This window comes from Ostrea edulis, chromosome 4 (genome assembly GCF_947568905.1).
Source record: "Ostrea edulis chromosome 4, xbOstEdul1.1, whole genome shotgun sequence".
Lineage (NCBI taxonomy): Eukaryota > Metazoa > Mollusca > Bivalvia > Ostreida > Ostreidae > Ostrea > Ostrea edulis.
In genome coordinates, this window is record NC_079167.1 from 82,340,186 (window position 1) to 82,400,656 (window position 60,471).

General features: G+C 36.8%; 4 protein-coding genes across 4 annotated transcripts; 2 read left to right on the plus strand and 2 right to left on the minus strand.

Annotated features, from left to right (window-relative positions):
• Positions 1-4,831: 4,831 nt before the first annotated feature.
• Positions 4,832-19,659, minus strand: LOC125671286 (hillarin-like). The gene is made up of 8 exons (XM_048906860.2): positions 18,715-19,659; positions 11,004-11,231; positions 9,662-9,883; positions 8,927-9,106; positions 8,461-8,543; positions 8,047-8,190; positions 7,409-7,564; positions 4,832-7,149 (listed from the first exon to the last, which is right to left on the minus strand). Exons 1-8 carry the CDS (start codon positions 19,327-19,329, stop codon positions 5,604-5,606), a joined length of 3,174 nt encoding a protein of 1,057 aa, XP_048762817.1. The 5' UTR covers positions 19,330-19,659; the 3' UTR covers positions 4,832-5,603.
• Positions 19,660-25,871: 6,212 nt separating this feature from the next.
• Positions 25,872-29,028, plus strand: LOC125671297 (G-protein coupled receptor 157-like). Its single transcript, XM_048906883.2, has 4 exons — positions 25,872-26,458; positions 27,345-27,556; positions 28,139-28,315; positions 28,437-29,028. The coding sequence occupies exons 1-4, from the start codon at positions 26,035-26,037 to the stop codon at positions 28,686-28,688; spliced, it is 1,065 nt and encodes a 354-aa protein (XP_048762840.1). The 5' UTR covers positions 25,872-26,034; the 3' UTR covers positions 28,689-29,028.
• On the minus strand, positions 28,958-49,938 carry LOC125671288 (ATP-dependent DNA helicase PIF1-like). The gene is made up of 10 exons (XM_048906863.2): positions 49,079-49,938; positions 42,061-42,150; positions 41,145-41,298; positions 39,946-40,060; positions 35,638-35,744; positions 35,235-35,374; positions 31,701-31,807; positions 31,348-31,435; positions 30,943-31,088; positions 28,958-29,600 (listed from the first exon to the last, which is right to left on the minus strand). The coding sequence occupies exons 1-10, from the start codon at positions 49,785-49,787 to the stop codon at positions 29,385-29,387; spliced, it is 1,872 nt and encodes a 623-aa protein (XP_048762820.2). The 5' UTR covers positions 49,788-49,938; the 3' UTR covers positions 28,958-29,384.
• Positions 49,939-50,141: 203 nt separating this feature from the next.
• On the plus strand, positions 50,142-55,917 carry LOC125671301 (tetratricopeptide repeat protein 33-like). The gene is made up of 5 exons (XM_048906888.2): positions 50,142-50,237; positions 50,966-51,232; positions 54,566-54,647; positions 54,975-55,106; positions 55,441-55,917. The coding sequence occupies exons 2-5, from the start codon at positions 51,018-51,020 to the stop codon at positions 55,912-55,914; spliced, it is 903 nt and encodes a 300-aa protein (XP_048762845.2). The 5' UTR covers positions 50,142-50,237; positions 50,966-51,017; the 3' UTR covers positions 55,915-55,917.
• The last annotated feature ends 4,554 nt before the right edge of the window (positions 55,918-60,471 follow it).

Consider the following 60,471-nt stretch of genomic DNA (forward strand, 5'->3'; position numbering starts at 1 on the left):
TACTTATGTCTCAAACACAGAAGGTTGAGAACAGGAAAAAAAGGACACAGCTGTTGACCAATTTTTTTAATTTTTTTTGCTCAAATCTTTTAAAATAGACGTCTCCTGTATTGATTGTGAACGTTGTGCATAGTGTCATTAAATGATGGAGCATCATTTTATGGAAAGGGGAAGAATGTTGTTGACAAATCTACAACTGTATACCATACACTAACCACGCTCACAGAACTAGAGTAACCAGCTCCCTCAACTGCGTCAATCCATGAGAGCATGTTCTGCATATGATTAATTTCTAAACAGAGGCAACCTACAACTTTCGCTACTGAAACAGTCTCGTTTAAAGTTCACGATGGAGAAGCTGCATTCATTCTGTTTGCCATAAAGTTTTAAGTTTCCCTTTACGTCTATTTTCAGAAAAATAAATACAAACGTAATAGTTTTAGGGGGTAAAGGAGGAATCTTGCTCAGAGGTGAAGATAGACGTTTGGGTGCAAATGGGGAGCTAGTTTCATTGGTAAATCTTCTACTTTTAGATAGAATTTCATATAAAAGCTTATGCAGAAAATATTACTCAACCAAAGCTATATACTTTATCAAAGTACAAAGTTACCCACAACTTTTGAAAGCGTTTCTTCATTTCGATGTATTCTCCTTGAGCATATTTTATTGCATTGTAAATCACATGACCATACAAATAGATTACAATCATTATTAGAATAGCAAAATTATTAAGAAACAAGTTTTGCAACTTGCGCTTGTACGTCTCCCTATATTAAAGGCCGAGCTTGACCTACTTGAAAATCCGGTGGTAGTGCAATTAAGCAAATTTGGTGTAGGGCGGTGCTTATTGCTGCAGCCGAGTTAAAAATAAATTCCAGCATGCTGATAACAGAACAGAGCACACGTGTTACTTGGCTAAACAAGTAACCCACAGTGATAATCTCTACATAGTATATACAAGGCAGGATTTACAACACCTACTGCTGATTTATTGATTGATTATCGAATACAATTAATATACACTCTTGATTGAAATAAAAATAATTTGAATTATTTCAATTAAAAATATTCTCTTATCACCCATATCATCATGGGGGGGGGGGGGGGGGGGGGGGGGGGGGGGGGAGGTCAGTCTTCACACAGCTGCATCAATTAGTACCTACAGTGTTCTCATTTAGAGACCATTTTCCATCAATGTGTTATTGTATTTTGTAAGAATAATGGGTGAAAGGCAGAGATTAATTTTGGATGTAAGTGAAATGCAAATGGAGGCCATAAAACATTTGTTTCTGCATAGTGACTGGGATTTTCACTCTATTGACTCATCACAGGAAGAGAAATTTGGCGGGAACACGTGTGTAAGACCAGAATGTGTAGACAAAGAAGTGCAGACAAATGTTGAATTAGAAACTGGATATTTGGAAACTGAGTGCATTGCCAATAATGGAGATGATGCAGAAAAATTTGTCATCCTGCAAGACAGTAACAAAGACGAATGTCCATTCTGCCTCTGCAAACCATGCATCACTGACGACATCAACAGGCAATTATGGTGGGAAATGGAGCCATTCAGACCGCCTCATCCCAGGAATTCAAAATTGCGAAAAGAAAAATATAAAAGGTTTTGGACCATGCTTTTACATCGTGGAGTATGGAGTGATCCCCGATATACCGAGAAAAAAACTGCGAGCTTTGGAACTTTTTCAGCCAGGACAGGAATGGCACAGACGTGACATTATGCCAACATGTGTAGTGGATACTGTGAGCAGGGCCGTAACTGCCGATGAGGCAGACGAGGCAACTGCCTCGTCTGATTTTTTGGCAAAAAAGAAAATAAAATTATATAAATGTTATATTATAGGATATATGTTTAAAATGAAGACAAGCACCTTTGTCTTTGACACCATATTACGATTCTTTACATAGTACAAATGAAACACAAACATGATAAATTGGGATTTAAAAAGTGTCATTTTCAGTCGTAAAGTCAATCGGCGGCCCCCAATCCCCTGCCTCCCCTGATTTAGAACCCTACTTACGGCCCTGGTGAGAACATGGCTACCAAATCCAAAAGATGTACAATACATGGGTCATTTGTGGGAATAGTTTTTATTTCATATTTGACAGTCAATCACATTATTATTTTCCTCTTGTTTGCATTTGTTTTGGATAAGCTAGGTATTTGGACTTGACAATTACAATGTAAATATCATGAGGATTTTACATTTATTCTAATTTCAATACAGATGTGAAAAATAAATCTGAATTATGGATTTTATCTTTTGGAGGTTGGATTTATCTAGAGAGGAAAGTAAGTCAAACATTGCAGAATTCTGGTTTTCTTACTGCCATGCCTGCATGAGATACAGACAACATCCGGTGTAAACAATAACAAACTAAGTCACTCCCACTGCTGTCAGTTTTGAATTTCAATTAGAAATAGATGTCCTGCTTCACATCTTTCGATGAAAAATACAGCTAAGAAAATTTTTTATTTTAAATTTAATTTGTGACCAAAGATGCACATTCATGAGAAGAGCAAGCATGGCAAAAATCTGATGATAAAAAAGAATCTGTATTTTAATATTTCTAAAAAATTCTCTGCAATCTGAATGTGGCCAGAAAAATCAAATAAACCACCATTTTTCTCATTGGCTGCTATTTATACTCCGATGTCCTCCTTTAACTACAAATTATATTAACACTCATGGTAGAAACTGGAGCGGTTAAATTCGCGCGCTAACTCTACCAAGGGCACTTAACCGGTCATCTAGGAATGCTTGCTCCTCCTTTTAGTCACCTCATTCCACCTCCCCGGTGTCCAGAAGTCCGTGTTTGCACTACTCTTAATTTTTGTATTTGATGGGATTTTTTAGACTGATCACTGTTCGTTATCTTCACTCTAAAAATGGTGTTTAGATCCTAAACACAAAGTTAAACACATTTCTTGTGTACAGTTTTGAACGCGTTCTAAATCTAAACATGTTTAACACTTTCTGTGTTTAGGTTTTAAACATGTTTGACACTTTTTACATTTAGGTTTTGAACATGTTCAACCCAATGTGTTTAGGTTTTGAACATGTTTAAATCTCTTTTGTGTTTAGGTTTGGAGCACGTCTAACTAATTGTGTTTAGGTTTTGAACATGTTTAATTCTTTTTATGTTTAGGTGTAGAACATGTTTAACCCTTATGTTTAGGTTTTGAACATGTTTACCCTTATTGTGTTTAGGTTTTGAACACGTTTACCTCTTTTGTGTTTAGGTTTTGAACATGTTTAGTTCTCCTTGTATTTAGGTTTTGACTTTGTCTCAATTACAAAATGATTTGCTAACCTTCTATTTAAAACTCAATCCACAGCATTAAAGAGTCTCAAATAGTAGCTTTCTCTTCTATTATAGGAGAATAACATTGCAAAATCTAGCAAGAATATCCCTTGCATTACAAACTGTGTCTATGGGATCCATGATGTTTCAAATCGAACAATGCGGGTAAAGTGATTTCCTACACACAAAGAACACCGGAAAACACTTATAAACAGATATATTCACAAATACACCGAACAACTTACAAGGGGTTAACAAATACAATAACTACACTGCTGCACTTTCTAAAACACGTCCGATTGCCTAGATTTCGCGGGTAAGAGAGAGAGAAAATCACGTGCAGGCTCAGAGGACTCCGAGCCCGACCAGAAATACTAAAAATCCACCCCCCAAAATCACTACACGGGTTTAGGCGGTTCTTCTCAAATTACATTGCAAGTCTATTTCTATATTCTAATTGCCGAAACAACACGGTTGACATTTCCGCGATACATGTTAAAGACAAAACCATTAAAAATCACTTATGCACATATAAGAAGTAAACTATATATGGTTAAATATCATCCGGCAAGTACAACTTCAACAATTTTTTTGTCTTTGATATGCTAGTTTTCGCATAACAGGCACTGTCACATGTTGAATTAAAAAAAAAAGGGGGGGGGGCATCAATTGCAACTGATGTTCTCTTTCACAAGATTTAAATGAATTTTGTTCCAATGCAAAGTAAGAGTGATGCATTGGTTTAAATTAACACTAAAGGCACGTCTAATACCAGAGACAATGAATTACACTATTTTTTAAAATTCAATATGTATGTGTCCAGACCTGTTCAAGTTGAAATGGAATTCCAGATTAAAATTTTCAGGATACTCCTAAACTCTGCTCATTTCCAACAGGAAAGGGTTGAAGCCCATAGACGGCTCTTCTAATGGTTCCATCAATTTTGGATATCGACCTCGACAGTGTATACTTGCAATACGGCGTATGATGTACACTATGGTCACTATCGGGACCTGGTACACTATAGCAGTTTGAAGTATGGCAATTCTGACATGCAATTTTTTCTGCAATTCGAATTTCATTTACAGAAGACAGGAATAGTCTACATGAAGACTGTAAAACTAATGTCAACAATGTTACTAAGCTTATTATGTTCAAAACCTAAACGCATAGACGTTTAGGATTGTGTTTAGACGTTTAGGAATGTGTTAAGCAAGTGTTTAGCAAGTGTTTAGCATGTTATTTTGTGTTTAGATACTGTATTTTTGCATAGCTAAACATGTTCTCAGTCTGAACATGTTTAGGGTAGAACATGTTTATTACACTTCGCGTTTAGGATATAAGCACAATCCTAAACACGTTTAGACCTAAACACGTTTAAAAAGTGTTCCAAACCTAAACATTGTTTTTAGAGTGTTCACTTTCATTGATCATGTTCGTTATCTTTCCTTTTTTCCTAGAAAGACGAAGCTTCGGAGAGACAAGAAATCTTGACAAAACGAAATAATTGATTGCAACTGTTTTATTCTTATGGAATTGAACAAAGTACGTTTTACTTCCAATGGAAAATATATACGACACAAATATATTAATCATTAGATATTTCCTCTCTTTGGTAAATACAAAAACAGAATAGATAAATATCCAGAAAAAAATACAATATCTTAGGTACAAGTAATATCAGGCACTTGTAAGCAACGTACTAGACATTAAATACTAGCAAGAAAGACGGAGCTTTAATGCTGTGGTTCACAGAAAATGGCTTCCTAAATCTTAAATTTATCAAAGTCAGATCATTAGCTATTTAGCCAACGTCCCATTACAGTAATGCGTGTTGCATTGTGGAAAATGGACATTAAAATGTTTTAATTTCGTTGATATTTTCATTTATTACATTACTTTTACGTGAGCCAGTATGGGGATATATAATAATTACGTATCACATAATTCATTGCAGATTAATATCACACTGGTTTGTTAATATCTCTTAGTAAGCGTCATGGATATAATGATATATAATTGTTCGTCACACCGGTCAGACTAAAGGCACGTTCCGCCTGCCAAGGAACTCGCTGAATCGAGAAAGGATAAAGAGATTCTCCGAAGTACAATCCATAAATAAGGAAGAAGAAAAATATACTTTACACAATTTGGTCCTTCCTCGAGGATAAAATGTAACTGCGAGACGCAGTGCTTACAGGTAGATAAATTCCCATCAGGATTTAATGGCAGTAATGTTGATTGTGTAGTAGGAATTTTTTTGGTGGTGAATGAGTCTATTACTTTTTTTCACTCTTTTTGAAGAATCCCTTTTTGAAAATCGATGATCCCCGGCGTTCTTCTTTCTGCTGAGTCGAATTTGTCTCCCCTTTCTTGCAAACAATCAGGTAATTGTAAATATTTGGCATCTCGTCGTCATCCTTTCGTCGTCCAAATAGACTCAACATGTAGTTCCCAGTCTTTGGAACATCAATGTGGAATTTAATCGTCCCGTTTTTCTCCGGCAACATGGCCACGCGATCCTTGACGTCAGTGTCCGGCTCTCTGAGGAATTGGTGCGACAATATGACGTCATCAGGCACAATGATTTCGACTGTACACGTGTTTACTTCAGTCAATGTTATCTTCGGATCTTTAGGGTTTACAGCTTTGATGCCCAAGGATTCAAAATTCTGTTGGGCGCCCCACTTTTCCTTTTTCACAGAATTCTGTTTCTCTGCGTTTTTAGGGAGCTCCACCGGATTGGTGACTTTCAGGCAGTTAATGAGATACTTCATGGCATGAGATAATGTCGTGCTCTCTCCAGCCTCCTTAGGACGCCCGTAAATATCCAGCCCGTACTGACCAGTCTGCGGAAGTGTCCCCGTGATATGAATTAGGTCTTTTTCTATATTTGTGCTGATGAAAGTATCCAGCGTCTTGGTATCCACATTATTCATTTTAAGCTTGGCAACTACTTGTAGGGGGCGTGGCATCTTCAATTTGATATCAAGACTGTCCTCTACGTTCAGAATCCCTGCCTTTGGGTTATCAGGCGGATCATCCCCAGTAGAACTTCCACTGTCCGACAATTTGTCCCCTTCAGCAGAGTCGGGCGATGACCGACTTTTGCTGGATTTTCTCTGTCGCGTTTGAAGTACCTGTAAACCAAAGTGTCGATACGCTTTCTTTGGTCCCCATTCCCCCGAGGCGCAGTCAGGAAGAGGATACATTTTGCCATTAAGAGAGTTACAAACCACCTTAAACTTACAAGTACACTTCAGTCTGAAGGGCGATATGGACCCACCCGCGGTCTCCTCAGCGTTTATAAGTCTATTGCTATCTTCTATTTTATTTGCAAACACTTCAAAGAAATATTCGCCAACCGCAGGAACGTGAATACTAAACATGACAGTGTTGTCGAGCATGGTTTGGAATACAAATCTTTCTAGATTTGCACCCTTGTATGTTGCCTCAAGCCTCTTCTCCTTGTCTGCATACCTCATCTGATAGTAATACACCAAATCATTTTCATGTTCTTCTGGAATCTTTATCTTCACTTCCGTTCCACCTTTCTCGGAAGTTTCCAGAACAGCACGCATACTTTTGTCAAACCTCATTCCATAATGGAAGAAAATGGAGCGGACAAAAGGCAGTGCCTCAAATTGCTCTAGGGTAATAGGGTTTTCCAAAAGCTGCCATTTGGGATCCGAGGCCCAGAATTCCTGAATAAATTCATCCGGGTCCGTTAGAAAGTAGTGCTCGTCATATTGGTAACGGATCTGGTCTTTGCTCTTAGGCTTTGGTCTGTCCTTACCTTTCTTGTCTTTGTTCAGTACCAAGTGTCTGAAACAAATAGGGTAACTCCATGTACTACAGGTAATCTCTTAAACTTCGCGTAAAAGAAATAATCAAATGTATGCATTACAAACATCTTTATGAATACGCCATTTTTACGATCATCACACCTTAGAAACCATTGTATGATTTTTAACAGATAGGTCAAATTAAGAGTTCATTTCTTTTTTGATATTTTGCAATTGATAGGGTATACCTATCTAATTGCTCTTCAGTTGTCTTTGGTCACCTCTGTTATTATCCTTACCTTGCTCCCCAGTTACATTGCACCGGTCGCCAGTCTCCATCAACGAGCACGGCATTCCAAGTATTCTGAAACTGCTCGGGTTTGATCTTCATTCCAGGCTCATATCCCACGCTCTTAGAATGACCTTTGATCTCTTCACAATGGAGGCCTGCATAACTATAATTAAACGAGACACCTTTACAAATCGACAAATGTTTCAAACAAACTTCCATAGAAGAATCGTGTCACGTGTGTTGTCAAGTGATAGTGAATTTCCCCTAAACCAGTCTTTTTTTCTATAACTGAAATGAAATTCAGTGGTAGTTCAGTTGATTCTAGCGCTTGCAACGAGTGACAGACCTATATCTTTAATAAGAGGAAACAAACTATTCCTTCGCAAAGCACAGTATTAGTAGTGAAAGTCGCGGGTTTGGATGTGGCCTTCAAAACCGAGGTCATGGTCACAACAGCCGTTGTTACCTTACTACTGTCCCCGTTCACCTGTCTATAACTGATGGCGTCTGTGTAGAGTCTGTGTAACGGCACCTATTTCCCCATGTCGCGAAAAAACATGACCAATAATCTATGTTAGAGTTGTGTTTCTTTTCCTAAAAGCTCACGACTCCGATTATGATAAAAATCCAGTCTCTCATGATTACCTGCAAAGTCTCATAAAGAGCACATGGTAGGTCTCCGTCCCGTATTTAATTCCCCTGAGGAGCCCCATGGGTGTGTCCGTTTCTATGATTTCCTCAAATTCCATCACGTTCAGGTCCTTCACCGTAATCCAGCGATATATGGCCCTGAAAAATTAGAAATGACAAGAAATCTATCAATCAACCTTTTAAAGATTTTCTCTTTTTTCTCTTTTTCAATCGGTTCAATCCGACTTAATTCATAAAAGGTTATCGGACATCACGAATTGTATAAATTTGTGTTAGATTTATCAATACAGACACTTATCCTCTGACGTTGATTGTAGTTTGTGTTTAATTTAAGGCATAAACAGGGGATTTGTCTGTTCCTTTTATGTGGTCAGTGCGGACCATTAAATCTGAACGATAATACTTTACCGGACTTTCTCCAGGTCGGTGACCAGATTTTCCGTCAGTTGCTGAACCAGATCTGTGTACGTTGGTTGCTCATTTTCCGCAACCTAAAAGAGAAAACAATAATGTACAAAATGCAATCAAAGATTTAATTCAACAAGGGAACCAAAAAGTGAAACGCCCCCTCACTAAAAACGGCGTAACGCCAGCACACGTACACATACGCACTCCTGTGTTCACACACACACCGACATTACTACATTCCCCTCACGTTATGAGGTAATAAGTATAAGGAATGTGGTTGTTGATTGCGGCCAAATAAGTATTCACATGAAGTTGTTTCCAGTTTACTTATACAGAGTATACACATTTTCCAATACGGATCAAACCAAATTCGCTTACAGCAATGTTCCACATAAATTCAACCCGCTACATGCACGTGAGTGCGTGTGAAAATAACGTTCCCAGGGAAATGCCCCGATTTACATACCTTAATTGTTTGTTCGTCAATGTCGTTAAATTGTGAGGGGTCCACATAGAGGTCCTTTTTCCGGCAGGATGGGGGATGAGGAGAAGGAATTTCTGCAGGCGCCACGGGAATGATCTCTAAAGCCTCCAGCGCTTCCTCAATTTCTTCCGTTTCTCCGTTCGTTGTCCCATTTTCCATTTTCTACCAAGACAGGATAGACAATCAAAGATGAAAACATCTGTCTTATGTCCAAAAACAATATTGCACAACACCCGCTTATTTTCGTTGTTCATAGCTGTTGGTCATTCTGCAGGTTATCTGATCAACAATTACAAAAATACGTTTGGCAAGATATTAATTCTTCGAAAATATTCAATACTTTTTTTTAAACATTTAAGTACGATATATTTTCCCCTAATAATAAAGTCGATTCGAAAAGTTTCGATACAAATAATAAAATAATGTTGCAAACATAAACCAGCGCATTTATCTCCAAATTGAAGGCAACCTAAACAGTATAATTAGACAAAGTTTTGCATAGAAGAAACTTCTTTTCAATATATTCAATATAATTGAAATAACCCCCAGAATGCGGTTTCGATTCCCGGACTAATCATATAGCGATGACGTGTTAAGTAAGACTCGCAGGTTTATATCCACAGGACCACATCCAGACTACAATATACTTGAAATATTCTTGAAGTGACGTCAAACAACGAACACCAAACAGTAATAAAGTTCAATAATATATCTTACATTCTCCGCCACAATTTCCTGCTTTAATTCCTCTTTGAGTTCCTCCTGTTTCTGGGCGAGTACCTCCAACATCTCGCGGCTCTGTCGCGCTACCATCGTTGCCGTTTTCTTCTGTTCTTTCTCCTTCAGCCTCAGAGTCATCGATTCCTTCTTCTTTTTCTTCTTCTCTTGAATGATGACTTCGATCTCTTTCTTCTTATTCTCAAAGTGGATCGTCATTTGCTATGTAATTTTAAAAAACCAAACATTAATATAGTTTCTGCTGCAGATGTTTTAGTATTTATGTTTTAGTGAAACGCTAAACCATTGGCAAGCTCATTTAGAATTTATGAACGTGGTTTTGGCCATTCCACTTCATTCATACAAAATTTACATTCTCCAAGATTTTGAATAAATGTTCACCTGAAAAATTAACCTTATTTTTTGTTATTTTTTCATTTAAAATTCCAAAATAAAATGTCTACGAACCAAAACTCTTGGACCATTCTTATAGATAATATTCTTAATGATAAACCCAGTATATATATCCGTTGTCATGTTTGTTTTAGTCATAGAAAATTTTTTTTGTTCCTGTTTTGTGTTCATGTGCGGGTAGTTATTTACCCTCGCAAAATCACAAAACAAACAAAGCTATTCTCTTAAAACAAAGTCTGCTCTTTATATCAGTATTTCAATTGCAGCTACAGAATTAAGTATACTTTGTTCAATGTAGCAAAATTGGGCATTTCGATATTTACCATCATAATATAAAATCATGTTTTGAAATGCACACCATGCTCAAAATATTTGATTACTTTTGTATCTTTGCCTTGATTATTAGTTTATTTTACTGCCTTGCTGGTTGAGAAGTTTTTCGTGACCGTTCATGTACAATCCACTTAATCCTATCTTGTTTCTGCAAAATAAATCTTTGGGTTTTACCAGGTTTGTTTTAAAGTTAGAATATTTAGATAATTTTGTGGTTTTTACAAGTAAAACTGTAATATCAATTATTATGCATTACAGAGGATTGTACAAATGGACATTACTAAGTAATTATAGCTAAGAATACCTCGAGATAAATCAGAGATGGAACCCGAATCCCTTGTGTTCTTAAGTTAGGTGATCTAACCAGGCCGATATATAAAGTAAAGTAATTTTATTAGAATAAAAAAATTTAAACTTATTTCGAAAACCATACAAAATCTCTTCATACATTAATCGAGATGAAAAAATAATTTTAGGGAGGGGGGGGGGTGACAGAAACGTCTCCTATGACCTTAATAATCACACGTATTACCATGACCTTTTTACCCTCAGATTAACATAATTGTCTTTATCTTTTTCAGGTCCACAAACTTACCTTTTTTTCATTCTCTTTCATCTTTTTCTTTTTTGGTCCAAATTCTTTGTCAAATTTCTCCGTGAGCTCCTTAAGTTTGATCTCCCATTCGTGCTGTAATTCCGCCGACAAACGGCGTACTTCCTGTTTCCGCTCATTCTGGAATTCGTCTAACAAGCGGTCTTCCTCTCGCTTGTACTCAGCCTCCAGACGGCGCTGTTCTTCGATAAGCTTCTTCCGCTTCTTATACTATTGTGAAGAAAAACATTAAAAGAAATAATTGTCTGATGTCATATAAACGCTTCGTTGACGCCTTTTAATGGGTGTCGACGTTTTACAATAAAATGCAGACTTCCAGAAAACGTAGAAATTACTACAAATAACCAGCTAGCTCCCGGGTCATAAAAGACGAAATCGCTTTTTGATACAAGTCTCAAATTTTTACTTCATGTTCCGTCTTTTAAAAAATGGGACTTGGGTCAAAAGTGACCCTGGTGAAGTTGTTCGGCCCCGGAACCAGGGTCCCAAGATTTCAACTATAAAAGGCAGACGTCAAAAAGAGGTCTACAGGCATTTGACAAACGGGGTCATTAGATAGGGTTTTTTTCCTATGAATTTTATACAGTATCATCTAATCCTCTAAAACTTCAGTTGGATTTATTTCTTCCTCAATTTTGGTAAAATAAACATCAAAGAATCATAAGCAGTTTTTTTTCTCATGTTTTTCCCCAAAATGATCCATGACAAACAACAGCAGAGATAGCAATTTTTAATCATATTCACATCATTAAATAGAAAATAGCATCTGAATATACATGTACAAGCATTTTCTGTAAAGAAATAATACACAAAAAAGTTAATTTTGTGTTTAAATCATAACTCGACAAAAGTCAAGCGACTACTCGGAAAGCATGCAAAGAAAATATCGACCAAAAACAACTTTCTGACATTGCTTGTTTTATTTCGTTAAAATTCAGCTGTAATGAGTTGTTTTAGAAGATTTTACTTTGTTGGGGGGGGGGGTAGCCAAGGATAGGATATAGGGCTTGCTCACGGCGGGTGTGACCGGTCGACAGGAGATGCTTATTCCTCCTAGGGGCCTGATCCCACCTCTGGTGTGTCCAGGGATTTGTGTTTGCCAAACTCTTAATTTTGTATTCCTTAGAGGAGTCATGAGATTGATCACTGTTCGTTATCTTCACCTTTTCAGATCGAGTAGCAGTTTCACCTGCCAATTATCTGAATCGTTTACGTTCAGGGATGATCGAGAAAGTGAGAAAGCTGTTTGTTTCTGCTGCATTGAATTCATAGTCGTTAGTAGCTTTGTAGTCGACTTCAGAAGTTTCAATATCCGAACAATCTCTTTGAACAGCAACTTTGATGTAATGTGAACTATCACATGTAACATAACGCCTCGTGGCAGCTTTAAGTAGTCTTCATAATAAACGAAATATACAAAGATTTATTTTAAATACATTTCCAATTATTCAAATATGTTTTCGCCCTTTGATACCTTCCCTAATGAACGCGCCACAGTTGTAAATAATGCGTGTTAGAAATCTTAATAAATACAGTATGTCTATTTGGGAAATCCAAAAGAAATGCATACATGTCCAAGACCGAGTGTAATGTCGATATCGACGACATCGACAATGTCGTTTCGATGTCAACCATATGGAGATTTTGTAATTGACTGAGATTTGTGAAATAATTAATATTGAAAATTTACCAGACTAACTATCATGTCGATACGTATGGATTTTGTTGTTGAAGTCAATCATCATAAATGACGCTGGGTGCTTTGTCGATATCGTCGATATCGACAAAACTGTTCCGATATTGTATCGATATCGATCGTGTTTCGTGAATTTATTACATGTAAGAATTCTGCCCGAGGTTCATGCAGATTTTTAGATTTAACTCCAAACAATGTATTCATCGTCCTAATTTTTTTTTTAAATTAAAATAAAAATATTGAAATGTTATAGCAAAAATTTCCACTGTATTTCCCTTACATTGTTTTCATGAGATTAATCTGGCGCGTATCCATGAATTTTTATTCAAGGGGGGGGGGGGGGGGTCTTCCCCAGTCACAATAAAAATTCCAGCTTAGAAATATCTTCACAACCAAAAAATAGTAAACTCCTTTCCGAAACGTGCAATAACCTATTTCATGGTGAGGGCGGGACACCTCCAACAGGTCTTTCCATATTGACTTTTCCAAGGGCGTTTTCTGCCAGCTCTTCACAACCAACTGCTTACCAATCCTGATTCGATATCGACAGTAATAGAAACTTAATCAATTTAGAATGCTTAAACACATGTACATCTATATATATATATATATAAAAAAAAAAAAAAAAAAAAAAAAAAAAAACCATGGCAAGGATGGTCACAAAAAACTATCATGGTTCGATATCGACATGATATCGTCGATATCGACAGCAAGGGATACTTTGTTAATGTAAATTACCTAAACTTCTGCACAATTATCAGAATGATGCAGGCAAGGACATGCACAACCATTTGTTTTACAATCATGATTCAATATCGACACGATATCGTCGATATCGACAACAAGGGAATCTCAGTCAGTGTTAAATTTATAAACAGACAAACAACAATGAAGAAATATAGTTGGTAGAATGTCACAACAAAATCTTGAAACGGTAACGATTCGATATCGATACGATATCGTCGATATCGACAGTAAGGGGAACTCATTTAGTGCAACATAGCGAAATTTATACACAAGTGTAAACAAATATAGTAGTTCAGGACAGTCATAACGAATTGTTTAACAATATTGATTCGATATCGATACGATATCATCGATATCGACAGCAAGGTAAAATAAGTACACAAATGATAATTTAATCGACCATATGCGCGACCCTATTAAAATGTTTGCAACGGATACTTTGTTGACAATCATGATTCGACATCGATTTGATATAATCGATATCGACATAACACCATGTCTTGGACATAACTCAAGAAATGAAAGTAGACTGTAAATATAAGAAATAAATTTCAATTTTAAAAGTTCATGAGGTTGTGAACTGTGACACTTCACGTCGGGATATAGTTCACAAAGCACTCGTATGTATTTTTAAAAATGATCTTTATTTCTCAAATGATTTTGTATATGGGGGGGGGGGGGGGGGGGACCTTTACTGCCTCTAAACAATCCTTGTTTACAGTTAAATTCAAGGCAAGCTAGAGAAAATCAATGTGACGCTTTTCATTCCTACAGGATTGAATTCACTGACAGAAAAAACAAGATACACATCTATCTTGAATTGTGATTAATAATTCACCTAAGGTTTATATTACGGAGGAATATTACACACAGAAATATGACGTGGATGACAAGTGGATGATATGTGCAACAATATTTTGAACTTGAAAACTTTCAAATTTACTTTACTTGGTCAAAAAATGGAGTTTTAGTAGAGAGTAATCTTGAATTATTTTAACCCCAACTTGACTCGAACCCGTGGTCAAGGTGTAGATCAGCTGTTGACATGCTAACCTATTCAGCTAGGCAATTAAATCTGAACAGAATATTACTGTTATGTACATTTCCATTCATGGTTTAAAAGGACGTCAGCCATTATGACGGTGTAGTATATACCTCCTTAAAACTTAATTTGTCATAAACATGTCTTCCACGACAAATGATATATTCTCAAGAATGTCCATTTCTTGTCCTTCCAATTTTCCTTCTTGTTTGGTTAACAAATGATATGTAATGGACATTTAAAACTCATGTATACTAATGTGTCGTGATTCTGAAATAAGTCTTAATCATCATTAAACAAATCTGTAAGTGATTTCAGAGCCAGTAATATATAAATGTTAAATCAATCAAATGGAAGCAATAGTTCCTCCTTGTGTTGAGCTATGACACAATGTAATCTGTTTCAGTGTTAAAAATGACATCCACGATATGTACACGGAACCAGCGGGTCTGGGGGAATGTTACAGGGGTTGCAACCCACCCACCCAGGCCCTCCCCTTGGTTGAAACGGTCATTCTGGGACCCGGAAGCTCTATTTTAGGACGAAAAGTGTACAATGTTGGGTCGCACATTCCTTCGGAATTGTTTTTGGGGATCCGCCCAAGGGAAAGCTTTATAAAAAGGTCCCAAGATTTTGCTAACTTTTCCCACTATACTCTGATGTAAATGAGCAGGCTTGTCAAGTATTTACGAGATTCTGTAATGACCGCTGGGTAATGACGTGTGTCGTTTGAAGTCGTGTTTTACATGCTTTTCCTAATTACATGTATCTCCCGACATTTATGTATCGCCCTCCATCCTTGGGGATTACCATACACCGACAAAACTACCGCCGTATTCAATATTGCGTTCAAATACATAGCCAAAACATTTGTTTTTTAAAGATAGAGATTGGTTGGTTGTTTTTTTTTGTTTTTTTTTGGTTTTTTTCTTTTCTTTTACATTTCTAGCATTTCAACAAAACTAGCTAGGTCTTTCGATTCCGACTTAAATCCTTCACCAGCCTTTTATTCATATATTAGACAACCAGGCATATGTTCATGTGTAAATGTATTTGATTTCAGCCTATTTTAATAATTTAAATTCAAATGATCTCTACAATGAATAAATAAATGGGCCGATTTACATCATGCGCGTCATCTGATCTTTACAGTACCCATGAATTGACAAATTTCTTCTCCTTTTTTTTTGTAGTTCACCAACAGTAACATGATATCAGATAATGATCTTACTGTCAAGAGGAAGTGTTCTGGTACGAAACATATAATTATTACCAGCAAAAATTGCCCAGGCCTTGACTGCACGCATGAACATGAATGCCCGTATCGGTCTGCTTCTTTGTTCCGCTATTGAATATTGATACAAACATGATTTATGAATGTGTTATAATATTGGTCAGTTAACAGACTCCAGGGCTTTCCAATTAAAAAGGAACAAGGAATATATTACCATGAGAAACGTGCAAGTCAGCGGCATTATATCGATACAATAGACAGAAGACAGTGTACAATATAGCAGTTTATGTGTCACCTGGAGGTTTTACGCGCTAAATTGGACACTTCGTTCCCTGCGGACCTAATGCCAAACACTTCCGGTCACACCGTGGACACATTGATTTCATTGTTAATCAATTGAATTACAATAACACCACAACCAAACCTTATGTTTTGTCTTTTTTGTATCAAATTAAGATCTCAAGTCGATATAGCCAAGAGCTTTTCCAAATGAATTGCAGGCGCGGATCCAGAAAAAAATTAAATGGGGTTGCTACCTAAGTTTGTACATTGTACTTTTTACGTCAAAAGGGGTGAATGAAGGCCCCAAAATGACATAGAATAACTAATGTGTTAAAGATTGTTCGAACGGGGAGGGGTGCAACCCACCACTCAGATATGCCACTGAAATGTCTCTTTTTGCAAAATATATGGGTTATCGAACACATCTTGTAAATTTACATCATTTAAACTTCAACCTGACCAAAATCTGCTTCATTCCAAAACTAACAGACCCCTCCCCCCCACCCCTAAACACAAAAACATCCAAAGCCAAGGACCACAATTCACTAAATTTAATTATTTCATAATCACCTGGCTAGAATATCATCTGACCATTTCTAACAAGTTGTAAATGGACACCATCGATTGTCACAATGAAGAAATTTAAATCTCACTCAAATATTCAGGCTTCCTTTATTTAAACTAGTGGAAACTGAAAATGAACTCTAGATTTATCCCTGCATGGTACAATTAAAGGGACATCCGGAATTCTTTACAGAGATGGTAGTTGGCGAGACGTACCCAGATCGTGACTAGGCAAAGAGGCACAACAATCAGGACATTTTATCTTCCTGTGTCCAAACACGGCTAAACTACCCCGTTAATTTCAATCCTGCCTAGAGTTTTAGAGATGGGAACCAAAATCTGTCTAATCTTTGCGTTAATCACTACCGACTAGCCTTCTGCTGACTGTTACAATGGAAGTGTGTCCCTGCAATTCCAACTAAAGGTTCTCAGGGTACCCGCCGAGAGAATTAACACGAAGGACTTAGACTCAACAAAATAGTGTTAATTTGTAACAAACACAGAGACAACCCGCTAATCCAAAGTCATTCTTAATCCAAATCCCCTCTTAGACATTGTTAGTTCTCATGCGAGTTAATCTCGCTGAGGATTCAATACAATAGTCATATCGTCCACCCGCCAACCTGAGTCATCAGTGTCACTTCTGTGTTGCGATTTCGACGTTTCAAAATATTTACATTTCCAATGTTTAGTGAAAGCAATTTCTTCATGAATGTGTTGTAGTTGTGAATAATGTGCTTATGAATCTTGATAAACACAAGAGGTATCTTTTCACGGCTTGGAATTCCGACAGAAAAATCACACTAGAATGTAAATGTTTTGAATGTACACCACAGGCACTTTATGTCGCTTGGGGCTTAATTACTATATATAAAAATACTTATATATAGTAATTAGGCCCCAACCGATATAAGTGTCTGTGGTGTACACGAGGGTAGACACCGCAACGCTTCACACCAGCGTAGTTTTCATCAGTATGCCGACGTCATGCATCGCAATACACATACCCTCGTGTATGTTCAAAAAGGAAATTTATCTTATAAGTATCTAAAACATCATTATCAACGAGTCAGCTTTTATTCAGCCACCTTGAACATAAAGAGTATAGATACCAGCTGTAAACTGTTTTAAAAACCCCAATTTCCATTATTTGTAAAGATCCTATCGTAATCCATAAAAAAGCCCAACACTTGGTCGGATTCGTGTTGTTTTTATGATGCCTTCTTTTGATAAAAAGTGTAGAGTATTAATGGAACATTTTAGAATTTCTCGTTAGACCATTAAATCTTATTACGGACGTCGCTCTCAGCTGTCGGGCGCGGGTATAAATTTAGATCCGGACTTGCTCGACAACTTTTTCTTATGTCAACAATGTATATTGTCCTTTTTATGACGACCGTATCAACTTTTTCCATTGACGAAAGACCTGAAAATCCACTTAGTTTAGTGTTGACATGCAATATTCACGATTTCATACATCAAACATGCCCGTCACATAATACATAAACGATGCCCTGTATATGCCCCTACAAAAAGGAGATCCGACATGTGTTATACTGAACATACAGTTTACTATAAAATTCAATAGAATTGATTTCCGGTGTCCGATTGCTATGCTGTACGAGTACTGTATCTCTGTCTAAGACTCACACTTCTCTACCGCTCGGGGAAGAGACCGGGGGAGGGGGGCGCTGCTATCTCTCGTTTCTACCGCTCGGAGATGGTGGTATCTCTAAGGCTCAACCTTCTGTACTGCTATAGGGGGGTGGGGGTTAAGACTCACATCGTTTGAGTTTAGAGATGTAATCCATCTAATCCCCAGCAAACAAACACTAGATTTGATCGCGTTTGAACTGTTGCGTATTGATCAGTTGATAATCAATAAGAACCTCAATGAATAAAACATGTTGTGACTTAGGAAATATTTCATATCTCTCAAAACTACATAAAATACTACCGGAAAGTACTCCATGGGTGGGTAGGGTTGACTCTATAAGGAAGATGCGATGTCTTTAGATTTGGGGGTGACTTGATAAGGCAGGTGTGAACAAACACAAAGACAAATGTCTGTAGATGGGGGAGGGTGTTATTGGAGGTATGCAATGACGGTGAAGATGATGATACTTACAATGTTCGGGGGGTAGTGATGCTTGTCGAGTTTGCGTTGGTAACCCTGCCGCATAAGTTGTGCCTCAATTGGACCTTTTATGTAGAGTGCATCTGAGCTTATGTCGGCACCCTTATGAATAGCCGCCGCGGTGGTGCGCTCCGCCACGTGGTCTTGCTTTTTAGGTACGGTGGTGGCGCGTTTGATAGCCACCGCCTCATAATTGTAGTTTGGTTTTCTAAGTGTCCCTGCCAAACGAACTTCAGAGTTCAATTTCTTGCTCATCTTTGTGTATGCATTCTGACTGGCAATAGCATTTCGGATTCCCATAGCTCCTTGGTCCATGTGGGAGCCCCCGATCCGGGGGACATGCGTCCCGCAATAAACCTCGCGATCGGAAGCATTTGTTGGATTGGAAAAGTAGTTCTTTATTGTCAGGAACTGTCCGCAGACAGAACACTTGAAACAGTTTTTATGGAACACCACATCGTGTACTGGACCGACTTTCTCGGCGTGGTACACCTGTACTTTACACCTGTGACAAGAGTTCCCCTCCGTCAGGGTAGGGCGAAACAGGGACGAAAGTCTCTGGTACCCCCGCTCCACGGCCTGCGCTTCCGCCGTCACAACTGCCATGATTCCTCGCCGAGTTCTCACACAGACTACCTGAATTAACAGGCCATAACAACACACTCTCACACAATAATTCTCACAGGTAGTTACACTGAATTAGAAATCTAACAATTCCACTTATAGAGAAAACTTCTAAAAAATTTGTGTCCACAGGTATAATCTTTCCCTTAATTCACGGCGAGACCTATCCGTTCTCATTGACTTCGATCCTCGAGATCTATGTTAAAAAAATGTAAAGCGGGCGATTCCATTTGCCAGGTATGAATGCGCAACAGACCGTGACCATTGACACAGGTACGTAATGATCCACCACCTGAGGTAACAAAATACCTTGAGTCCTATATTCAATCACCAACAATTAACAATCCGCTGGAGATTTAGACATCTACCCCCACATATTATGGCCCCGCCCACAAATTTATACACATTCCTCGGGCCTTAGTAGATAATACAATTCTTTTCTAACGCATCAAATTAATAGATTAAGTAGATAAATAATGAATATCTTATAGATATAAACTCGTCAAGCCTGTGGAATTTAAAGGAATTTCTTTCAAATAGTAGATAGAAAGATGGAAAGACGTAAAAATTATATTTTTAGAATTAGATATGTTTGGGGTTGTTTTTAAATCATTGTACTGTGTCGGTCCATTATTTATTTATTTTTTTCTCATTGGCAGTGCTGATGGCGGGTTAGTGCTGTCAGATCATCTCAACCTTTAAAAGTCTGATGACACGGAGATTGTCTCGTCAACGGGTAGAAGAAGATTTACTTCAGATCCAAATCACAATTCTCATTGTCGGTTTCTCAGTTTACCACGGAATACCCTGAGCGTGACGGGGATAAAGAATAACGTCTACAGTCACGTGGTCAAGTAAAAACTCGAGCAATCGATGTACTCTGCCCCGTGTTCTTTACTGCGCAGATCACTTTAAGATGGCTATGTCTGAGATTGATTAAATAATTAATACAAGTACATGATAAAAAGTTCTTTTCTCCACCTATTCATTCATGTGCTGGTATTTTAACGATTTTCTATACATCATTATCCGCTCTCTTTCAGTACAGTTCATGACACGCAAAGTTAAAGCTTGCTAATGAAGTAAAAATTTACATCCTAATGTAAGACGGTAACTTAGGGGGGGGGGGGGGGGTAGATAGGAGCCCCACCTCTCCCTCCCTCCCCCCCCCCCTCAGTTTTTATCCTGACCATCCCATCTATTTTCCCTACCGTCCCACGGTGGCTAGTTTAAGACAGGTGGAAGATACAATCAACAATGGCGGGCTCTAATTTTGCATTAACTTTTATTTTCCGTGGGTAAATCAGTACAAAAACAAAAATACCATGTTGTTAGTCTTGTAATTATGCAGTATACAATAAATATGTAACAAGTATAGTACTTCTACTTCACATATATATATATATATATATATATATATATATATATATATATATATATAGCCTTCTATGCACTTTCAAAGATTCCAATTTAGATAATCAAGAGCCTAAAAATAAATTGAAGCTTCTATTCGTTATGAAGAAAACTACTGGAAATAAGAAGAAAAAAATATTTCAATTATTTCAAGATTCTTCAATGCATGTACATAAAATATTTGTATATCATTTAGGGTCGCGCCTGTATGTTCACTTATACTAAGGCACCTGCATTGTCACCAAAAACAAAAAATAAGCAGTGAATTGAGAGAGAGAGAGAGGGGGGGGGCGGGGCGGGGCATTGGTTACTTTGTTAATAAAAGCAGACAAGTACACTGTGACAAACTGCATACAACTGATTCCTTTACAGATATATATATATATATATATATATATATATATATATATATATATATACACACATGTATATATGATATGCCCTATGGTGCTTCAAAGGTTATATCATGATGCAAAAAAAGTTTCAGTTTTGATATTTTTTGACAGCGTAATTAAATGTTATGGATTTAATTTTAATTTTTACTTAGTCCTTTGACTAATGAATGTTCAGTAAATCGTGGAAACGAATCTTATGTTGAGGGAACGAATTTTAGTTTCGTGGAACGAACTAAGATAAATACCCTCCACCTGTATTAAACCCAGAGTAAAAATGATAATAGGGGTTGTACAATAAACAGTTTTACTATAGAGATTTACTCGCTTCCGTTTGTGTCATGATATACGACAAATCATAGCAACAACAGGGTTTGAACATTTGATATGTACAACAACAGGGTTTGAACATTTGATATGTACAACACTTGGACCAGTTCGCCACTAGTGTGTTCACCAGCGAAGCCAAATCACGCAGGATTCATCACGAGCTTGTCTATTGCACATGCAGGAAGTTTGTCACAAAATTTTTGAAAGAAACAAAAGAAGATTGTGTTGACATACTGTTGTTCTATTGTCAATAATCCGAGATTCCTCTGACTCTTAACCCCGCTTTTATTTTGTGACTTCTGCGGGGGAGACAAATATAAAAGCGGGGGTAAGAGTCAGAGGAATCTCGGATTATATTGTCAATAGACTACCCACAAACAGGTATTTCCCATAAACACATGTACCTATCAATTGGTAACTTAAAAAAAAAAAACGTTCTATAAAGATACACACATAAGAAAAATTCTACATAGTATGGTCTCTTTAACAATTAAAAAAAAACTTTGGGACAACCAGGACAAGTATTGTAAACTAATTCACCCCTGACATTTTCAACAAAGGGTGCTGACCTCCTTGATATGAAATTCCTAAAACAGATTCCCATTACCCAGTAGAAAGAGTGTAATGGTTGGATTAAACAGAAATTCATACGATTAATTATAAGAAGCAAACTGTATTAATGTTACATTGTAATGAAAGCCGTAACGAACATCAACAATTCGATATCAAACTTGGAACTGTTGTCCAAGGGAAGATCACTCTAAGCAAATAAAGAAATGAATGTACGTTGTATATACGAGATGGCTGAAATAGCACCTCCCTAAAAATTCAGTTATTTCACCAAACTAACTTTGACCACCAACGGGACTTGCTATATATATAGTCTATACATATAATTTGTCTACCTTTGTAGCTCAGTGGTTAGATCACTTGGTGTAATAGGAAGGGGGAAAATGCAACGGACCAGACCGAGATTCGAACCAGGAAGGGAGAAAATGCAACGGACCAGACCGGGATTCGAACCAGGAAGGGAGAAAATGCAGCGGACCAGACCGGGATTCGAACCAGGAACTCGACAGGAAGGGAGAAAATGCAACGGACCAGACCGGGATTTGAACCCGGGTCCAGATAGCTCAGTTGGTAGAGCACATGACTAGAGATTCAGGGGACCCAGGTTCAAATCTCGGTCTGGTCCGTTGCATTTTCTCCCTTCCTGTTATATAAGTAATGCAAGGATCGCGGGTTCGATACCCGAATATTCCCAATATTTTCTCTCATTCTTTGCTACAGTAATGCCCATTTATACAACTAACTGTAATACACAAGAGCTGACTTTACGTTTTTACTTGCAAGAACCAGGAACTATCAAAATATGCTAACTCTATTTAAAACAGACACAGTAATATACCCCAACATTTTAAGTAGACACGAGATAGATCGCAAGTGAATTATACGTAAAATGTCATGAAAAAATATAAATTATTGAGAAATGTCGCGTATTTCCTTAAAAAGGTTATTTCTAGTATTTGAATTGGATAGGTTTTACAAGCGAAAAAGAAATGGTACACATTTCTGTTTTTCAAACAAGAATAGAAAGGACTAGATGGCTTCTCTCACTAATACTACATTTAATAGATTCCAATGTTTTACATCATCTCGCAATGATTCTAGATTACATCTTGGAACAACGAACTGATCTTTGTTTCGGGTATCGTACTTAAACACTGTTTCCTGTTTATTCCGAACGGTATCTCCGAATATTCAGGTACATTCCCTGTGTTATTTCTTTTCCCCCTGCAACATAGCGTCTCTAGAGGTCTAGAGTTTTTAAAGTTCCCCGATCGGTTTCAAAATACGGCGATTCTTTGGATACGACAATAGGTAGACCAGTAACAATCCTAACTGCAGCTAGTTGTACTTCTAAAGAGTTTTTTAACATCATTTATAGAGCAGCCATCCCAAACAGTTGAAGCATTTCCAGGGTGTTTGACGGGAAGTTTGATTGAAATTAGATCAGCAATTCTCTAGTGGTAAAAAATGTTAAGAGGGGTATAATACTAAATAAGAGGCCCATGGGCCACATCGCTCACATGAGTCACCTTGGCCCATATCTGAAGACTTTCCATATATATTTGAATGTAAAACCTTAGTCCCTATTGTGGCCCCAACTTACCCTTGGAGGCCATGATTATAACAAACTTGAATCTGCACTATGTCAGAAAGCTTTCATGTAAATGTCAACTTCTTTGGTCCGATCGTTCTTGAGAAGAATATTTTTAAAGATTTTTCCTATATATTTGTATGTAAAATTTTCATCCCCTATTGTGACCCCAACCTACCCCCGGGGGCCATACTTTGAACAAACTTGAATCAGCACTAAGTCAGGAAGTTTTCATGTAAATCTCAGCTCTTCTAGCTCATTGGTTCTTGAGAAGATTTTTCCTATATATTTCTATGTAAAACTTTGATCCCCTATTGTGGCCCCAACCTAACCCCCGGGGGCCATGATTTGAACAAACTTGAGCTTTCATGTAAATATCAGCTTTTCTGGCTCAGTGGTTCTTGAGAAGATTTTTCCTATATATTTGTATGTAAAACTTTGATCCCCTATTGTGGCCTCATCCAACCCCCCTGGGGCCATGATTTGAACAAACTTGAATCTGCACTATGTCAGGAAGCTTTCATGTAAATTTCAGCTTTTCTGGCTCAGTGGTTCTTGAAAAGAAGATTTTTAAATGACCCCACCCTATTTTTGCGACTACCTCCCCATTGAAAGGGACATGACCCTTCATTTGAACAAACTTGAAAGCTCTTCAACCAAGGATGCTTTTGGCCAAGTTTGATTGAAATTGGCCCAGTGGTTCTGGAAAAGAAGTCGAAAATGTAAAAAGTTTACAGACGGACGGACGGACAGACGACGGACAACAGGCGATCAGAAAAGCTCACTTGAGCTAAAAATAGAACGGAAAAGCATTTTGGAAATAAAAATGTACACCAGGCGGACACCTCGATATCCGTGCGATGTAGACTACCAGTGGGATAAAGTTGACCAGAACAAAATTTGACCGTCGTAAAATTTCATTTGATTCTAAATTATCAATTCATACACCAGGTTATCAGTAAGGATAAACTTTTTATTTACAAAGCCGACAATACCTTGGATCTAGGTCTCATGGAAGCTTTACGTACAATATGAATGTGGACATGTTTTGTAAATAAAGGGATTAATACACATCCTCCAGGCTACTTATCAGAAATACATATATATTTTTGGTATTTGTGGTGGGGGGGAAAACCCTGCACCGGCTATAGACGATCCAGTTCCTTGTTTACAGTTAAATACAAGACTCGAGAAGAAGAGGAATGTGAAAGGCGTAATGATATCATTCTTCACTTGGAGATGGTAAACAATGTGTGGAATTCAATCTGTGATAGGTACACACTTGTATCAAGTACACGTCACAATTAATCGTAACTAAGTAGCAAATCATTACTAAAGAACTTCTGTTCAGGAGGCCACATTGGACAAGTGCTGCTAATGATTTTGTTCATTACAAAACTCCGTCAGCAGTTGTTATTCCACTTTAAATAATCAGCGGCTGCTTTTTTAAACTGGAATACATTAATCTATATTAAAATAATGTGATTCCTCATAACATCAGCTTTGTTGCAGACAAATCTTCCAACGACACCAGAAGGAAGATCACAAAGACACATATGATAAGACCACCGAACATTAAGTGGCAAGAAATGAAATATACCACATCCGTGACTTTCATCCGTTACAGTCAAAACAAATTTGACTTCAAACGCAGTGGACAGATACCAAGTCAGTGCGGATTGAAAAGATCTATCGCCGCACGGACAGGAACATTTTTCAGCGCCGATTTAAGTGCATTGGTGTTTCCAGGGATCCGTGTTTGCCCACATCTCTGTACATTGTATTGTATTGGAGTTACAAGAGATTGGTCACTGATCGTTATCTTCACCTTTCCTTGCGACATCAAGTGTTTTGACGGTACATTACGGATGAAAAGCTCGCATGTTGTATATTTCATTTCTTGCCACTTAACGTTCGGCGGTCTTACAAGACTACAGCGGTAACAGTTGGGGAATTATCAAGATATTCCATCCGTCACACACCGTGTACATTTCGTATGTCATCGAAAAACATGTGATGTAGCAGTAAGGGTAAAAAGAAACCATTTTATATTGTAGTCTGCAAAACAACTTTGATCCAAAAAATACCAAACAGTATTAAACATACAGGAAAAAATACCTACACATAACACACACAGGTACAACAATTTGGCCGATACGAGATTGTGTCGATTAGTAAGTGCATTAAACGTATATATACAAGTACCCGAGATTATATCATACATATCCAAGGTATGACCCCCACTACTGACTGATAACGATTCATTTTATCACGTGTTATCATCTATTGATCGTTGACCGATCAACATCATCACTTCCGTTACACAAAATTAACATTTCACTGGGAGTTGTGTCGTTTATAGAGATAGTGAAATTTCAAGACAATTCAATCATGTTTCAAATGAATCTCACCGCCATCATAGCGATGGAACCTGTTGACAAACTGTACCTTGGTTTGGGACTGTTGACGTCATTAGCGTCATTGCTCGCGTGCGTGACGTTGTTCTTCGCTCTCTGTTGTATTCCCGCCATTAGAAACAGATCGCGATACATCGTCTTATACATCGTCATATCAAATGCAGGAGCCAGTATCGGAACTGTGATGTCCGTCGCTGTCAAAATAGGATACCGGGGAGTTTCTTGGGAATCACATCCGGTCTGCGAGGCGGCAGCCGCATTTACGGTCATGTTCCGAATCAGCGGGCATCTATGGACCGTCGCACTGGCTCTCCATCTTTGCTTTGAGGCCTGGAAGAATTTATCTATAGCTTCATCCATGATGTGGCAAGCTCACTGTATCTGTTGGGGCTTTCCGCGTAAGTATGAGTAATTTACCCTTTATAAAAATAAGAGGTGATTCACTCGGAAGTTGAGACCTCCGACGACACTCAGATTTCAACAAACGTATCAAACGACATCAACATACAGATGTAGAGGGGGAAAAAATATACTATCTGCAAGTCTGACTGTAGAAGATGAATTCCATTTTGTATTTGACTGTGTAGCATACCAACATCTAAGAAAACCATTCATAGAATCCATGAACATTTTGTGTAAGAATTCTATAAACCTTTGTAATAGAGAAAAGTTTACCTGCTTTTGAGCAACGAATGTAAAAGTATTATTGAAAAATTTGCCAATTACATATAGATCTACATATATGTAAAACTGTTCATTATAAGGGAAAGTTGATTTATCATGAACTTATAATTTTTATTTCTTTATCTATCTTCTGGATAATCACTCTTTTATGATTTATGTACATATGAACTTTGAATTCCTCAGGGCCCAAAATTGGAAATAAATTACTTTCTTACAGAAGCAGATACATATAGGGGTGGGGTGGGTTAAAGGGGTTGCAACCCTTCCCCTTCCATTGAATTTTTTTAAAAATGGTAAACTTCTGCCATTTGGGGGCCTGCAGCCTCCTCCCCCTTTGTACAAAAAGGTCAGACATCATAGGCGTAGCTTGGGTTCGAATATTACCGAGGCAGGGGGTCTGGAGGGCGCAGCCCCCCAGAAGCTATCGACATTTTAACAACGTAAAAGGTGTTTGGTTTTTTTTACCGAGGCAGCTGTCTCGGTTGCCTCAATGGAAGCTACGCCACTGGGCATGAGTCGCAACCCCATTCCTTTGAAAACGTTTTCTTGATCCGCCACTGCATAACTTCATTAAACTTGTCATTCTTTAACATGATATAGTGTCCATTATGTCCACTTTGGCGGGTCTTGATGTACTTGGTTCTGACAGCGGAGGAAATCCTGGCCACATAAGGCCACCATGGTGCTTCATAGACAGTCAGATACCAGACTACAGCTCGTTCGTCATTTTGGCGGGAATTGGATGGCGCATGGCGGCCATTATCTTCTGCTCCATTGCATACCTTCTGCTGCAATATAAAGCCCTAAAAAAGGCAAGTATCTTCTGCTAACAAAGTGCTAAAAAGGCAAGTATCTTCTGCTAACAAAGTGCTAAAAAGGCAAGTATCTTCTGCTAACAAAGTGCTAAAAAGGCAAGTATCTTCTGCAGTTATATAAGACGCTAAATAAGGCAGACATCTTCCACTGTAATACAAGACGCTAAAGACAGACATCCTCGCTGAGTCAGGGGAAATGTTTTCAATATATTTTTCAAATAATTGTTTGTATCAACAATATTGAAAACTTGTACAAGTAGCACTTGATGGAAATTTCGAAATAAACTTTCATGATGAAACCATTTTTCTCTCTCTCCCATAGCTGCTTTTTGTTATTATGCCACTTCTCTCGTTCAGTTTGTCATTTGTCCTTGAATAACCTAAAGAGCGTAGTGTAGAAACAAGCATCTTGGAGCGCTTTCCATCTTCATCTTACCGGAAAAAAAATTGTGAACTCACAAATATTTTAGAACTTGTACATGTATGTATTGTCGAAATGAACGACTCATTTCTGACAGTGAAATATGAAAATCGTTTACGAAAAATATAGTGCTAATGTTACTTCTCATTTTATTTCAGCCAAAACCACAACCAGAAACACCAGAGGAAGGAGAAGAGCACCACAACCCCCCAGAAAATCCCAACAGACAACTGCGCCATCTACTGGTCATCTTTGTTCTGCTAAACATTTGGGGCGCGTGGCATTTCCTAATCTCCTATTACCGTACGGACATGAACGTAATGGTGGGGATAGAGGTGAGAGATGCTTTCAACCTTACAAACACCATTCAAATATCCTGAATATGTTACAAGATAGAAAGGTCTAACACTTTCCTTATTGGAAAAGCAATGCTTTAGAATTTGATTTTTGTTGCAGGTGGTGTGCGACAACTTGCAAGGCTTCGTCAACACTGGCTTTTTCTTCTTGTTCATCAGCGAAGTGCGCAGTGTCATGCGAAATACCTGCTGCAAATCGTTCCGTGAATGTTGCTGCAAGCGTTTACGTGACGCCAACGTGTCACTCCCTGTGGAGATGGACCAGCTGAGAGAAGAGGACGGGGACCACACCCACTTACTGGAGGCGGAGGATGACCGCGTGCACTTCACCAAAGAAGCGGGTCATCAGTAGGCAGGAAAATACAAGGGAGATAAGCCCTACTAAAGATTGGTGTATTTTTACGAGGTGTCTTGCTATACGAGGCATTGATAAGAAGTGAAATCTCTCTACTACAATGCATTGAAAATGTGCAATCTCTAGGACACTTTCTGTGCTTTAGGAAGTATATTTCATTTGGTGACAAAGATTTTTAGAATTGTCATGTTCCAGTAGAATTCATTGATCATTATTTTATACATATTTCATTACCGTGGTTACATTAATAACATGTGACATACATGTGCTTTTTACAATTTATTGCTCATGATTTTTGTCATGCAAGTTGAAAAATAATAAAAATTGAATAAAACATGGTACTAGTAATGTGAAATTGTAAATCATAATTCTTGAACATGAACTCAAAATTTATGACATGAATTGCATTCAATATGTTTGAGAAGAATGGTTTACATTTGTATCAAACATAACTACACTTTTGGTACACAGTCACACAAACCACAATTATGTCACAATGTGAAAGAACAGACATACTACTCTATATCTGAGATCGACACACCTCAGTGAGATGTTTAGATTGATGTAAATAGTACAAAATGAATATCACAAATTTACTGGCAATTGTGCATAAATCTGCTCCTTCAGATCGCAAAGGATTCCTGAGAATATCAACAATTTTTATGGACAATTTTACCTCCATTCTAAAAGAGTTCACCAGCAATCATTTAATGAAACTTGCATCATCTTCCTGGTCAGCTCCAGCTTGTGATAAAAACGGAGAACGTCTGGATTAGCATGAACACAAGATCTATCGAAGTCCAGGATTCTGAGTCCATCCAGACTCTTGGCTCGGGACAGAGCAACATACGTCTGCCCAGCCTCAAAGACCTTGGCTAGGGACATCTCTACACAATCCAAGGTCATTCCCTGTCAAAGTCAAACAGGGAATCAAAACTATGTACACAGTATGTTAACCTGCACAAGCTGTAGGGCCCTCCTTAATCATGAGAATGCTATTCACATGTGATTTCATCTAACTTTATCATCAACTTATTTTACTAAGAATCATTACTAATAGTGCAATATACATATGGAGCAGGAAATTTTTTATAACAATGAAATTTTGCATTTGGAATCGCAGATTCCATGAAGAAAATTTGAAATCTCTATCAAAGAGAAGTCAAATATCATTATAATGGTCAACTTCCTTTTAAAACACAAATGGAAAAATAAATATCATCATTTGTCTTTATAAAGTTCATTGCTTGCTGTATAGTGGTTCACTATAGACTGTGGATCATGGCTCAAATCTACTAAGGGTTTTATTATTTTTAAAAGGTTACTTTCTACTTATAATAAACTACATTTTTTCATTAAAGAAGGTAAAGTTTAAAACTCCAAACTACTATTGCACACATCCTCTATATTCCATTAATCACAATTTTCTCTGGAGTTTTATTCCTCCTTAATAGTGCAGTTAAAGTGAGGTCCATTTTGTGTTAACGTGCATGTATGTGTCAGCTCTTCTGTTTAAACATTAGTAGGTTATTTCTTGCTAGTCAAACATGTAGCTAAAGAACATAAAACTCTCAGACAGGGAAAACCCTTTTCTTAGTCATCAACATTTTCTCAACACTTTCCAATCCTAGCACATGTTCCCGTATATATATATAAAAAAAAAAAAGGCTTCTTAAATTCACAATTTCTGCTTAAAATTTTTAGTCTTTTGCACACAGTGAAGGAAAAACTTGAAATTTTGAAACAAACTGTTGAGATTTTTGCAGAAGCAATTTCACTCTGTGAACATGATGATGCTTTATAGTACAGCATCTACATGTGAGGATCAAAGAATTTTTATTTAGACTACAGCTAAGTAAGAGTTTCTATATTCTTTCAGTGTGTTGAATAAAATTTTTAAGATAATGTATTGCTACAGTGCTCTGTAGCTCAGAAATCAAATGACTAGATCTCGGAACTTTTGTTTAGGGAAACAAAATTTAGACAGAATGCTCATAGTTTTTCTAGTTAGTGTTGATTTTCAAATCAGATGTTAGATCTGCTCGCATACTCCCTACACAAACCCGAGTAGTGTAGATCAAAGGATTTATTTTTTCAATAGATTCTGACTCTCCAAAGTTACTTGAGACTTGTGTATTCATGGATGTTGCTTATTTTCTAAAGTTACCAGAGATTCATGCATGGATATTGATAAATTTTTATGACTTACCTGAGATTTGTGTATGGATACTGATAAATTTTTGTGACTTACCTGAGACTTGTGTATCGATATCGCCCAGGCCAGTTTAAGGGGTAATTGCCTCCTGCTGACGTAAACAGTTCCAGACAACTTAAAAGTCCATCGCACTGGACGGATCACTTCCTGTTCACCGCATGCAAATCTCACCACTGGGTAGTCTGTCAAGACAATTCAGTAACCATCTTCATACATTTATACAATTTAAGCATGCCTAAGTATGACTGGTCAAAACTCGGTGCTCAGTCAAAAATATGCCTACTTTTTGCATTGAAAGGGTAAAACAGATGGTATTGAATCATGTTTCTTTTCTTTCCAATAAAATAAAATCTTGTTAATCACTTGCACTGGTACACCCAGTTCATGTTGTTTATAATAGATTTGAACTCTCAGTTAACAGTCTAGCACAGAGTTGTCTACCTTGGTTCTTCTTGTCATATCCCACCACTACCCCTCGCGCTCCATTTACGAGTCCCCGCTGAACCTCCAGATTTTTGGCTAACATCACCTGGTAAGAGAATTAATATTTGAAAAACAAAAAGATGTATGCCATTGAACGTTTAAATTTTAATCTCCACATTCATAGAAAAACATCACATTCAAATAAAATTATGCATGTTAAAGAGGATTAAATGACAATTGAACATTGAAAAAAGTTTCCTTGAATGCTCAATTCTTTCATATCAAAATTGTGTTTTTAGAAATTTACATTGACAACTATAGATACAAGGAAATGAATACAAATGTAAAAGTTATCACTTCACAAACTTTACCTGAGCACCAACTTTAAGGACAACGCTTTTGGGAACAGGGGAGAGAACTTCGAGCTGGCTTTGATAGCCTTCTTCCCCATCCACTGCCAAAAATGTCTTTTCCTCGCCTGAAATCATGAAAAATACCACATCAAAGTGTTATGCTGCAACTTTTGGTGTGTTATCTGATTACCAGAGGTTAATGTGAATCTTGTGGCTTAAGATTTAATTAAATCATTAGAGGTTTATGCTGCAATTTGTGGTGGCATGAGATTATATCTGATTCGATGTTAAATGCTGAATCTTGTGGCATGAGATTTGTTGCGCATGTTAGAGGTTTATGCTGTGATTTGTGGCATGGGTTTTTCTCCTGTATATTAGAGGTTTATGCTGTGATTTGTGGCATGGGTGTTTTTTTTCTGTGTATTAGAGGTTTATGCTATGACTTGTGGCATGGGTTTTTTTCCTGTGTATTAGAGGTTTATGCTATGATTTGTGGCATGGTTTTTTTTCTGTGTATTAGAGGTTTATGCTGTGATTTGTGGCATGGTTTTTTTTCTGTGTATTAGAGGTTTATGCTATGACTTGTGGCCTGGGGTTTTTTCCTCTGTATTAGAGGTTTATGCTATGATTTGTGGCATGGTTTTTTTTTTGTGTATTAGAGGTTTATGCTATGATTTGTGGCATGGTTTTTTTCTGTGTATTAAAGGTTTATGCTATGATTTGTGGCATGGGTTTTTTTCTGTGTATTAGAGGTTGATGCTATGATATGTGGCATGGGTTTTTTTCTGTGTATTAGAGGTTTATGCTATGACTTGTGGCATGGGTTTCTTTCTGTGTATTAGAGGTTTATGCTATGACTTGTGGCATGGGTTTTTTTCTGTGTATTAGAGGTTTATGCTATGACTTGTGGCATGGGTTTTTTCCCCCTGTGTATTAGAGGTTTATGCTATGACTTGTGGCATGGTTTTTTTCCTGTGTATTAGAGGTTTATGCTATGACTTGTGGCATGGTTTTTTTCCTGTGTATTAGAGGTTTATGCTATGACTTGTGGCATGGGTTTTTTCCTGTGTATAAGAGGTTTATGCTATGATTTGTGGCATGGGTTTTTTCCTGTGTATTAGAGGTTTATGCTATGACTTGTGGCATGGTTTTTTCCTGTGTATTAGAGGTTTATGCTATGACTTGTGGCATGGTTTTTTTTCCTGTGTATTAGAGGTTTATGCTATGACTTGTGGCGTGAGGTTTTTTCCTGTGTATTAGAGGTTTATGCTATGATTTGTGGCATGTTTTTTTCCCCTGTGTATTGGAGGTTTATGCTATGATTTGTGGCATGGGTTTTTTTCCTGTATATTAGAGGTTTATGCTATGACTTGTGGCATGGGTTTTTTCCCCTGTGTATTAGAGGTTTATGCTATGATTTGTGGCATGGTTTTTTTCCTGTGTATTAGAGGTTTATGCTGTGATTTGAGGCATGGGTTTTTTTCCTGTGTATTAGAGGTTTATGCTATGACTTGTGGCATGGTTTTTTTTTCTGTGTATTAGAGGTTTATGCTGTGATTTGTGGCATGGTTTGTTTTCCTGTGTATTAGAGGTTTATGCTGTGATTTGTGGCATGGTTTTTTTTTGTGTATTAGAGGTTTATGCTATGATTTGTGGCATGGGTTTTTTTCCTGTATATTAGAGGTTTATGCTGTGATTTGTGGCATGGGTTTTTTTCCCTGTGTATTAGAGGTTTATGCTGTGATTTGTGGCATGGTTTTTTTTCTGTGTATTAGAGGTTTATGCTATGACTTGTGGCGTGAGGTATTTTTCCTGTGTATTAGAGGTTTATGCTATGACTTGTGGTGTGAGGTTTTTTTCCTGTGTATTAAGAGGTTTATGCTGTGATTTGTGGCATGGTTTTTTTTCCTGTGTATTAGAGGTTTATGCTTTGACTTGTGGCGTGAGGTTTTTTTCTGTGTATTAGAGGTTTATGCTGTGATTTGTGGCATGGTTTTTTTTCCTGTGTATTAGAGGTTTATGCTATGACTTGTGGCGTGAGGTTTTTTTCCTGTGTATTAGAGGTTTATGCTGCAACATGTCATGTAGTTTGTGATCCTGTTGTTTTTGTTTTACCTATTCTCTAGTTTGTTTTTAACATATCCTGTATTTGGGATCTTATCTGTTACTGGTTTATGAACTTCTTATACATTGTTTTTAACATAATCTGTAGTGTGTGATTGTATTCTGTTGCTGTTTTTAGACTTACCCTCTACATTGTTTTTGGCATACTCTGTAGTGTGTGATTGTATTCTGTTGCTGGTTTTAACTCACCTGAGCTAAAAGCTCAAGTGAGCTTTTCTGATCACCCGTATTCCGGCGTCCGTCCATCTGTCTGTAAACTTAACATTTTTGACTTCTTCTCACAAACCACTGGGCCAATTTCAACCAAAGTTGACACAAAGCATCTTTAGGTAAAGGGAATTCTAAATTGTTAAAATAAAGGGCCAGACCACCTTCCAAGGGGAGATAATCAAGAAAAGGTAAAAATACAGTAGGGTCATTAAAAAATCTTCTTCTCAAGAACCACTGGGCCAGAAAAGCTGAGATTTACATGAAAGCTTTCTGATATAGTGCAGATTCAGGTTTGCTAAAATCATGGTCCCCGGGGGTCGGATGGGGCCACAATAGGGGATCAAAGTTTTACATACAAATATATAGGGAAAATCTTCTCAAGAACCACTAAGCCAGAAAAGCTGATATTTACATGAAAGCTTCCTAACATAGAGCAGAGTTAAGTTTGTTCAAATCATGGCCCCCTGGGGTAGGATGGGGCCACAATAGGGGATCAAAGTTTTACATACATATATATAAGGAAAATCTTCTTCTCAAGAACCACTGAGCCAGAAAGCTGATATTTACATGAAAGCTTTCTGACATAGTGCAGATTCAAGTTTGTTCAAATCATGGCCCCTGGGGGTAGGATGGGGCCACAAGGGGGGATCAAAGTTTTACATACAAATATATAGGAAAAATCTTTAAAAATCTTCTTCTCAAGAACCATTGGGCCAAAGAAGTTCACATTTACATGAAAGCTTTCTGACATAGTGTAGATTCAAGTTTGCAAAAACCATGGCCTCCAGGGGTAGGTTGGGGCCATAATAGGGACTACGGTTTTACATGCAAATATATATGGAAAGTCTTCTGATATGGACCAAGGTGACTCAGGTGAGCGATGTAGCCCATGGGCCTCTTGTTTGACTTACCCTGTAGTTTGTGATTGTATTCTGTTACTGTTTTTAGACTTACCCTCTACATTGTTTTTGGCATAGTCTGTAGTGTGTGATTGTATTCTGTTACTGGTTTTAGACTTACCCTCTACATTGTTTTTAACATACTCTGTAGTGTGTGATTGTATTCTGTTGCTGTTTTTAGACTTACCCTGTACATTGTTTTTAACATAATCTGTGGTGTGTGATTGTATTCTGTTGCTGTTTTTAGACTTACCCTCTACATTGTTTTTAACATAATCTGTAGTGTGTGATTGTATTCTGTTGCTGTTTTTAGACTTACCCTCTAATTTACTCAGGTGATACTGGTTGATTTTGTTGACGTCCTCTTTGTGAGTACACAGTCGGGTTGCTAGGATACCATTTTTGTGTATCTCGTGGTTTGCAGTTTTTTTCAGTATCTGGTACATTTCTTCGCTGCACCTGTAACAAAAGCATCATACTTTTATGTTACATATGTGCTGATTTAATTAAATATGGTTCAGTGAGTCACTTATTCAAAGACCAGACTTTCCATCATCTTTTGCATTTGACAGTTTTAGGTTTTTTATAATTAATTTGTGAAATAGTACTTTATAGATGCATAATACCAAATCTGTACAGAGGAAAACTGTGATAGAATCTGCTATTAATCAAAAGTGACTCCATCAATCAATTAATTTCCCATCAAATAAAGACAGCCTTACTTTCCGAGACGGATGTTTTGTAGGATGTTGATGAAAGACAAATCATTCTGACGTCGCACTTCCTTTAGTTCCAAGTTGACTTGAATGCACCGTGACCAGGACTTTGCCTTTAATTAAAAGATGACAGATTCATTCAAACAATGTGTGAAGTTGTCAGGTGGCTAAAACTGTGAAGATAACACAAATCCCTGGAAACATTAAGTAAGATCAGGGGCTGGTGACTAGGAGGTGTAGATTCCCTTTGACTGTTCACACCCACCATGAGCCATCTGTCTTGGTTAGGTAAACAGATTAATCTTGTGTCAAAATAAGTATAAAAAGAACAACTCAAAAATTGGTATGAAACATCAGACAACATTCGACATAATGAAAGACTGTATTTGCAAATAAGATCATGATTATAACCATCACAAAATTTGTGAAATGCCGACATTGAACAAGACTGTTTAAAGCCCTATAACATCAACTTTTGTATGTAGCCTTCCTTGGTTTAGAAAGAACAAGGTACGGTTGTATACATAAAAAGGCCCAAAAATTTCTCTCTATAAAATGTGTCTGGAATTAACCTTAATCAGCATTTTAAGAAAGTAAAATAAATGCCAGGTATACTATGTCAACAAAATCAGAATGATAGTCCTAAATGGATAGCATTATGACATCATGAATAAGACATTTCCCGCCTTTTTCTCAAAATAAGCCTGAAAACTGTCAAATGTCATACAAATTATTGCTCAGGAAAAGATGTGCGCATTTGTTGAGCAAAATGAAAATGATATATATTGTGTATTATTTTGAGATGAAAAACATGCTTCAATATGAATTTGCTCGACGCATGCGCTGTATGTTTTCTAAAAGAAAAACCACCTGAATTTGTGGATATTTTCATTGAAAATGGCATTTTTGCAATTTTATGCCAACTTCAAGCTCTCGTCATATGACACAGATCATTTTGCTGATCAAACTGAGTGAATTTTGGGTTTGCTAAACTATTCCTTAATTGAATGCCAGGATTTTAGCTCCAAGTGAAATCATCAATATTTTGGGCCAGATGACTGTAGAAACTGTACCTACTTCTTTATCATACCCAGAACATACTCTTGCATATCCAATAAGTTGGGAGGCATAAAAAACATTTGCAGGTGATTATAAAACTGCCAAATGAATATGGGAAGTTTGTGATGAAGCCATCCCATTGACATATACACTAATAACATATAAATTGTGCAACGTAAACTATTTCATTTCATCCATCTTCACAAGTCAAGGGTTATTGATTTGTTACCTCGCACTAATCAGATCATTATGCAATCCACTATAAATAAAACATCCAATGAAATCACTGCATATTGTTATGGTGTACATGGATACAAATGACACGATCTCATACTGCTGTATTAATAAATACGTGCAATTGTAATGTTTACACCAGTAATTACGTTTATTGATAGTAGATCAAGTTTGGAAACCTTTTTGCTTAAGACAATATTGCTTAAAAGATTGAAATAGCCATAACTGTAGGTACAATACAATCAGGTTTTTTTTTTTTTTTTTTTATAGAATCTCTTGTTTCGCATTGTTATAAATAGAACCGCATTCTCATTGGTTCCCACTCTTTTATGGAAACAATCAGAACGAACCCAACTTTTTGATAGTCACTAATGTCAAGGGTTAGTGCGAGGTAACGAATCAATAACCTTTGACTTGTGAAGATGGATTTCATCATGTTTATCACAAATGAAAAATACTGTATAGGTTGAAATTCTAAGTTCATTCTTGACTAATTTAACTCTCTCGGACATCTTCAGTTGGCCTCATTTGTATAATGTTTGCATGCTTGGAAAGAAAACAATGGTGTAAGTTTTGACATCCAATTCATCAACTGTAGATATTGGAGTAAGGATGTACATGTATTACACTAAATTCATTCTGCTAATTTAGATATTGACCCTACCCTAGCCCCACGGTGTCAAGACTTTACTGAACTTGAATACTTAGGGATTGTTTCAGTATCAACATCACTAAAATGGCCTTGGTGTTCCGGAGAAGATTTTCCCATATATCCATGCTGTTATGTAAAGTTTTATCCCCAGTTTCAACCCCACCCCAAGGACCAAGATCTAAAAACATAAAAACAATCCAACTTGAATCAACACGACTTGGAATGTTTGTCTGTTTATTAGTATGATGTAGTGTGACCCTCCTACTCTTGAAAAGATTTTTATAAATATTTCCTACATATTCTCATGTCAAACTCTGAATCCCTATTCAAGCCCCAGGGCCCACGATTTGATCAAACATAAATCTTTACTTCATTGGAATGCTTATGTGTATTAATATACCATAACCATGACAACTAATCCTGGCAAGCGATTCCTGAGAATAATTTTAACAAGATATTTCTTATATTATATTCCAATGTAGAATTTTGATATATTGTGACCTTAACCTGCCTACCTCCAGGACCATGATTCAAACCAACTTGAATCTGTACTAACTGAAGATGACTGTATATCAATATGACTAATCTTGGCCATGTTGTTTGTTCTTGAAAAGAAAAGATCAAAAAATTTCTCCCAAAATATTCAAATGTAAAAATCTGAAGATTTCCTTATATATAGTCTTATGTAAAACTTTGATCCCCTATTGAGACCCCATCTTAACATCCTTTCCCCCATTTGTGACCCCACCCTGCCCTCTGGAATCTGTAAACCCCCCTACAGTAACTAAAGGTGTCTTTATTTTAAGACTTTCAGAAATGATGACAAACAGCTGAGAAATGGTATAGAACATTACATTGTTGCAAACCACACCTATCCAAGTATTAGTCTCCATTCACATGAGGTAGGATAGGTACTCCGGGACTCAGTGTTAGTGGCTAGTGACAATGTGAACATTGGGGATTCTAGGATAGGTACTCCAGGACTCTGTGTTAGTGGCTAGTGACAATGTGAACACTGGGGATTCTAGGATAGGTACTCCGGGACTCAGTAAGTGTTAGTGGCTAGTGACAATGTGAACACTGGGAATTCTAGGATAGGTACTCCGGGACTCAGTGTTAGTGGCTATGACAATGTGAACACTGGGGATTCTAGGATAGGTACTCCGGGACTCAGTAAGTGTTAGTGACAATGTGAATATTGGGGATTCTAGGATAGGTACTCCGGGACTCAGTGTTAGTGGCTAGTGACAATGTGAACACTGGGGATTCTAGGATAGGTACTCCGGGACTCGGTGTTAGTGGCTAGTGACAATGTGAACATTGGGGATTCTAGGATAGGTACTCCAGGACTCAGTGTTAGTGGCTAGTGACAATGTGAACACTGGGGATTCTAGGATAGGTACTCCGGGACTCAGTGTTAGTGGCTATGACAATGTGAACACTGGGGATTCTAGGATAGGTACTCCGGGACTCAGTAAGTGTTAGTGACAATGTGAATATTGGGGATTCTAGGATAGGTACTCCGGGACTCGGTGTTAGTGGCTAGTGACAATGTGAACACTGGGGATTCTAGGATAGGTACTCTGGGACTCGGTGTTAGTGGCTAGTGACAATGTGAACACTGGGGATTCTAGGATAGGTACTCCGGGACTCAGTGTTAGTGGCTAGTGACAATGTGAACATTGGGGATTCTAGGATAGGTACTCCCGGACTCAGTAAGTGTTAGTGGCTAGTGACAATGTGAACACTGGGGATTCTAGGAAACCATTAAATGCTATGTTCTTGAGTAAAATGGTCGCATAAACTCTAATAATGTACCCCATCAAATTTTATTCAAAGTAGTCTATCAATTTGTGTAATTGGAAAAAAAATAAACAGGATAAATGCAGAGTACCCAACATTTGTCGGACCACCAGACATTCCTGGTAAATTTTGTATAATTCCTTATCAAATGTCCAGTATTGATTTTTTGTTTTGTTTATAATGCAACTGTAATATAACCTGAAACTATGATAAAACCTGAAACTGTGATATAACCTGAAACTATGATAAAACCTGAAACTGTAATATAACCTTTTTACCTGAAACTGTGATACATGTATAACCCAGTACCTGAAACTGTGATATAACCTTTAACTTGAAACCATGATATAACCTTCTACCTAGCTGCAATAATGTAGCCCTCTCTGATTTTTTTTGGGGGGGGGGGGGGGGGGGGGGGGGGGGGGGGGGAGAGAGAGGTAAATGTATCCCAAAAACGTCAGAGTAAAAAAAAAAATCGGATAGGGCTACAATATTGCAGCTACCTTTTACCTGAAACTGTGATATGACCTTTTAGTTTTACCTGAAACCGTGATAGAACCTTTTACCTGAAAGCAGAACATTTTCTTGTCTGTTCCTTTGGTAACTGGAGGGAGCTGTAAAAAATCTCCACAGATGATGAGCTGGATCCCCCCAAAAGGATTGTCATTTTTCCTCACTACTCTGCAAAAATAAATCATCATTACAATCTTTTCTGTGTAAGCTTGCTCTTAAGAGAAATTTCAAAAACATTTTTCTGATGGACAAAACTTATTTTCCTAAGTGGTTATAAAAGTAATTCTTCGACATGTGGATCAGAAAATCAATATATATATATATATATAAATTGCAAGACACCCACTGGCCTTAAAGGGACTGATTCACAATTTCCCCCAAAATTTTCTTTTTCACTTTTAATGATCAAAATCTACTGTCTAATGTGTTTAAAAGATTTCACATAAGAGTTATGGTTATACATTATCAAGAAGCTCATTTTAGAGAGTTTATTATTTGTTTTGTAAACAAAGATTGCGGTATGTTATTGTTTACAAAATTTTCAAAAGAAATGGATATAGATCTAAGTTTATCATATCTTTCACATTTCAAGCATTTTTGGGGTAAAATATACCATCTAAAAGTTAAAATTTGTGACTATGCAAAATTAAGATGCTTTATATTATAAAATCAATATGTTTGTTTGTATACATAAAAAGACTTTGTTTACATAACACAGATTTAAGATTCAAATATTGCTTTTAAACTTGTATTCAGAAGGTCAAAATTTTGGCTGTCAACATTAAATGAGTTATATTTTTAATGTTTAACATCGAAAATGAAAAATATTTTTATCAAAAAATTGACAAAAATCGTGAACCAGTCCCTTTAACAATCACCTGAGTATCATAACCCATACAGGGAGTCTCATATTTGCATTTAAGTCTAAATATGAAGTCCTTTGTTCACATGTTTATGATCTTTCAAAATATCCACACAATTCCTATTTATTTACAGAAGAAGGAAAAATGGAAGTTTGAAACAGATAATTTTGACTTTTGACAACCCCCATCCCCCCCCCCCCCCCCCCCCCCCCCCCCCTCACCAATGAATTTCAAAATTTAAGAAGAGGACATTAGAGACGTCATAACCATGCATTTAATGTAATAAACTCAGGTGACCTAAAAACAGAAAAATAAAGATAATCTTCTAAAGAAGTATAAATCAGAAAAATTTTGAAATTTAATTCTTTATGGCTTCCAGTAGGTGTTACCTAGCTACTGTCTCTAGTTTGTCAAAGAATGCACCATCCACCATTGAGATTTCATCAATGACAAGATGGTGACACTTTCTCCACTGCTGTGCAATCTGCGGACGTGAAGCCAGTTGAACACATTGCTCTAGAGGGGCAGATCCTGAACCTATACCTACAACAGAGAGAGAGAGTCTTAGAACAATCACATGTATAGAGGGGCAGATCCTGAACCTATACCTACAACAGAGAGAGAGAGAGAGAGAGAGAGAGAGAGAGAGAGAGAGAGAGAGTCTTAGAACAATCACATGTATAGAGGGACAGATCCTGAACCAATACCTACAACAGAGAGAGAGTCTTAGAACAATCACATGTACTATCGTTCTAATAACAGTGTGTTCCTTTGCTTCATTGAGCATGCAAATATTTGGGTGAGGCTTTTTTTATCTTTAAGATTTGAGATTTCATTTTTGTTCTCAGTGACCAATCACATTCAAAGAATGACACAACATGGTCACCCAAACTCACTTTCATTCAATACCATATACTAGCCAATCATTGAGTGAAATTGCATGCTAAATCACGGAAAGCGACACACTATTTATATTGGAACGATAGTACACATTGCTCCAGAGAGGAAATCTCAGGAAGTTTCAGAAACTGTCCATCATTCTTGCATAGTTTACACCCGGATGCTCCTCAAAATCTAACAAATTCTTCCTTCACCAATGTCTATCCTTTCAGAAAATTTACATAAATCAGTTCAATCTGTGCAGATAAAGATCTTTATATGGAGAAACTAAAACATAAACAGGAAGAGGTTGCAAAAGTTTAAACATGCAGCAAATAAATTCTGAAATTCACATACATGTATAATTTTCATCATTCAACAACTACAAACAAGTACACATAAACAGGTTGTATTTCCATGACAAACCTGCGAAGGCATGTAATGTAGTTCCTCCTATGTGACAGGCAGCTACACCTGTACTAGCCGTGGCAAAAGTGTGCTGGGGTGGAAGGGAACCTGTACAAATGTAAATTCATTCATTTTCAAGTGGTCAAATTCTTATGGTTTATAAGCATGTTGAGAAAAACCAGTACATATCCCATAAGGTAGAAACATGAGTCAGGACTAAAGCACCAGATATAATATAACAGTGTAGTCTATATTTATATGAGAGTCAAGACTATTTTGGACCAATTTTAAAATGGAGTAAAAGTCTGAGAATTTAACAGTAGACCGATAGACTGCGGCTATGCCAAATGGGGTCGGGTCATGCCATGTGCAAATAAGATATCCCGAATTGCCTATGCCAAATTCTAAGAAACAAAGGAATAATCATGATATGTGTGTGCGAGATAATGCACTTAAAATAAAATTATTTTCCCTTACAATCATCAAATTCTATTTTTGTGACCTGGATTTTCCTTCCATTAATTCTAAAGTATACGACTTAAGTGTCTAAGCAGTTTAAAGATTATGACTAACTAGTGCTCTAGACAAATTCTTCAGTGTATGATTCGTATCATCGTATGTCTTTAAATGTCGATGCTTTTTTTTAAAAATCTGCGTTGGTGAATTTTATATGGATTGATTTTCAAATTAAGATTTTCCTCCACAATTTAACTAGTTGTCCTTTTTTTCATTTCCCAAATATTCAAATATTGCAAGAATGTCAAAACAAAATGATGTACGTCCGACTTAGCAAAAATAATTTTGAGGTGAAGGTCAACAAACAAGTGTAAATGATTCCACAGTTAAAGTATTTTCAAGGCGCAAAGCCTGGCATTAAACCATAAGGTGTCAAACAAACAGAAGAATCAAAGCAAGAAAAGCGCAAGCTTAGTATATGAAAAAGAAGAAAGAAAACGCTAATTCAAACCACACTGGCAAAACGGACGGGTATAGTTGAAGTTTGAGGGGAGAGAAATGTTGTGCATTCCCTGCAAGGAGTTTTGATCAGGTCTATGCCAAATGCCATAGGTCTAGATGCCGCATCAAAAAGACAGACCTATTGTCTATGCCATTTAAAAAGTTAAATTCTCAGACTGGAGTAATATTGGTTAGACCCCCATTGTGAAAATTAACGTGTGGATCCCCTTTCGAAAAACTTTCTGGATCTGCAGATCGGATTAAAAAGTAGGTCACATTCATTTGTACATGTACATCCCAGTCTAATGCGGGATCAACGTTGGCCGTACTGTATATAGATCACTCTCACTAATCTGTACTGACTGTACATGTATCAAAGTGAATAAAGTCACACTCAGGTGTAAGGCCTACTACATGTGGGTCAATCATCAACCATCATTCATGATTGTCTCTACAAGTAGATCACACTCACTGTACATATAGATCACACTCACTGTACATATAGGTCACACTCACTGTACATATAGGTCACTCACTGTACATATAGGTCACACTCACTGTACATATAGATCACACTCACTGTACATATAGGTCACTCACTGTACATATAGGTCACACTCACTGTATATATAGATCACACTCACTGAGTCACTGTACATATAAATCACACTGTACATATAGATCACACTCACTGTACATATAGATCACACTGTACATATAGATCACACTCACTGTACATATAGGTCACATTCACTGTACATATAGATCACACTCACTATACATATAGATCACACTGTACATATAGATCACACTCACTGTACATATAGATCACACTCACTGTACATATAGGTCACACTCACTGTAAATATAGATCACACTCACTGTACATATATGTCACACTCACTGTACATATAGGTCACACTGTACATATAGATCACACTCACTGTACATATAGGTCACATTCACTGTACATATAGGTCACACTCATTGTACATATAGATCACACTTACTGTACATATAGATCACACTCACTGTACATATAGATCACACTCATTGTACATATAGATCACACTCATTGTACATATAGATCACACTCATTGTACATATAGATCACACTCACTGTACATATAGATCACACTGTACATATAGATCACACTCACTATACATATAGATCACACTGTACATATAGATCACACTCACTGTACATATAGATCACACTCACTATACATATAGATCACACTCACTGTACATATAGATCACACTGCAGGGTTCGAAATTAACTTTTTCAAGCACTAGTCCGTACGGACTAGTCACTATTGATGTTCACTAGTCCGCAAAGCATTTCACTAGTCCGTCCAGTATATCACAAAATGATCTTCATTTTAATCGAACTAAACACATCACAGTTGCAAACAATTCAATTTCTGACACCTACAGAAGAAAAAGAGACCACCATATTTTATTTCGTATTCAAGATCTTCAAAAGCATACAATATTAACCTCCGAGTTAATCCTTTGAAAAACGTCCATAAGTGCGTTCGAGATCGACATTCCTGTTGTTTTGGTGTTCAGACCTTAAAGTCACAGGAGTTTGAAATTTTATCAAGAAAGTCAATAAAATTCACTCGATTGACCAAGTCATGAGCTATAGTGTTATGAACTACTGTGTTAGAGTCGCGAATGACGAAAACATGTGCATACAAACGTGCATGTTCTCAGACCACACTACTTGCAATTCTTGCACCTAGAACACGTTCTCGTGATGTGTACTCGGAGTTCGGAATCGGCAGGAATTTGACAATGTGTGCACGTTCGAAGAACGGCGGTCTCAAACGCACTCCATGTGTTTGGAAGATCAGACTGTCATAGTCAGGCAAACACCTGACCATGCAGGTAATCAACCATAAGTTCAAACATCTAAGAGACTCAGACAAATCTAGCTAAAATCTTTACCAATTCAAAATTGATTTCCGGATTTTCACTAGTCCGTACGGACTAGTGCTATAGAGAGTTCACTAGTCCGACATGTTTTCTACTAGTCTCGGACTTACGGACATGAGTTAATTTCGAACCCTGCACTGTACATATAGATCACACTGTACATATAGATCACACTGTACATATAGATCACACTCACTGTACATATAGATCACACTCACTGTACATATAGATCACACTCACTGTACATATAGATCACACTCACTGTATATATAGATCACACTCACTGTACATATAGATCACAATCACTATACATATAGATCACACTGTATATATAGGTCACACACACTGTACATATAGGTCACACTCACTGTACATATAGATCACACTCACTGTACATATAGATCACACTGTACATATAGATCACACTCACTGTACATATAGGTCACATTCACTGTACATATAGATCACACTCACTATACATATAGATCACACTGTACATATAGATCACACTCACTGTACATATAGATCACACTGTACATATAGATCACACTGTACATATAGGTCACACTCACTGTACATATAGGTCACACTCACTGTACATATAGATCACACTGTACATATAGATCACACTCACTGTACATATAGATCACACTATACATATAGATCACACTCACTGTACATATAGATCACACTCACTGTACATATAGATCACACTCACTGAGTCGCTGTACATATAGATCACACTCACTGTACATATAGATCACACTGTACATATAGATCACACTCACTGTACATATAGATCACACTGTACATATAGATCACACTCACTGTACATATAGATCACACTCACTGTACATATAGATCACACTCACTGTACATATATATCACACTCACTGTGCATATAGATCACACTCACTGTGCATATAGGTCACACACACTGTACATATAGATCACACTGTACATATAGATCACACTCACTGTACACATAGATCACTAGCTGCAATAATGTAGCCCTATCCAATTTTTTTTTTATTCTGACGTTTTCGGGATAGGGCTACAATTCCATAGGATCTCCGTAATGGTGCAAAATAATTTTATGAATAACCGATAATAAACTCTGTGTATTAGTCCCAAATGTTGTTTACACCAAAAGGAGTACCAACTTTGTGCTCAGGCATGTCTAATAAAGGTGTTTTTCATTAAATATAATGTACAGCGCAAAATTCTTCATCTGCTCCGCCATGCTTGTTATCGCGAGATCTCGTAGGTGGATCTAATGAAAAGCCTAAACAGTGACAATCAGCGCGAAAATGTAGTTACTCGAGCCACTTCGACAAAGAAAGGAAAATCATATTGTTGCAGAAAGAATTTACACTCTGCTGTTCGCTTTTTAACTTGATATTAAATTCAAACCTTTTCAATACCGACGAAATAGCTTTCGCCTCCATACTTGTCCATTGATGTAAATACTACCTTATATGGCATATGCAAATGACTTGACAACCGGAAGTTGAAACTTCAGTACATCAAACATGGCGCACAAATATGAATCGAGAAATTGGAATTTATCGAAATTGTTGAAAACGGTAGAATAGAGCCTCACAAATCTAAAGTTGCAGGTTGTAAATTTATATATTGACTAAGAAACATAGAATATCATTTTATTTACCTAAAGAAAGTCAGGAAATTTTTATAATGAGCGCAAATGTTGCGGGAGTGAATCACTCCCGCATTTGCACCATTACGGAGATCCTAAGGAGTTGTAGCCCTCTCAAAAAAAAAAAAAAAAAAAAAAAAAAAAAAAAAAAATTCAGAGAGGGCTACATTATTGCAGCTAATAGATCACACTCACTGTACATATAGATCACACTCACTGTACATATAGATCACACTCACTATACATATAGATCACACTCATTGTACATATAGATCACACTCACTGTACATATAGATCACACTCACTGTACATATAGGTCACACTCACTGTACATATAGATCACACTCACTGTACATATAGATCACACTGTACATATAGATCACACTCACTGTACAAGTAGATCACACTCACTATACATATAGATCACACTGTACATATAGATCACACTGTACATATAGGTCACACTCACTGTACATATATGTCACACTCACTGTACATATAGATCACACTCACTGTACATATAGATCACACTGTACATATAGATCACACTGTACATATAGATCACACTCACTGTACATATAGATCACACTCACTGTACATATAGATCACACTCACTGAGTCACTGTACATATAGATCACACTCACTGTACATATAGATCACACTCACTGTACATATAGATCACACTCACTGTACATATAGGTCACACACACTGTACATATAGATCACACTCACTGTACATATAGATCACACTGTACATATAGATCACACTCACTGTACATATAGATCACACTCACTGTACACATAGATCACACTCACTGTACATATAGATCACACTCACTGTACATATATGTCACACACACTGTACATATAGGTCACACTCACTGTACATATAGATCACACTCACTCTACATATAGATCACACTGTACATATAGGTCACACTCACTGTACATATAGATCACACTCATTGTACATATAGATCACACTCACTGTACATATAGGTCACACTCACTGTACATATAGATCACACTCACTGTACATATAGGTCACACACACTGTACATATAGGTCACACTCACTGTACATATAGATCACACTCACTATACATATAGATCACACTGTACATATAGATCACACTCACTGTACATATAGATCACACTCACTGTACATATAGATCACACTGTACATATAGATCACACTCACTGTACATATAGGTCACATTCACTGTACATATAGATCACACTCACTGTACATATAGATCACACTGTACATATAGATCACACTCATTGTACATATAGATCACACTCACTGTACATATAGGTCACACTCACTGTACATATAGATCACTCTCACTGTACATATAGGTCACACACACTGTACATATAGGTCACACTCACTGTACATATAGGTCACACTGTACATATAGATCACACTCACTGTACATATAGATCACACTCACTGTACATATAGATCACACTCACTGTACATATAGATCACACTCACTGAGTCACTGTACATATAGATCACACTCACTGTACATATAGATCACACTCACTGTACATATAGGTCACACTCACTGTACATATAGATCACACTTGTGTATACATCACATGTCTATGTAACCTGTAGTTAATGCTGTAAACTTTCCTTCTTTTTTGAATTTCCTTCTTTATAAACTGTCTTACTGTTATGCCCTCTAGGCCCAAAATTGGAATAAACTTATCTTATCTTATAATATATGTTACACCTGTCTGTTTTGTGTTTATGGAGGCTTTATTTTATTTAATACCTTTTCTGTATTTATCTAATGTTATTGGCATAGTTGCCAACCTCCAACATGTAAAGAGGTTCATGACCCTCTTTTGGAAAGCAAAAAAATCTGGTCCAAATACGTATTGCCATTCATTTACTAGGATTCTATGTGTAATAAGTGTTAATATTTCGAAAATATTTACAACAGAAATGTGTGTATTGCATATTTGTTGAAGAGAAGCATTGTAAGAACCGGTATTTGTCTGACAGTGGCACATTTTGAATTTTTCCAAACTGATGGAGATGGACAATACTAAAAGGACACGGATTGCTTATTAACTAACTCCTTCAAATTAAATTACAAAATTATTTTTTTTTAAAAATTAAAAGAATATTTTTACATGATCTTACGTTTTGGCATGTTCTGCCTGATCATTTTTAGCTCCAGTCCCATTAGTGGGAGTTACGCAATGGGCAATAAGCTTCATGCTGTCCTCAATAACTTTTTTTTACCCATGAACTAATTTACAAAACCAAATCGGAAATCAGGTAAAAGGTATAACCTGTTGGGTCATAAAAAATAATCAGGTTACGGATCAGAAAATCGGATGTAACCCGACAAAATTGGACGAGTTGGCAACTACGGTTCTTGGTGTTTTCGCAAATTCCATAGACCATCATGATTTAAAACCAAAAAATGTGCTGAAAACTTTGTTGCACGATTGACCTACCAATTATTTTCCTCATCAAGAATGATTTCCCAGTTCCTGCACTCCCTGTGAAAAACACATTCTTCCCTCTGACGACAGCATCCAGAATCGTGTTCTGCTCCTTGCTGAGCTTAGCCTTAACAGGTAGAGCAATGCTAGATGGGTTCAAACCGTTACAAGTCAGCTTACTTTTCTGGATGTTACAGTTCTCTTTATCATCATCCTGGTGGGGTCTTTTTCTTTTTTTGACACCTTTTCCCTTTGGTGTAAACAACTCTGGCTTGGACTCAAATTCTTTAGCTCTTGCCTCATACACAGATTTCAAGTCTTTGATTGTTAATGGGCTGATTTCTTCAAACGATTTTGGAACATCAGATAATAGCTTCTTCCTCTCTGATATAAAGCCTTTCATTTTTCCACATTCGAACTTGGTACTTACCAGCTTTAAGAAATATATCAACCTATCAGGCGGGCAGTTGCTAATCAATATATTTAAGTTTCTGTCAGGAATTTTAATCGTGGACTTTCCATCCTTTGCAAATTTTTTGTGAATTTGCAACTCTCGCAAAGCAAATTTCATTTCTTTTTTCTGAAGTTCCACCTTCACTACAACATCTCTGAATTCATTGCGTCCGACCGAAAGGAAAACGTTTTTGTGGACGCTGGATTTTTGGACATCTCCAGCTTTTGTCAGCTCTTCTACTGCCAACGTACATTGAAGTCTATCCATTACTGCTATATGTTGAGAAACATAAACTCCTACCAATCTGATATCTACACCAGAGGAAGGGTTAAACACAATATTCTACACTCTTGGATGTTTGTTCTGTCAAAGCAAAATTTGTAATTTCAAATACGAAGTAAATTTACGTCACTTCCGGATATAAAATTTTGTCAAGTCGTACGAAGAAAAGATATATTTCGTTTTTATTTACGTTTCTGGTTTTACCTCAGGCAATGATATATATGATAAAGTTTGGGATTTCAAGAAAAAGGAAAGAATTAAATCTTCCTTAAAACTTAGCTTATTATGCTTTTGATATTTAATCTGAGAGTTACGAACGACAACTCTGCATGGAAAATTGCTCTTTGCCTACAGAGTAGTCATTCGTGTCAAAGTGAAACTGAAAGAAGAGAGTACTGTACACAAATTTTTTAACTTTCGCCAACACCGGTAACAGTAAGTAATGTTGTTGACAACATGTGTAATAGAGAACAAAGCGGATAAGAGTTCACTGTGGTCTGACCCCAACTATTAATATTGTCTTTAATTCATGATTGATCGGTTCATTTTGTTAATCCTGCAATACAGTAGGTCCAAAATAAAGTTGAATATCTTAACTCAGATTGATGTTAAATTAAGAAAAATTTTGCAATTTACGTTAGAATATAAGAAGCATTAATTAATTATAACACATCAAAAACTGTGTTTCTTGCAGCAAATCATGAGCAAGTCAAAAAGTAAAATAAGTGCAAATCTTAAAATTATAAGGTTAATCAATATTGGGCCTGACATTGTCAGATTGTGGTTCACTGTCTAGTTAATATCTATAATGGGTTGGAAAAAAAAGTAATTTCAGGATATTATGAAATATGTGACAACATGGCAGTCATCTTCACAAGTCAAGGGTTTAATATATTGATTCGTTACTGCGAGGTAACGAATCAGTAACCCTTGACTTGTGAAGATGCATGGCAGTGTGCTACACGTGTCTTTGAAAGTTATATGTACCTTAATCTCAGTGCAGTTAATCAACTCGCTCATATTTAAATACACAGCACATACAGTAATTATCCTACAGTTAATATTTGACTTTTACTGGCTTTTTATAATTTTGATTATTTTACCGTGCTAGAAAAACGTCAGATATTTTGGACTACCTTTTGATTAAATCTATTATCCTATAGCTTCAAATCTACACATCCTGCAATCATAATTCCTGTTCAGAATGTGGCAACTATGACATCATTTAGTTGGAAGAGAAAGTTAGGAGAAAAAGTCTCCAAGAAACTGTCACAGAGTTTTGAAGACAACAGCAAAGATCACCATGACAACCTAGAGGAAGTAGACTGGCTGACTGTGGTGCCTAAGAGGAAGGTCATCTGTCTGGAAGATGGACGGACAAAAAGTTCTCGATTAAAACAGGAGGGGAGTCTACTGGCCGAATCAGAGAGGTACATGTAGATCAAGTGAGGACCAAAAGTTACATACCTCCGTGTGTAACTCAGGGGTATACAGCACACATAGAATATTGTACACACACATAAAATAATACACACACATAGAATATATACTGTACACACATAGAATATATACTGTACACACATAGAATACTGTACACACATAGAATACTGTACACACATAGAAAACTGTATATACACATAGAATACTGTACACACACATAGAATACTGTACACACACATAGAATACTGTACACACATAGAATACTGTACCCACATAGAATATATACTGTACACACATAGAATATTGTACATACATAGAATACTGTACATACATACATAGAATACTGTATACACACATAGAATACTGTACACACATAGAATACTGTACACACACATATAATACTGTACACACACATAGAATGCTGTACACACATAGAATGCTGTACACACATAGAACACTGTACACACATAGAATACTGTACATACATAGAATACTGTACACACATATAGAATACTGTACACACACATAGAATACTGTATATACACACATAGAATACTGTACACACACATAGAATACTGTACACACACATAGAATGCTGTACACACATAGAATGCTGTACACACATAGAACACTGTACACACATAGAATACTGTACATACATAGAATACTGTACATACATACATAGAATACTGTATACACACACATAGAATACTGTACACACACAGAATACTGTACACACACATAGAATACTGTACACACACATAGAATACTGTACACACACATAGAATACTGTACACACACATAGAATACTGTACACACATAGAACACTGTACACACATAGAACACTGTACACACATAGAATACTGTACATACATAGAATACTGTACATACATACATAGAATACTGTATACACACACATAGAATACTGTACACACACAGAATACTGTACACACACATAGAATACTGTACACACATAGAATACTGTACACACACATAGAATACTGTACACACACATAGAATGCTGTACACACATAGAATACTGTACACACATAGAATACTGTACAGACATAGAATACTGTACACACACATAGAATACTGTACACACACACATATAATACTGTACTCACATATAGAATACTGTACACACACATAGAATACTGTATACACATACATAGAATATTGTATACACACATAGAATACTGTACACACATAGAATACTGTACACACATAGAATACTGTACACACACATAGAATACTGTACACACACATAGAATATTGTATATACACATAGAATACTGTACACACACACATAGAATACTGTACACACACATAGAATACTGTACACACACACACACATAGAATACTGTACACACATATAGAATACTGTACACACACATAGAATACTGTATATACACACATAGAATACTGTATATACACACATAGAATACTGTACACACACACATAGAATACTGTACAAACATATAGAATACTGTACACACACATAGAATACTGTATACACATACATAGAATATTGTATACACACATAGAATACTGTACACACATAGAATACTGTACACACATAGAATAATGTACACATACATAGAATACTGTACACATACATAGAATACTGTGCACACATAGAATACTGTACACACATAGAATACTGTACACACACATAGAATACTGTATATACATAGAATACTGTACACACATAGAATACTGTACACACATAGAATACTGTACACACACATAGAATACTGTACACACATAGAATACTGTACACACATAGAATATTGTACACACATAGAATACTGTACACACACATAGAATACTGTAGACACACATAGAATACTGTACACACATAGAATACTGTACATACATAGAATATTGTACATACATAGAATACTGTACACACATAGAATACTGTACACACATAGAATATATACTATACACACATAGAATATATACTGTACACACATAGAATATTGTACACACACATAGAATACTGTATATACATAAAATAATGTACACACACATAGAATGATGTACACACATAGAATACTGTATACACACATAGAATACTGTACACACACATAGAATACTGTACACACATAGAATACTGTACACACACATAGAATACTGTATATACATAGAATACTGTACACACATAGAATACTGTACACACATAGAATACTGTACACACACATAGAATACTGTACACACATAGAATACTGTACACACATAGAATATATACTATACACACATAGAATATATACTGTACACACATAGAATATTGTACACACACATATAATACTGTATATACATAAAATAATGTACACACACATAGAATGATGTACACACATAGAATACTGTATACACACATAGAATACTGTACACACACATAGAATACTGTACACACATAGAATACTGTACACACACATAGAATACTGTATATACATAGAATACTGTACACACATAGAATACTGTACACACATAGAATACTGTACACACACATAGAATACTGTACACACATAGAATACTGTACACACATAGAATATTGTACACACATAGAATACTGTACACACACATAGAATACTGTAGACACACATAGAATACTGTACACACATAGAATACTGTACACACATAGAATATTGTACATACATAGAATACTGTACACACATAGAATACTGTACACACATAGAATATATACTATACACACATAGAATATATACTGTACACACATAGAATATTGTACACACACATAGAATACTGTATATACATAAAATAATGTACACACACATAGAATGATGTACACACATAGAATACTGTATACACACATAGAATACTGTACACACACATAGAATACTGTACACACACATAGAATACTGTACACACACATAATACTGTACACACACATAGAATATATACTTTACACACATAGAATATTGTACACACACATAGAATACTGTACACACATAGAATACTGTACACATATAGAATATTGTACACACACATAGCATGCTGTACACACACATAGAATGATGTACATGCATACTTAAATATACCATACCGTGTGTTTGAAGTTCAATTTTTTATTCTCTCTTGATTTGATACATCACTATTTAGAGACATCTTAAATTGGTAGTAGACCAAAGATCTAATTTTAAATCTCATTAATTTAATCTTTTGATTTGTTCACTTAATAAGCTTTGTAAGTGTTTAGTATTGATATTTGGAGGCAATCACTGGGATGCCATTTCTGTTTATAAATACAGGGAGATTATTTCTATTTATTTATACTGGAATGTCATTTCTATTTATAGATACTGGGAGGCCATTTCTAAATGGGAGGAGGCACTTGCACTGACCCCCGAGGATGAAACTCTCCATGAAATGAGAGCTCAGGTTTATGTGCAAACTTGTTTTTCCATGTAATGAAAAATATATTTTCTGATACTAAAGTTACAGCAAGTTCTGGTTATATGTATTACATGAACATGAAATTTCTTATCATTTCTTCATATATAATTTCTAAATGATGAGCATAACTTTTTGCTCATACAAGAGTTTGTAAAAATACTTTGAAATTATTTTATGGGAGCTGAATTATCGTGAATTTCAAATACAATTAGATGCACAATTTCCAGCAAAATTGTAAATTCTTAATTGGCAATCAACAATATTGGCCCCCATATATTTAGATTATACCCCAGAGTTTTTAAACTTTGACAGAGTTACCTGCTCCTGAGTGAAGTTTACCCAGCAGTCCAAGCTGCAGTCAAGTGCACAGAAGTCAACCCATTGTGGTGGATGGGTCATCAGACTCTGGGACGTGCACAGCTGGGTATGGGAGATGTTGCCATGGTAATGATCATACATGAAATAGAATAAATTAGGCTACCTGCCCTCCACATCCACTAATATGATTTTGTTGTGAAAAACTTTAAATTATGTGGTGATTCATTTCACAACTCACAATGACATCACTCTGATATACAATGTTGACATCACAATGCAAATCTGGCTTATTTGATTGAAGAAACATTAATGGCTGATCCAGCTTGTTGATCGACTGCCAAACAGAGGTCTTAAACGGACATGGGAGATGACAATAATACTTTTAAATCACATCTATTTGGGACTTAATTTCACTACCTTTTGTAATAAGAATGTTGATTCTCTATATTTCGTATTTCAGGCTGTAAAAAGTTTCTCCAGAGCTATCCATCTTTACCCTGCTGATGAAGAACTGTGGAAGGAAGATTTGTTTTGGGCTAAATCCCTTCTAGACCAGCATCACAGAATGCAGGCTGAACTATCCACTGAGAAAGAGGGTTGTACAGTCACTGAAATCTCTGATCCACCCCCCAAACTGACTGCCGTCTGTACTGCCTCTCACAATTTAACAGAAAGTTCAGATTCATCATCCACATCAGATGACATTAACCCTCCTCCAGATGTTATGTGTGATTCTTTTTCTCAAACATCAACTGACAAAAAAGAACTTAAACACATGTCGGAAAATTCAAGTGACGTAGTGTCAAATGTTGTATGTGTTCAAGGAATGAACCAAGAGAACTCTCAGAGTCCTGAAGACATTAAAGAAACTAAAAAGTTGCCTCATAATTATGTCAGAATGAGGCATCATCTATGCTATAAACCGCAAAATTGATTTTGGTGTTTTTCTTGAACTTTCATTTGCTCAAATTAAGAATGTAAGAGACAAGTTATCAGCTCAAACGTTATCAGGTTTTCCTTTTTTTAGGTCATCTGAGTTACTCAGGTGATCTATTGCCATCCATGCCTTCTGTAGTCATTGAAACCTTAATATTTTCAACTTCTCAGAGACTACTGGACCATTTTGTCACAAAAACTGATGTGTTATATCGTTAGGGGTAGTGGAACAAAACTTGTGAACTAGCGGCCCTCCTGTGAATTTCATGGTCACTAGCTGCCCTCTAGGGAAATTCGTGGTCACTAGCGACCCTCTTGTGAATTTCTTGGTCACTAGCTGCCCTCTAGGGAAATTCGTGGTCACTAGCGACCCTCTTGTGAATTTCTTGGTCACTAGCTGCTCTCTTGGGACTCAGTACTTGTGTACTTGGTATTCTACTACAATCAGGCAGATTGTATGAATTTGAAAACAATGACAGGGATCCTAGAGTGATACATTATATTACCTGACAAAAACAGACACAGATATCATACATTGTAAGCTGTAGGGAGAATAAACCTCTGAGATCTGAGTAAAGGTCAAAGACATATTAATCTAAAGTCTAAATGTTTGTCACTGGTATGCTTCAAATGATTCCATGTTGCAAAAGATGCCTCTAAAGGTCACTAGTCAAGGTCACTCAGTAATTAAATGAAACAGGATGCCACAACTTAAATCATTATTCCCGTGAGACAATGCCTCAATCCATTGTGTGATGTGCTTGTTAAATCTTTGCAATACTGCATAATATGTATTTATATCTAGAAACAAAATAATTACTCATATTGTTATATAGCTTCATTTTATGAAAAAACAAGAGTACCGTGAACGTTACATAGTATACGCCCATAAAAATGCTTACATAAGGTGTTTTCTTAAAGCCATAATTTGTAGAACTTTGTTTCAGGTATTATCAACCATCATCAGACTGTGACATGCTTTCTTTTCATGATATGAATATTTCCTAAAAATGGACTAAGTTCTTTAAAATTGAAGAAAATCAAAATCCTTGTCACATGCACATCATCCATACCCATACAAATGAGACTGTAAAATAAGGAATTCTTCTCTTGAAAACTGTAGAAGGATGAATAAAAGACAAATCATGTACTCTCTCTGCAATATTTCCTCAAAACTGACTATGTTCAACAACCTGTAATTTTCTCAAAAATTGAAGAAAATCAAAATCCTTGCCACATGCACATCTTCCATACAAATACTCTGTAAAATAAGAAGGCCCTCACTTGAAAACTGTGGCAGGAAAAACAGACAAAGCATGTACTCTCTATGTAAGAATTCCTCAAAACTAAGTTCAATAACCTGATTAAAATCCTTGCCACATGCACATTTTCAATACCTATAGAAACACTCTGTAAAATAAGAAGCTAGGTTCTCACAAGTTCGAAAACTGAGGGAGGAGTTCACTGAACAAATCATGTACTCTCTTTGCAATATTTTCTCAAAACGGACTAAGATCAACCGCCTGTAATTTTTTCAAAAATTGAAGAAAATCAAAATCCTTGTCGCATGCACATCTTCAATATCCATACACTCTGTAAAACAAGATAGTCCTCACTTGAAAATTGTGGGTCAGGAGTTGCAAATACCCTCCATATAACAATTTAATTTTCAAAAAAGGGGCAAAACTCCTGCAAGAGAAGTCAAAATAGATTAAAATTGCAATAAGATCTAGAGTGATCCACAAAGAAGCTACATAGCAAGTTTCAGCTTGAAATGTGTCAGAGAAATGAAATTAGAAACAGAAAACCCCAAAGGGAGGTACAGACATCGCTGTACCACAATACATCCTGCCTAAAGACAGGTTTATAAATATGATTGATTGATTGAATATTGTCTAACGTCCCCCTCAAGAATTTTTCACTCATATAGAGACAAAATTGGGTTACTGCATTACTCTCTTACATGTGATGGGATTACCGCCTTAAAACAGGGTGTTTTTTTTTTAATAAATGCCATTTTAAGTTTTATTGACACGATTTTAAGCTGCAATTTACATTTCTCTACAGATACACAAATTAACAAAGTCTGTTGATTCTAGGACTCAAATCTACAAGAGCCCCAAAAAAGGTTTATACCATATATGGCCATATCATCTTAAAGGAGCATGGACACAATTTGTGCTGAAAATTTTCAAATTTTATTTTTCCATTTTGAATGTTTAGAATGCTTAACTTATAAGGCATTTCTAATGGTCAGCAAAAATTTGCATGTCAGTTGTCGAGGTACATGGGAGATGCAGAGCTCACAATTCATTGTAATGTAAACGAGGCTCGTGTCGTGTTTTTGATTACGTAGGTTAAATATACTAGTAAAAGCTCGTTTAAAGAGGAGTTTTCAATTTACAAGTTAATTCTGGACACAATTGAATAGTTTCTAGTGTTTAGCACAAATCATTTTGTTTTACACATACTATTTTCTTTTAAGCGATCTATATGTAGACAAAAACATGGCACGAGCCTTGTTTACACAACAAAGAATTGTGAGTGCTGTATCTCACTTGTAACTCAAACTGATATTCAAATTTTGGCTGACCATTAGGAATACTTTAGTTAAGCATTGTAAACAATAAAAATGGAAAAATAAGATTTTCAGCTTAATCATGTCCATGCCCCTTTAATTATAGGTCACAGTGACCTTGATTTAGAGCGGGACACACCTACCTAAGATGCATTAACTGACCAAGTCTGATGATTCTAGAACAAATAATTGTCCAGTTATGAGTCAGACAGATGAGGATTTGACTTGGTCATGCAGTGCCCAGGTCTCACTGGCATGGAGCATAGATGATATTATTATCATTATAATATATACACTCGACCACGGGTCTTGTACGACAGGTGGCATGGTGTCAGGACCGATAACAGCTCCTTGCATGCACAACTTCTTCCAAGCGGTCTTCACACACAGTGGTTGCAAGGTCACAGCCACCAGCTGCAGAAAACATGTCTCCGAGGTAGCAGAAGAAACCTACAACCTCCAACTTGGACATCACTCTGTGGCCTGCCATCAAGAGGTAGAACCGTTCCCTTGTACCTTGAGCATCTAAAGTCAAGGTCCACAAACAGGCGCATGAGCCCACTGCATTTCTTAATTGTGCACCCAGTGCTTGCAGCCATTGCAGAAAATACTGTTGCTGCCTACACCTGTACGACAGACAGCACATGGGAAGCTGCCCGAGTCCTGAAGTAGGTCAAGACTTGTACCGCAGATCACGATCTTGGTTTTGCCCGGATTCACTCTCAGTCCTTTCCTTTCCATAGCTTCCAAGTCAGGGGCCTCTTAACACATTCATCCAATGAGTCAGCAATGATAACCAGGTCATCTGCATATAGATCCTGCCAGGGAACACCAGTGCAAAATTCGCGTGAAAGAGCCTCAAGCATGATGATGAAAAGCAGAGGGCTGAGTACTGACCCCTGATGGACTCCGACCTTCACAGCAAACTCCTCACTGTAGCCGTCACCAATGTGAACACAGCTACGAGCATTGACATACATCCCCTGCACCAGATGCACAATCCACTCTTCCACACCAAGTTTTCTCAGTGCCCATCTGATCACCTCCCAAGGAACATGGTCAAATGCCTTTTCAAGGTCCACGAACGCCATATAGAGCCGTTTGTTTACTGTAGGATATTTTTCTTGTAGCTGCCGAACCACAAATATTGCATCAGTTGTACCTCTGCCAGGGACGAAGCCTAAATGGGAGTCATCAATTGTCACCAACTGCCTAATGAGGCTGTCCACAATCCTCTCCAGGACTTTCATGACTTGTTCCTGTCCAGAACATCACCCTTGCCCATGTAGAGGCAGACCCTCGGAGCAGGAAACATCATGTCAATACCAATAGGAATATAATGGAATGATCTGCACTCAACATCACACAATATTAAAATCTCTAAAATTTCGTTGTTCATGTAAACAATTGTTGCAGGTTGTCCTTTCAGGTCAGAGTTACCTATCACTATCACAGAGTAAGAAGTTGTAGATTTATGTAGAAGACACTGGAACCTATCACTATCACAGAGTAAGAAGTTGTACATTTATGTAGAAGACACATGAACCTATCACAGAGTAAGAAGATGTAGAAGACACAGGAACCTATCACTATCAAAGAGTAAGAAGTTGTAGATTTATGTAGGAGACATAGGAACCTATCAATATCACAGAGTAAGAAGTTGTAGATTTATGTATAAGACACAGGAACCTATCACAGAGTAAGAAGTTGTAGATTTATGTAGGAGACACTGGAACCTATCACTATCACAGAGTAAGAAGTTGTAGATTTATGTAGAAGACACAGGAACCTATCACAGAGTAAGAAGTTGTACATTTATGTAGAAGACACAGGAACCTATCACTATCACAGAGTAAGAAGTTGTAGATTTATGTAGAAGACACAGGAACCTATCACTATCACAGAGTAAGAAGATGTAGAAGACACAGGAACCTATCAATATCACAGAGTAAGAAGTTGTAGATTTATGTAGATGAC

What these genes read in the sequence shown, in the direction of transcription:
- LOC125671301 (XM_048906888.2), top strand. Translation starts at nt 51,018, where the DNA reads ATGACATCATTTAGTTGGAAGAGAAAGTTAGGAGAAAAAGTCTCCAAG. An exon ending in TCCATGAAATGAGAGCTCAG is followed by an intron (nt 54,648 to 54,974) that starts GTTTATGTGCAA and finishes AAACTTTGACAG; the next exon opens with AGTTACCTGCTCCTGAGTGA. An exon ending in GTATGGGAGATGTTGCCATG is followed by an intron (nt 55,107 to 55,440) that starts GTAATGATCATA and finishes TTCGTATTTCAG; the next exon opens with GCTGTAAAAAGTTTCTCCAG.
- LOC125671297 (XM_048906883.2), top strand. Translation starts at nt 26,035, where the DNA reads ATGTTTCAAATGAATCTCACCGCCATCATAGCGATGGAACCTGTTGAC. An exon ending in TATCTGTTGGGGCTTTCCGC is followed by an intron (nt 26,459 to 27,344) that starts GTAAGTATGAGT and finishes AACATGATATAG; the next exon opens with TGTCCATTATGTCCACTTTG. An exon ending in ACGTAATGGTGGGGATAGAG is followed by an intron (nt 28,316 to 28,436) that starts GTGAGAGATGCT and finishes TTTTTGTTGCAG; the next exon opens with GTGGTGTGCGACAACTTGCA.
- LOC125671286 (XM_048906860.2), bottom strand. Translation starts at nt 19,329, where the DNA reads ATGGCAGTTGTGACGGCGGAAGCGCAGGCCGTGGAGCGGGGGTACCAG. An exon ending in AGGAAATTGTGGCGGAGAAT is followed by an intron (nt 9,107 to 9,661) that starts GTAAGATATATT and finishes CTGTCTTGGTAG; the next exon opens with AAAATGGAAAATGGGACAAC. An exon ending in TTGACGAACAAACAATTAAG is followed by an intron (nt 8,544 to 8,926) that starts GTATGTAAATCG and finishes TTTCTCTTTTAG; the next exon opens with GTTGCGGAAAATGAGCAACC.
- LOC125671288 (XM_048906863.2), bottom strand. Translation starts at nt 49,787, where the DNA reads ATGGATAGACTTCAATGTACGTTGGCAGTAGAAGAGCTGACAAAAGCT. An exon ending in ATATGACAAGAAGAACCAAG is followed by an intron (nt 31,089 to 31,347) that starts GTAGACAACTCT and finishes TTGTCTTGACAG; the next exon opens with ACTACCCAGTGGTGAGATTT. An exon ending in TATCGATACACAAGTCTCAG is followed by an intron (nt 29,601 to 30,942) that starts GTAAGTCACAAA and finishes TGACTTTGACAG; the next exon opens with GGAATGACCTTGGATTGTGT.